Raw genomic sequence first — 67,731 nt, forward strand, 5'->3', positions numbered from 1 at the left:
TTTTATATTAATATATAAGAAAATCTAAAAATATAAAAAATAAATTATTAAAAAATTATTTTAAAATTTCATATAACGTGGTTTCCCCAAGAGGTGTCTAATGCATACACGTATATCTTCAGGTCCTAAGTTTTTAGTTGAGCTTTAATTGAGAAGATAAGGCGGCTCTGTTGCACGATCACGAGCTCACTGTTCTCTGACTTTTTGCTGTTTTGCCCGACGTGAATGGATGGGGGCTGGTAAGAGGGAGCCTTCAATGTCAATAAATGCTGAAAAGGATGATATCATTGGTCAGATCTAATATGACTGCAATTGTTTTCTTTCTTTGTCCTGAGTTGTGCTTCCTCAGCTAACATTTAACACTCTGTTTTCCCTACAAAAAGCATATATATTTCTTCAGCTATGTGAATCATTTTGTATGATGATGGTAATTTCGTTTGTTTTTATAACTCAGGTGTGTCCGGACCGGCTTACACGTATTATAACTAATTCTCGAATCAACTAAATATTCTACAAACATATAAGTATGTAACGTATCACGGGGGTGACAGACAAACACCAAAAAAAGATTAAACTCAAATACTAAAAAAAAAATAAGTTTCTTTCTCCGTTAAGCCAGGTGATCTTGAATCTTATACTATTGAAAGAAATAATGTCATTTCAGAGGCTGTTCATTGTTCAACTATTGCAAAAATGTTTTGACTCCAGTCCATTGGTAAAGTTTGGGCTGATCCGAGCTTTATATAAAGTTATGCCCCAAGCCCACGTAAGAACCACACTTATTCAAGGCTTGGATCATCACTTCTACCATTTCCAGATTTCACCGAAGTACATCAACAAAAATCTGCCGAGCAGTCAGCAAAAGCTCGTGGCCTGTGGGATTTTTGCCAGCATCATTCTAAGAAAGATGCCTCATTTTCATCGACCCTCCTCTATTTCATTGGTACAGTAAACATACTCCATGATTCCCAAGAAAGAAGCTCTGAAATAGCGACATGATCCATTCATTTTCACCCCTCGATCACAGATGCAACAAGGCATGGCATTCCATGCTTGTTTCTGTTCACAGAGTTCGTAAGGCGATTTATTGTTTTATTTTGTCACCTTTGCGCTTGCAGGAATTCAAATAACTTTCATCATTTGATTGGTTGGCGATGGACGTCTTCGACACACCATGTTTCTTAGGCCCTTGAATTGGAACAATGTGAGCTGGAGGACCCCATCCATAATCCAGCTGATTGAATCCTAATCTGCCCCATTATAATTATAAGAAAATCTAAAGCATGGGCAAAGCAATCTAGCAATCCATAATGTTTTCCCATTTTGTTTTTGATATTTTACGGGATCCGTTGCTCATTACTATATTGGTGGCGATAACTTGGTTTTTTCACATCTTTTATACATGGTAAAATAATTTTATTATCCTTGAAATCAATCTTTTTTAAAATCGGCTTATGAGTTCTTTTATATTTTTAATTTTTATAAATAATCAAATAATTAAATTACTTTTAAAAATAAAATCTCATTACTTGGTGGTAATGGAACTTTGGTATTTTTGCAATATTGTTTTAATATAATAAAATTGGTGGAGGGGTTTCATGGAGATTTCTATTTTTTATGCACAATAAAATTACTTAACTGTCATTGGTATCAAAAAAATTTAAAACTTCCTTAAAAAAGCTTTTTTATCTTGAGAATTTTTTTTTTATATACAACTAAATATTATTTTTATTCTCTTGATTTTTTATATATTTGTTACTTCATCAACCAAACTCAAATACTAACCTAAGAATTAAATATCTCTTATGAACAAAAACAACTCAAGTCCAAAACTCATTAGTAAAAGTTTGTTTCTATGTGAAGTTTGTTTTTCTAAACACATGCAACATTCAAGCATTGCATGTTAGAATAAGTAAACTATTAATGACTAACTTTGATTATGGAGAAAGTTATGTATATTATAACAAAAGCTAAATGGATCGAGAAAATTATTGTAGATTAAAAACTATTTTATTATAAATTGTAATAGTAATTTTATTTTAAATTTCTCATTTTTTTGCAAGTGGATAAATGTTTCTTTGGCTTTCTTCCACAAGGACAACCGGGTTTTTGTAATTTTCAAGTACAAGCAAATAATGATTTTAACCTCAAGAAAGATTAAAAAAAAAAGTTCTTTCTTTAAGGGGTATTTTTATATTTTTACAAGGGTATTTTGTGTAATTAAAAAGATCATGGGGGGTGTTTTAATATTTTTCAAGTTGTATTTTGTAATTTTTAATCAAAAAGTTGATAGAGCATGTTCCACACGCCCCAACAAGTGGGCGAGACACTTCCCGGTGGCTAAATTTATCCATCCGCCGTATCACTAGATGCGCAGTCAAAAGTAAGTAAGTAAGTAAATTCAACTCATCATCTAATTAATAAAGAGATCAATATTAGTAAAATATTTGAAAAGAAAATTCTTAATTCATAAAAATTGACTATTTTATAAAATACAACATAAAATATAGGTTACTTTTATTTTTAATTTATGCACCATGCAAAACTCTAAATAATATAAATAAGCTTCTTGACAACTAAACTATATAATATTATCGTTATACTTTATTTTGATTATCAAAACTCTAAAAAGCTTTTAAAAAGCAACAAAAAATATAAACATTAAAATTTGAAAATAATTATTCTACTTCAAAACTCATCAGAATAAATTAAACTCCTTATTAATTTTCTTATAGGTTATTTTTTGCTACTGTATTACATTGTTTTTACTATTTAAAACAAAAATTGATAATATCAAAGCCTTTCTTAGTTGTTGTTTATAGCATGACAGTAGTGCCTGCTTCAATTCTTTCTACGAATTAGAAACTAATTTATTTATTTATTATTATTATTAATTTATAATCATGTGGCATATAATTCAATTATGTCCCTAATTTTTAATTAAGATTAATTATAAATTATATTATGTATTTTAAAAATTAAATAAATCAACTATTATATGATAAAACAAAAGGTTAATCTGGTAAAGATTAAAATTTATTCATTTATAAATAATTCTAAACAATCTGATTCCAGGTTGGGTCTGCATAACCACCATGTTCAAAAACTTAAAACATTTTTTTATATTTTTTTAGTATTGTTTTATATTTAAAAAATAAATTGATTTGACAAATCTATCAAGTAATGATGTAGTAAAGAAAAGAAAGGTATAGTTTTGCTTTGGTACCGAGAGAAGATAGGTATCATGTTTGAAAGATAACTCTTTGAAATGCTCAAGGAATTTATATATATATATATATATATATATATATATATATAAAGAAGCCCATCCTTTAGCCTTAGTCACGCATGCTAGAAATATATGAGAAGCTTGAGTATGATCGAAGGAATCTCTCTCATGTAGTACTAACTCAACAATTATGTTGAACTTTCAACATTCTCCGATTTAATTAATGCCAAATTATATCTTAAAAGGGGGGAAATATCACTAGCATTTCTTCCTATTAAAAAAAAAATTCTAATGCATAATTATTTATTATACATGAATAAATAATAACAGACATTTTTCTTTTTAAATTTAAAGCTTATTTTTTTATTGTGATTCTTTATAGAAATTTACTGACTTAAGGTTTTTAAATCCTATAAAAAATAATTATTTTACAAGTGTCAAGTCTTTTATTAGTAATAATTTTATAAACTTGGAGGAGGAAAAATGAAAATAAATGTATGATATTTTTTTATCCAAATACTCGAGATTCTCTTCCTACTCCTAAGCATAGTATATTTTGGAACAAAATCATATTAAAGGTAATAAAAATGAGAGAAGAGATTTGTACCAAAACTTTGTAAAGAGTCATCCCTCCTCGCCACACTTCCATATTCTTTCTTCAAGTTAAGTATCTTTTAAAATAAGAGGTTTATTTTTTTTATAATTTTAGATTCGAGCTTGTGGTTGTTAATATAATAGTTATTAAAAACTTACATTGTCATTAATTTCAAGATCCGTAAAATTAATTAAGATATATACAATTTAACCCAAACATTAATGTTAATAAAAAAAAATACCATCATCTAAATTGTCGTGGTTTTAGCTAGATGGTAATCAAATTTAATGTATTTTAATAATTAAGCATCAAATTCAATGTGGCTAGATAAGGACGGTCTAATCCTCAATTAACAAAAACTGAAAATCACAGACACAGCATAAATCAGATTTATAATTCACCTCAGCTAGAAAGGTTTTTTTTTTTTTTTTTTTTTTGAAAGAGTGGATACCATGCGTGTGTATAATCAATTTGCAGATATATTCAACAAAAAAAAAACAGATATTAGGATATTTTTTATTGCGGCGTAGCTGTATTTTAAAACAAATTAATTTTTTTTATTTTTAAATTATTTTAATGTTGTAATATTAAAAATAAAGAGTTATTAATTTAATATATATTTTTTAAAAAAATATTTTTAAAAACGGGGAAATATCACATCACTCAAGTCCAACTTTATCTAAATGCCACGCCACTCTTTGCCCATCTGAGAAAATGCGCCGGTCAACGTAAAATCTGACGCAAAACCGACGCATGGCCGCCAGCCATGAGAAGAAACATGACAATTTTTCGAGACCCCATGTGGGGTCATGGCCACCTTAAAATAGACTGCACTCCAGTTAAAAGATCATAGGTTTAGCATCTTATAAAGACAAAGGGGATCTTTTATTTGTAGTTTTTTTTTTAAAAAAAATTAAATTAAATCTTCTCTGTGTTTTTTTAAATTATTTTTTATTTGTTACATCATTTTAATATAATAAAATTAAAATTTAAAAATATATTATCTTAATCAATTTTTAAATAAAAAATATTTTAAAAAACAAACAATACACGTCTCCATCAACACCCCAAGCTCAGAGACATTAGAAATATTAAAAATTATTTTTTTATTTGTTACATCATTTTAATATAATAAAATTAAAATTTAAAAATATATTATCTTAATAAATTTTTAAATAAAAAATATTTTAAAAAACAAACAAAATACACGTCTCCATCAACACCCCAAGCTCAGAGACATTAGAAATATTAAAAATCTCAGACTCCTCCCCCACCACAATCAGCCTCAAAATCAAAGCCATTAAAAATCTCAGACTCGCCCCCCACCACAATCTGCCTCCCTCGTTACCTAAAACAAACAAACTAAAGAAGTGTTTTTTCTTTTGTTGAGATGGAAAATGAGCTTTTTCTCGGTAACCAAAAAACCCACGAACCCCAGCCCTTCATCACTCTCACCCAGTCTCTTTCAACCCCACTACTCTTCCATGAAATCCAAGATGAACCCACAACTCCTTCTCGTCCTCCCGGACCTTCAAATACCCGTTTCAAGAAACCCGGTACTCTTCACAGGAGCAAGACCGCGCCTGCAATGGTTGTCATGCGAGAATTTCAACCAACGAAGCCCCAAATTCCTAAACCACAATCAGAGTCTAACTCCATAATCAGGCAAGCCATTTTCTTGCTATCTTTGTATCTACTCCTTGGAGTTGTTATCTACTCTTTTAACACTGATCACTTCTCGGGCACGGAGACTCATCCGGTCGTTGATGCTTTATATTTCTGTATAGTCACTATGTGTACCATTGGTTATGGTGATATAGCTCCATTAACACCAGTGACAAAGGTCTTTGCGTGCGTGTTTGTGTTAGTTGGGTTTGGGTTTATAGACATCTTACTCAGTGGGCTTGTGAATTACGTTCTTGATTTGCAAGAAAGCATGATCTTGACTGGTATTGAAATGAGTAAAAATCGAAATCGAGAAGGATTTTCAGCTGCTGATTATATTATTGATGTTAAAAAGGGAAGGATGAGGATAAGATTGAAGGTTGGATTAGCACTTGGTGTGGTGATTCTGTGCATTGGAATAGGGACCTTGGTGCTGTACTTTCTGGAGGATCTTGATTGGATTGATTCGGTTTATTTGGCGGTCATGTCAGTTACAACTGTTGGGTACGGTGATAGGGCGTTTAAGACCTTGCCAGGAAGGTTGTTTGCAGCAATTTGGCTTTTGGTTTCGACATTGGCGGTAGCAAGAGCATTTCTTTATTTGGCAGAGGCTAGGATTGATAAGAGGCACAGGAGGATTTCCAATTGGGTGTTGCATAGAGATATTACCGTGGAGGATTTGCTTGCTGCGGATATGAACAATAATGGTTTCATTAGGTGCGGCTCTATTTTTATCTCTTGCTAACTTGTTTTATTGGATATGTTTAGCTCTTCTAGTTGGGAAAATTTGTTGAATTAATGATATGATAATTTGGGTAAAAAAAATCCTCAAAACCTTAACTAGGCTATGTTAATGTGTGATAAGATCAAATGCTGCTCTAGAAGATGGATATCAAAAGTTAATTAAACTCTTCTTTCCATTTCTGTGCTGACCATCCTTGGTTCGTACTCTCCTATTGTATTGATGCTAATTTTATAGAAGCAGATTCTAGTGAAAATGCCGGTGCGTTGCATTCCAAGACCTTGAAACACGGATCAAAAGCTCTTAAGATCTTAAAGTCTTCTTGTTTCGGAGTGAAGTTAACCTGGTTCTAACCTTGTAATAGTGAGTGATTGGCTCTTGAGTTGAGGACAGTATGTGATGGGCTGTACTTATTTGATGAAATAACTGCTCTCTTGGATTTGGAGGCCATTAAAGAGAGACAATCTGGTTTAGCGCATTCTATAACTTTTTCTTGCTTCTTTGCGAAAAAAGTGTTTTGCAACTTCAGCTAAAGATGAAGTGTTGAAAGACAATCATCCGTCATAGATTGCATAATCTCAGGAGATATGAAAGGTCCAATAGGTTTCCTACCGAACTGTAAAACAACATATGAGAGAAAATTTTGACTCCATTAGTATTTAAAGTTTATGGATTTAAACACGTCAGGTCACTCATTCGCTAGTTTTTTCTCAAATGGTAAGTTATATCCAAATAGTTGTAAGTTAAAGTATCAAGGCTCTTCATAGCTGCTCCAAGCCATCATATTATCTGGAACGTCCGTACATTGAGATAACTTATAAACTTTTTTTTTCCTTTTCCTTTTGTTGCTCTTGACCTATATCCTCACAGGAGATGTATTTGATCTTTTTTTTTAGTGGGTGGGTTTACGTAGGATTGTCTTTCTGTGAATAAGAACATGTAATCTAGCATTCCAGATAGAACTCAATTCGTTCTTCTTATTTTCCCAGCAAATGAGATAATGCGATCTATCAACCTAGGTAGAGCCTTAATTCATTTATTTTTGTGACTTTTTTTACAGTAAATCAGAATATGTAATTTACAAGCTAAAAGAGATGGGAAAGATAGGCGAGAAAGATGTATTACAGATCTGCAATCAATTCAGCAAGCTTGACCCAAACAACTTGGGAAAGATAACCTTGCCTGATCTCCTGGGGCATCGCTTGTGACAATTACACAGGTCAGTCTGTATTTTTTGTTCCACAGGAGCCGTTGGATCTGCCTTGTTATTCCGGGAAACACAGGGAAGGTAGATTTCTGGTAATCGAAGTTCACTGGTATATGTGTACATAAATCTTCATTAGTTGTGGCAGAAAATGCATTGCTTGCATGAAGCTGTTAAACAAGGAACTGTGTCCAGTCATCGAGAGTGTAGATATCCTGGTACTTTGATTCTTGAAACTGTAATGATCTCAGAATTGAAAATAATTAGAGAAAAAAATCAATAAATCAAGGCAATAAGTGGCCGCATCATGTACAATTTCTGATTAAGGGGTCGTCCCTTTGGGCTTATGGATGAGGCATGAACCTACCTTGAAATAAACAAGAAGTGGAATGAGAAGATGTCACAAACTGCTGGGAAGAAATATCACTCCGTAGTTATTACTTGTTACCATTACCAATTACTAAATATACAGGTGTTTTACTGTAGCTTCATCGTCCAACTTTTTTTTTCCTACCTTAATATTTTTTTTCTATATGCATCCATCTATGAACTGATTTATAACCAATTTGTTCATGATGAGAATAATTAAAATAAAGAGAACTAAAGTATAAAACACGGAGAAATATCATTCTCAATTTAAAATTTGGGAAAATTTTAATCTCTTCATTCCTTTAAAACTCATGTAATTTTTATGAATTCAATTTTATTTTCAACCCCTCAGTCTGGAAGAGAAAAAAAAAGTCTACGGGTTTTGGTGAGAAGAAAGAAAGTTGTTGGGTGACACTAATATTAATCTTGGTGTTAAATGGATCATATTTGATAAGAATTTGGTGATGATTGTTTTGAACCTTGATTGAGGTTGAGATAGAAAATTTTTACCCTGTTTAATTTTGTGCTTTTAGACTTTATTTATTTGTTTTGTTTTTAAGTTAATCCATTGGTTTTTTATATTCTAAGGGTGTTTATGGTGTTTTTAAATGAAAATGAATTGAAAACTTGGTTTTTAGTGCAAAAACAAATGTGTTTTGATTTTCTAGCCATTACAATGATGGTTGAGTTATGAGTAATTGTTTTTTTTAAATGGAAAAAACAAAATAAAGGTTTAAGACATGCGTGAACCCTTACAAAAATATTAATTCCCTTTACAAAAATTTTTAAAAAAATTAAGGACTTGAATGCACGACGGCATGATCTTGAGCTTTTTTTTAAAAGGTTTAGATCCATATGTCTGGCTTTTTTTATCACTTTTATTAGCTTTTAATTTTTTAATCTTTATTTTATTCTTTAATTTTTTTAAAAAAATTGTTATGATAAATTTTGGTAAAAAAATAAATTTTAAAAAACAAAATTATAAAACCTAGTGTAATTCATGGCCTATATCATAAATTTAATAGGTAAAACCATATAAACTGGGTTCATACAATATATTTTGGATCGATATTTTTTTCAAGTTATATTAATAAAAGTTTTAAACATAATTTTTTTTAAAATTGATCTTTATTATATGTTTCATATATATTTTCGTAAGTTTTAAACATAATAAAAAAATTTATTATTTTTAATTTTATCCTTTAATAATTTTTTTTTTATTATTATTTTAAGATTCCAAGAAGGAAAAAAGAAAAGGCTCCAACAATTAGCGGCTTGGAATGTAGAAACTTTTATCTTGGACGGTACTGGTAGCGTCGGTGAACTGAATCTCCAGGAACACTTGAGCCCAAACAAGAACCGTTGCTAACTTTCGATCCACCGGGTAAAGAAAGACTTGAGAAGACAAAAGGTGCTGTTTGTTGTAAGTAGAGGTGATATTTTTTATTTGGTTTAGTTTTTATAAAAAAATAATTAAATTAAAAAAATTTTTGAAAAAAAACCAAAACCGGATCAAATCGACCGGTTTCGGTTTAGTTTGGTTTTTTAGGAAAAAAACCGGTTTGGCTAGGTTTTTTCAGTTTAGGTTCGGTTCGGTTTGATTTTTTCAGTTTTTTGCTTATAAAACCGAAAATGAACCGAACCTGCAGGTTTTTTCAAAGTTTTAATCAGTTTAATCGATTTTTTTTTTCAATTCGGTTTTTTCAGTTATTTTTTTTTCAATTTTCTCAGTTTTTTAGTTTTTTTACTCAGCCCTAGTTGTAAAGGGTTTGGAGACTTCTTTTTGAATTCACTATGTTTTATTGTTTCTCCTGTCCTAATTCTTTTTACTGATATAAATTATCAAGAATATATGAAATTAATTATAGCTTGTTTTAATAGAAATTTATTTTAGAGAATTACATTTGGCTATTTTATACAGTATTCTTATTAAAAAAAAAGGTAAAATGTTCGGTTGAGCTTTTTGTCGGAGTGCATCAATGCCCGAATATGTACCTGCCTGCATTGACATATTTACATGAACAACACATCGCCCTTGTAATTGAAGCATCGTTTACAAACGGTATCTTGCATGTCTTGTTTAAAATCCAGGCAATCGCACTGGATTCTGAAACTCCTTAAATACAAATTAAAATTTAAAGATCATTTATAAGCCAATAATCAATGTATAATTCTAAGTTCGATTCGTAAAAAATATGTTTGAAATTAAGTCTCGTTTCATAAAACTATACTCTGATTTCATGTTAAATAATCCAACAAAATAAAAAAAAAATGCAAGAATAATAATAAAAAAGAAGACCAGGGTTTCATTGATACTGCATAATGTAATCACTATAATCTAAAAAAATAAATTTAATCTAAATATAAAGAAATTATATATAGACTAAACTAAAAAAAAATAAAAATATTATTTTATTTTTAATAAATAAAATAAAATAACTATATATTTTTTAATATCTATTCCAGAGATGAAATGATTCTTTTTAGTTCATGAGAATTTATCTAGATGAGAGTATCTCCAACATGTTTTTATATTTTTCATGTTGCTTGTTTTGATGAGTTGATTTTAAAAAATTTTCAATAACAAATTGAGAATTTATTGATAAAATTTATTTAATTAAAGATTAAAAGAATTATGTGTATTATGCGCCTTTTCACACTCAATTTCTATAATCATCAAACTAAACTTGTTGGATTCCTATCCAAAGTATTTTTGTTTTTTTGATTCACGTGGGGTGTTCGGGCCAGCTTGCGCGCACCACGACTATTCTTCACAGCCCACTGGACATCCTGCAAGCCCAGGGACAGGTTAGACATCGCGGGGGTGACAGGCGTGTACATAGAGGGTCGAACCTGGAAAGGAGGGCGGAACAAGTCACACGGTTAACCACAACAGTTAGTCCCTCAAGTGCTATCCAAAGTATATTTTAATGTTTAAGGTGGTAGTGGATATTTTTAATTTATTTTTTTTAATTTATTTTTAACATTATTAAATTAAAATAATTCAAAAAAAGAAGAAAAAGAAGAAGAAGAAGAAGAAGCGTTGACAGTTCAGAATGAGCCCCCCCAAGTTATAGTAGCTAGCAAGAGTTTCCCTCGTCCTGTCTTTCCATTAATAGATTAATATGCTCGAGACAGACAGGCCCATCATCATGTGCTAGGTTACACGTATCTGTTGCAGTCATGGCAGGCTAAACATGTACCTGTTCCAGCATGGATTGCGAAAATGGATTAATTTTCTCAACGAAAATGATCACACTCAAGAAATCCAGGCATTCAAAAAGCTTGAATGATTCAATAGCAAGCAAACAAACAAACCTGTCTTCTTGCCAGCGTTCAGGAATTGTTTCGCTGATGCCTTCAGAAATACACCAACAAATAATCATCACCGTCTACTTGCATCTACTTGCATTATAGATGTACATGTGTTTGAAAGTGAGTTTTAATTTGTTTTTTTTTGTTAAATTATTATTATTATTATTATTATTTAGTGTTTTTAAGTTTTTATAATCTGGTAATATTAAAAATAATTTTTTTTTAATATTTTTTCAAAAACAAACACCTTAGAAAATTACCATAACCACGTTCTCTATCTATTACAAACGGCCATCACTATCTCCTTGGAAATCCAGCCCCACCGACCGTCGGCAGGGTAAAGGAAACTGATGCCAGTGGGAACATAAGCCAATGGATGACATTTTCAGTGACTGATTTATTTTCCTTTCTGGGAGAAATAAGTCGTGCTAATTATTTACGTGACAGGAAAAACGACGATAAAAGCCAACCCCGTGTGTACGCGGACAGGAAAGGGCCGGCCAATTCTAACGCGACTGCTAGTCTTGGACGCACTCGGCAGTTGTTTTGCTTGCAAATAAAACCACCACCAGCTCCGCCATTTTTCAAAGCATCCACCCACCTTTTATTCCTTTCGAAGGCTTTGTTAGGGTGCCCGTGACGGTGAAAGCGTTTTTTTTTTTAAAAAAAAAATATTTCTTTATTCCTTCAAATTTATTAAACGATCCAAAATTTCTTAAAATCTCCTTTACCCCTTTCTTTTTTATTCTCTTGTTTGCCCTATTTTCCACAAAAAGAACAGCGCGGCTGTTGAACTTCTCCTCCTTTTCAGGCCGTATCCAGTCCCTGTTTAGTCTTAAAACCCCCACTGGTAACCAGCTAGTGTGTGGTGGGCCCCCCCACACCCAACCAATCCATAAGTACTTGCTTCTAACATAAGCCAACCAAACGACAAAACTACTTTTTAAAAAAGATAAGAAAAATGCAAATTCCCTACCCTCTACTGTTATTCTTGAAAAAAGAAAAGAAAAGAAAAACATTCTTGGGGGCTGTGCATGCTGTCAACAGAAAAGAGAAAAAGCAACTGGTGACCGACTCCCAACCGCCCGTTTTGTACTGCTATGTGTTTTAAAGGTTTTTTTATATTTTAAAATATATTAAAATAATATTTTTTTTATTTTTTAAAATTTATTTTTAATATTAATACATCAAAATAATATAAAAATATAAAAAACTTAATTTCAAATAAAAAAATAAAATAAAATTTTAATTTTTAAAATACAAAAATAAACCAGCTCTGAATTAAATATAATTAAAAATCTAGCCAACAAATTATGAGAACATATTCTAATCCTAACCGAAAGTGTTTAGGAATATAGTTATGGTTGCTTTTAAAATAATTTTTGTTTATAAATATATCAAAATAATATTTTTATTTATTTTTTAAAAGTTTTTTTAATGTTAGTATATCAAAATGATTTTATAATATAAAAAATAATTTAAATTTTAGCAAAAATCTAAAACTGGGCAGAATCTACTCTAACATATTAAAAAAAAGATCTTAGGATAGGAAAAAAAAAAAGAAGAAGAAATTGTGTTAAAATAAGTTAAAGATGACAAATCAAACTAACTGGTGTATGGTATAATACATAAGTGATTTATACAATCATGGCGCTAAATGTTATCGGCGTTAGCAGTAAGATTTTCTAATACGATGACTCTGTTTCCATGGCTTTACTAATAATTAAACAACTATATGTTTTTTATTTTGACCGCATGAATGGCTAGCATGGTTTTGCGACAACATGAACTTCGTTATCTCCAGTCACTTCTTTCGCACTATAGGATCATATAGGAAATGACCACCATGACCTGCTGGCTCAGACCCCATCTAATACTAGTGTATAAATAACGACAGTTAGCTCTGTTTCTAAGGCAGAGATCACCCATCTGGGAATGGCCATGGAAACCCATTTGCGTGTTGTGTTTTTCTTGGTAAATGTGGTTGTGCTGGGTGTTTCTGGCGCAGGAGGAGAAACAGCTGTTGGAGACCCGGGAATGAGAAGGGATGGTTTGAGAGTGGCCTTTGAAGCTTGGAATTTCTGCAATGAAGTTGGCCAAGAAGCTCCTGGCATGGGTAGCCCCAGAGCAGCTGATTGCTTTGACCTCTCAAGTAAGAACAAGCACCGTAGAAGGAAACACGCAGTATTGAAGAGTGGGTTTTCTTTATTACTATTCCTTTTCAATTATTGAGTTCTTTATTGCCAAAATCAACATCTAAATCTTTGTCGTTGCTCAAGTGGGCGTGTTTACTCGTAGCTTCTATTCATTTGAAGGAAATGTTCATTACCATCATGGTTTTTCTTTTAATTTTCTTTAATCTAGCTTTTATACATAAACACACACAAAAATCAGTTCTTTTTCATGCTGTATTTAACTCTTTATCTGTTGCACTCAACTGTCTCCCACTGTTTCTGTTATATGCATGCTAATTCTTTGTTATAAATGAGGCAGGTTCTTTTCTGAAACACAAGGTAAGTGAAGCTGATAACAAACTCGGGGTAGGACAGCCTTTCCCAGGTTTGGCCCCAGGAGCCATAAACAATACCGACCTTTATGCAATGCAGAAGGAGCTATACCTGGGTTCATTATGTCAAGTTGAGGATACCCCGAATCCATGGCAGTTTTGGATGGTCATGCTTAAAAATGGAAACTATGACACAACTTCCGGTTTGTGTCCAAGGAATGGGAAAAAGGCCCCTCCTTTTAGTCCAGGAAGGTTTCCTTGTTTTGGAAAGGGTTGTATGAATCAACCCATGTTGTATCATCAGCAGACTAAGCTTTCGGATGGTGGTATAATGAGAGGAAGTTTCAATGGGACATATGATTTGGGTTCTGACATTGGAAGTGGACTTGATGGAATCTCTTTTTATGAAGTGGTTTGGGAAAAAACAGTTAGTAATGGAAGCTGGGTCTTTAGCCACAAGCTCAAGACTTCAAAGAAGTACCCATGGCTGATGCTGTACCTCAGAGCTGATGCAACTACAGGATTTTCTGGAGGGTATCACTATGACACAAGAGGAATGCTCAAAATTGTAAGTAGAAACTGTTTGAAATATTTTTTCCTCCTCAATTTCAAAGCAAATCCCAGTCATCTTCACAGATTAAAACTAAGCTGCACTAGCAAATACGTATGAGTTCGCCTTTCTATATTCAGTTATTCATTACTTAGTAAAGAAAAGAAAACGGGAGAAGGTACTCTGGTGTGTCTTGATGATGAAGGTGTATTCTTGTGACTTGGCAGATAGAGATTTGTTTAGTTTCTTGTTAATGAAAATTGGTATTTGTTTTATTTCTTGTTTATTAAAATTGATCACTGTGTCATAGGAAACAATCAATGATTGGACAGCTTAATTACCTACCCGGAATATTAAATCAGGGTATCAAAATAATTTTGGTTAGCTGTCTCTGTCCTTTACAGCCATTTTGGAACTCGGTTATTCATCTGATATTTTACTATTTTCAAGCTCATATCTAACAAAATGGTCAAAATCCAGTTGATTCTTAATCCATATTGTAAACTTCTACTGGGATTTGTCCACCTAGTACTGTTTCTATAGGCCTTGAAAGATTTGGTGGAGGTCACGGGCCTTGTAATCTTTTTATAATCATAGGACACGAGAAGCTTCGGCCATTTGGACATGGTTGCAAGTGCATACTTCCTTTACTTAACAAGTCTTGTGATGGATGGCACCACCGGTCTTGAGGTTGCAGGTTTGATTAGGCAGACAAAAGGAACTGATACGTGGTAAATTTGGAGACTTTTTCCTATCCTTGTTCGGTAAGCTCTTAAATATACGTGTCAGTATACAAAAGAGCACATGCTTACTCATGAAGATATTGATTGTGTGTTTTGTGTTTGCTCTGATACTAATTCATGTAAAATGAAACTACATGATAAAAATACTAAATCAGTTTGCCTGGAGTCAGATCAGTATGAAGTATGAACCACAGTAGAGTAATAATTACACCAGTCCTGTTTTTTGTGTAATTGTCCTCCTGAAATTGGTAACAAGTTAGCTGTCTTTCAGCTTCCAGAGTCACCTAATTTCAAGGTCAGAGTGACTTTGGATGTGAAACAAGGGGGAGGACCCAAGAGCCAGTTCTATTTGATAGATATCGGGAGCTGTTGGAAGAACAATGGTGCTCCATGCGATGGAGATGTGCTTACCGACATAACCAGATATAGTGAGATGATTATCAATCCTGAAACTCCAGCTTGGTGCAGTCCCACAAATCTAGGAAACTGCCCACCATATCACATTACTCCAAACAACACAAAAATTTACAGAAATGATACAGCTAACTTCCCGTATGGGGCGTATCACTACTACTGTGCTCCAGAGAATGCTCAATTTTTAGAGAAACCTGTCAGCACTTGTGATCCCTACAGCAATCCTCAGGCACAAGAGCTAGTTCAGTTGCTGCCTCATCCTATATGGGCTGACTATGGCTATCCCACAAAACAAGGGGATGGTTGGGTTGGGGATGCCAGAACTTGGGAGCTTGATGTGGGTGGGCTAGCAAGTAGACTTTACTTCTATCAGGTCAGTAGTCAAACAACCTCTTTTAGGTGTCAATGCTATAAAAGTGATGAACAACCAGATAGTCACCATTTTAGTTCTTTCACTGCAGGATCCAGGTACCCCCCCTGCTAGAAGAATATGGAGATCCATCGACATGGGTACTGAGATTTTTGTTAGCGACAAAGATGAAGTAGCGGAGTGGACTATTAGTGATTTTGATGTTACTTTCACATAATTTGGTGTTCAAAATTCTTTTTTCTTTCAGAAAAATCCCTTTCGAGATTAAGAGGGGAAAGGTGTAAAGGCATCATCTGCTACAATGATAATTTAGAAAGCTGGGATTGGATCGAGTAGCCAAAAAAACCCGTAAGGGCCTGGCATTCTTGTGCTGTGAGGCACATCAGCGCATCCAATTGTATCCCGAAACATCAATTAATGTGAAAGAAATATGAACTGTGTCAATTTTACTGCATCTCTCCAGTATTTTGTTTCCAGTATAGAAGACATCTTCTTCTCATTCAATGATGCGTGATCTACGGATCTACCCACCAGGAAAGAAAAGCAACTATGCTGATTTCCTAGACTGCTCGGACAATAATTTCCTAGAGTGCGAAACCGGTCTTACCATGTGGTCATTTTAATTGTGGGACACGTGTCATTCTAATTTGGACCTAGGTGGATTGGTCATACCATGTGGTTGACCTAACTCGGTACCAAACTGGTCAGAACAACACAACAGAGAAATTTCACGGGAGCTCAAGCCAGGTTCAAGTGCTATATTCTTACGTGGCTTGGACTGCATTAATTCTTTACAGCTAGCATAATAAAATAATAATAATAATTAATGGCTGCACCTGTTTTTTTTCATTCTCAGTTTGTTGCATTTTTAAAATATTTTAAAAAAATTTAAATTTTTTTATTTATTTTAAATTAATATTTTTAGTATTTTCTAATCATTTTAATATGTTAATGTCAAAAATAATTTTTTAAAAATAAAATAATTTATTTTAATATATTTTCAAGTAAAAAATATTATAAAAAACAATTATAATCACATTTTAAGCATTATCCTAAGGTTAAATGTATGCCTTCACTTAGTTAACTTTTAATTAATATGTCGGAATATAAAAAACAGAGATGATATTTTTGGTTTTGAAAATATATAAATTTATTTTATAATTATTATAAAAATATACTTATTTTATATCACAGTTCATATTTTTTCAATTATATATATATATATATATATATATATATATATATATATATATATTCAAGATATTAACCAATTACAACCTTGTTATATACACACCAAGCTGTCAAAAAGTGTTTTGCAGCCTGAACAAACACGTATGACAAATAGTTAAATACACGATTCCTGTGGTGTCGGTTAAAGTAAAACTAACAATGGAGGAACATTGGGATAAGTTTAGTGTAAAACAAAAAACATAAATAAATAAATAAATAAAGAGACTCAGTGTTTGATTGTATACACAGACACATTATTTTGCTACAATAAAATTTCAATCTTGCCCTTCCAACAAAAAACCGTTGGACTAGCTACCGGGAGCTGGAAAAGTTCTTTTCACAAGCTTCATTGATTATTGTCGGATTATTAGGGGCACATAGATCTTTTTAACTTTTTTAATACTATAAAAATGATTAAATTACCATTAAAAACAAGATTTAATTAATTGAAGTTTGGGAATGTTTTAATGTTTTTCACCTTTTCAAATCACAATAAAATTACTAAATTACTCTCAAAAATTAAAAAAAAATTAATTGACATTCAAGAGCTTTTTTATATTTTTATCTTGCTTTTTATTTGTTATAATCAAGTTAATTAGAGGTAATTTGATATTTTAATAAATATAAATATTATAAAAAGTAGTTACTGCATGTATTGCAAGCGTCGACACGTGGGTTGTGGTCACGCTCTTTGAGTGACGTGTTTGACATCTCTTAATGGTCAAAAGCTGGCTTCTGGACCAACGTTAGAATCGTCTCCGTGGCCTCTTCATCCATGGGAGGCGCATGTTGTCAATGAACCTCTAATTTGACGCTAATGACCTTTTCTATTCTTTCTTTATTTTCTCTTTCTTTCTCGATTTTCATATTTGACCCTTTAAATTTTCACTGCAGCCCTTCAATTTGTTTTTTTCTTTATATTTGGTCAGGTTCTTTTAATTACTATTAGTTTTATTTGAAATAATTTATAAAATTAGAATTTTTTTCAATTTCATCCACTAATTTTTCATGTCATATTTTGTCTTCATTCTTTTGATTATTATTTTTTTTATTTGAGATAATTTTTAAAAATATTTTTTTTAGATTTCATCCTTCTTTGGGTTTTTTTTATCAGATTTGATTCCTGTTTTTTTTAATTGTTATTTTTTTTTACTTTGGTAATTTTTTTAAATTGATATTTTTTTTTCAAGTTTCATCCTTTAATATTAAATTGATTGGTAATTGAGTTTCTTCATTAAATCTAGGATTTCACGAGTTACAAGTTTGAAAAATTAACCAAAGTTTAGAAATTTTTTCCGGTTTAGCTCTGTGTTCTTTTTCTCTTTTTCTTAAGCTTGTTTTTTTTTTTCTAGTTTTATCATTTGACATTTATTTAATTGGAGAATGAAATTTATTAAATTTTTTATTTACTTTCTATAAGATTTTTTATTAAGTTTGAAAATGACATTAGTTTATCTCGACTCTTTTTATTTATTATTCTTTGTTAAATTTAGCTTTTTTAATAAATTTTGTTTTTGAATAAAATAAAATTAATTAATTAAATATAAGTATGAGATACTCACTTTTGGATATTTTATTTAGTTTGCTTTCGGGGTCGTTGCTGTGACAATACGTGCAGCTTCTGTTGGTGTCGTCATGCAATTTTTTGCATTGGTGTTAAAATCATCTCGGTGAGCTCTTTCTAATGATGGAGTGGTGTCCACAACGAAACGATAATGAGTCTCCAACATGCTTTTCTTTCTTCTCCTCTCAAGTTTAATATTGATAGCTCATTTTTTATAATTAGTTATTGTAAATATATATCTATATATATATATATATATTTTATTCATTGTTAATATATATTTTTAATCATGTTATTAAATTAACTTAGCATATTAAACTTATTCAATTCAATGATTTGAGTTTTTATTTTTTAATCATCTTATTTAATATTGAATGTTTTCTATATTAAAAAAAAAATTAATCCGGCCGCGGCACAGTGCTGATTACCTTTGCAGTAGATTGTAAATTTCATGTATGGCTGCATAATTAGTATGGGCTGACACATTAAGGAATTATTTTTGCCGAATTGAGGATGGCATGGCCTAAATTATTGCATCTGGAGTGGGAGTGGAACAAGAAGTCCTGACTGATCTGCATTCAACCAGGCCTACAATTAGGATACACGGCCCAACTCTGAGATTGCACTCTCCAGCCCATTAAACCGACAATAGGCCCACATGTAAAGCCCAAAAACAATGAAAGCGAGGAGTGAATTTGTCTTTTTTTATATAGGTCAGCCACTCTTTTTTATGGTAATTTGCGTTTTCATCCAACTCTCGGTACTTTTGAGAATTTTGACAGAGAGAGAGAGAGGAGAGAGATCCCTAAAAGTCCAAAACCTAACCTCGAAATTTCCAATCAATCCAAAACCACAATTTTATTTCAATTCACCTCCTTCACCATCAAAACCCAAAACCCACCTTAATTCAAACCCTAAACCCCCCTCCCCCCCCAAATCTTAAATCTAGGGTTTCTTTTTTCTTCTTCAATGGAGTAAAAGCTAGGGTTTTTGGCCTTGTCTTGCAATTTCAGCACCTGGGTCAGTTTGTTTCCCTCTCTTTTCTTTTGATTGTTTTTCTATCAAAGTTATTCTATTTTCGTACTACATTGTTGTCATATGTTGAATTTAGGTTTGCTCCTGCGTTCAATTTTTTATATTTCATAATTTGCAAGAAAGAAAGCTTTTTATTTTTTTGTAATTAAAAATTGCTTAGCATGCTTACTGTTTGAACCTGCTGAATAGTCCCGTGACTGCGTACAAAGGATATCAATTGTCAAGATTTGTGTATTTCAAATTTTATAATTTGTTACAGCTAGCTATGTCTTGTTTAGAACTGGATTTCCATTGATTAATTTATTTATTTTTTAATTCTTTTCTGGACAGATTATTTGTTTTGGTCTTGTTGAATTCCGGCAAAGAATTGGAAAAGAGTGATGAGTAACCCTATTGTGATATGTCAATCTGGTGGGAAGTTTACCACTGCTAGTGATGGTTCCTTGTCATATGTTGGTGGAGATGCCCATGCTATTAGTGTAAGTCGTGAGACTAAATTTGATGATTTGAGGTCGGAGATGGCTGATATGTGGAAGTATGGAGCTGATTCAATGACCGTCAAGTACTTTCTGCCCAATAACATGCGGACTCTGATCACGATTTCGAGTGACAAAGACCTTCAACGATTCCTTGATTTTCATGGAAACTCAGTGACTGTGGATGTTTTTGTCATTAAGAATGAGAACTCAACAGCTTTAGCCTCAGTTATGCCTAGTACAACTGGAGCCCTGATTACAACTCCACGTAAAAGGTAATTTGCATATCTTCTTAAAATGTGGAAGAGGAAGGTTTATGTTGCTTTCCTCTGTTGAATGGATCACCTGGCTTCTGATGGTATTCTTAAAATGTTGGCGAGGGTCTGATCTTTGATTTGAACTGTAATGAGATGCTGCTGACCATGTGGATATAATTGTTTCCGAACTGATGTAATTGTCATACTTGTGTTTTATTTCATGTTAATGTATGATTGGTCTTGCAGGGCCAGCAAGAAGAGATTGGTCCAACAAGAGACCCCTCTCAATGTTACGCCTGTTGCTGCCGCTCCCGCTCCCGCTCCTGCTTTTCTTGCTTCTGCTCCTGCTTCTGAGAATGCTGGGCGATTCAACACCTTGGCTGCAGCTGCTGGTGAAATTGAGAGTGTTGGACAGCTGAAACGTGTTAAGTTATGGGAGAATTGCATCACTGGTCTTCACCAGCAGTTTAATAATGTCCGTGAAGTCCGTGATGCTTTACGCAAGTATTCCATTGCTCAGGGATTCACAGTCAAGTTTAAGAAAAATGATAGTATGCGTGTAAGTGCCAAGTGTAGTGTTGATGGCTGCCCTTGGAGGATTTTTGCATCAAGGTTGTCTACCACACACTTATTCCGAATTAAGAGGCTGAATGAAATACATACATGTGGAGCTGGTACTGGTACAGATAGTCATCCTCGAGCCTCAAAGAAAGTAGTGGAAGGTATTGTCAAAGAAAAGTTGCATGATAGTCCTAATGTCAAACCCAAGGAAATTGCTAATCAAATTCAGCAGGAATTTGGAATTGAATTGAGATATTCACAGGTTCGACGTTGGATGGAGGCTGCCACAGAGGAGATTCAGGGTTCATACAGAGAGGCCTACAATCAATTACCATGGTTGTGCGAGAAGATTGTAGAGACAAATCCGGGTACTGCTGTCTCTCTTAACACCAGGGAGGACCTGGGTTTTCATCGTCTATTTGTTGCCTTTCATGCTTCACTACATGGTTTTCAGAGTGGTTGTCGCCCCTTGCTTTTCCTTGATACTATGAGCCTGCAATCAAAATATCAGTCAGAATTGCTGACTGCAGCAGCAGTGGATGGAAATTATGGTATTTTCCCTGTTGCTTTTGCTATTGTGGATGTGGTGAATGGTGATAACTGGCATTGGTTTTTGGTACAGTTGAAATCTGCACTTCCGACACTTCAGCCAATAACATTTGTGGCAGATAGACAGATGGCACTAGGACAGTCAATTTCTGTGGTTTTTGAGAATTCTTACCATGCTTATTGCCTTCGCTATCTGGCAGAAGAGTTGAAGAGAGATCTTAAGGGTCCATGCATTCATGAAATTATTGGTGTCATCGTTGGACATCTTTACGATGCTGCATATGCTCCTACACTTGATGCATTTAGAAAGTGCATCGAAAGCATCAAGAGTATTTCACCTGAAGCTTATGAATGGATTTTGCAAAGTGAGCCCGTGCACTGGGCAAACTCATTTTTCGAAGGTGCAAGGTACAACCATATAACATCAGGCATTGCTGAGTCATTTTATAGTTGGTTAACTGAGCTCACGGCATTACCAGTAACAAAGATTATTGATACGATTCGCCATAAATTGATGGAGCTAATTTACACTCGAAAGGTGGATTCAGATCAGTGGATTACAAGATTAACTCCATCTGTGGAGGATAAATTGCAGAAAGAGATTCTCAAGGCACAGTCTCTTCAAGTTATGTTTTCACCCAGTAACACTTTTGAGGTGCAAGATTTTTTGGGTGCAGCTAATGTTGTTAACATAGATGCCTGGGACTGCAGTTGCAGGGAATGGCAACTTAATGGTTTCCCGTGTTCGCATGCTGTGGCGGTGCTTCAACACATTGGTAGGGATGTATATGATTACTGCTCCAAATTTTATACAACTGAAGCTTATCGCTTAACATATTCTGAATCAATAAAGCCTGTTCCAACAGTGGATAAGCCTGCACCTCAAGAATTGTCAGAGGTTCAGGTACTTCCTTCCCCTCTTCGTCGAATCTCTGGCTCTCCCAAAAAGAGAAGAATTCGGTCAAGAGGAGTGGTTAAAAGGCCACTGCATTGCAGCAGGTGCAAAGGAGAAGGCCACAATAAAGTATCATGCACTGTGGCCTATTAGATGCATATTTCTAGAGCTGTACCTTAAATTCATTAAGCACATGTCAGATAGATCGATATCAGGCTGCCTGTTTAGTTTTAGGGATAGGTTAGACGGGAAAGGAGGTTGAACTCTGATGCAAGTGTGACTTTTAAGGGTTTGTATCGGATTATGCAATGCTTTGATTTTAGTGTGGCATTTGTTCTGCTCTCTTGATTTCGATGGTAAATCCATGTTTTTTCTGCCTTCTGGTTTCCGTGGGAGCAAATCAGAATCTACATTTTACTCCATTGGCAGGACGACAAGTCTGCAACCTGCACATGACATGGTTATCTTCGCGGACCTAATTTCAGTTTTATAAAATCAAATATCTGTTCACCAGTGAAGGATCTTGGAGATTTCGGTTGTTAGAAGTAACTCTATTAATATTTCCAATCAAGTCCCCTATAAAATAATTGTTTATGAATATGATAGCGGAATTTGTATAAAGAAGATAGTAAAGAGTTACATTTTTGTTTTTTTTTTTTAAAATAATTGCATGTGATAATCAGTATAATTAAGAATGGTTTAATTACTTTTGTTAATGACTTGAGTTTCAGAAGTACAAAAAAGAGTGCAGTACGCATTACACTTTAAAAAATGCCCTGGAAATCCTAATCTGATTAGTACTGAAAGGAGGCAGTACAGGGTTAGCTAGTCCAAGTAGAACTGGTAGTACATGTCTGTACTATAATGCTTTGCCTTGTTGACTTATAAAAGCCCCATGGACAGCATGGTCCCAAATCACCCAAGGGGAAGCGTGTTCCAAAACTTTGTTGTAAGCTATTTTTTCAAGGAGAAGGCTGAGGCTTTGAGAGGTTAATTTTGGTGGCAGTAGCTGGCATGGTATGGAAGCACAATGAAAGGTGAAGGTACGTAAACAGGGATCGTGGGGAGAGGGAGCAGAGACATATGAAGACGGGGAACAGGCAGAGCATGGATGGAGCTACTAACAGAAGTACTTGTTTTGGCTCTACCCATGCACTGCCTCTTCCCTGGCTTGTGGCTCTTCTTTTTCTCCTCCCTTCTTTTGTTTCCATAAACTTCTTTTTTTTTTTTTCCGTCACTTAATTTAGAACTGTGATAAGCGATATATAGTAGCAGCAGCTGCACTTTATTCAACAAGAAGAAAAAAAATCGTCCTGGTACTGACCATTAGTGATTTATGACATCATTGTATTAAATGCTATTTATTTGTTTCTCTTTTTAGCCCTAATCTTTCTGCAGAGAAAATAATCCATATGATCGAAATAACAAATGTATGTAGGAAGCCTTTTTCGCTTCCACCGTAGTGAGTTCAGCACCATCGATCAGAGGCTTCATTGCTAGGGACAGATTTGTACAACTATTCCTTCTTTGTTTACGTCCAAACAACAAATCAATGGTGATATCAAATTTTGAGTCTCCAGGCAGATGAAACTGCTACATTTTGACGATTTTATATATCATAAGAATAGAGTATCATGTGGTTCCTTTTATGTATTTGAATCACTGAGATAATGTAAAGCTTGTTGTTATCTTTGGCCGATGGTAAATTCGCCCATGAGGATATGAATATGGTCACTTGCTGCAGTCAGAACAATTTTCCAGGGACAAACGTCCTTTGAGGACAGCTCCTCTAGGCATGAAGCTCGAGATAAAAAAAAAAAAAATGGGTTGAATTGTTTATTCCCATTTTCTGCCGGCCCTTGTAACATTATAGATCAAAACGTTGCCATATGAGCTGCCAGGAAAAACCAAGGCATTGATCAATAGCAATGGAGATCTTTGTTTGGACACTAAAAAGCTTAGAATCAACTTCTCAGTGCAGGCGAGAATTCCTTGTAACCTCCTGATAATATGATGATCGTGATGTTGGTATCGTCTGATATATCGACTCCCCTCCTTGAAGAACATCAACTTGACAAAGCATCAATATTTTACTTCTTATTTCCTCAAAAGGATTGTAATTTCAAGTTTTACCATGACTATCGGGGGCCTCAAGGGCATTGTTACAGAACAATTTTCATGCTCTCACAGTGTACTTTTGCTTCAACATAACATTGTGCTGCGACAAATGCAGGGATGTCAACCGTTCGCTTTTTTGGACCTAGTCCGTTCCCCTTGCACATGGCTGTTTAATGTGCAGAGCACATTGTACTTTTCTGAATATTTATTTCACAAGCTCCTCGCTTTCTTCATAAACTAGACTTGGTGATAAACAAAAGTTGGTGTGGTGTATGGAATCCTCACAACATTTCTTTAGTCAGACATCTTGATCACATTGTGCTGGTAAAGGAGCCTCAGGTGGTCAACATGAGACAAGTCCAAGATGGTTCTGGCCAGTTGTGAAATCCTAAGCACTTAAACCATTGGTAATAAACAGCAAAAGAACAAGTGGGATGGTTGACTGTCGGGCTAAGACTTGGAATTCAAAAAAGGAAAAGGAAAGATGGAAGGCAAAGATCGGAAGATTAACACTTCTGATCCACATTTCATTGGCACCTTCTGATTTACAAAGGACAGATATTTATTGTACCTTACAAACTACGAACAAAGCTTAAGAATTGATACTCCTACCACCATCAATTATGTTCCTGACTTGCAATCTTCCTGAGCAGTAGCTCAACAGGAATAGTTCTGCTCTGATGAATTGTTTGCCAACCCTACCAATCAATCTATGTCCAGTCGTATCAGCAACCTGGATACGAAGATATAGCAAAGTTCAGGAACAACAAAAGAAAAAAGACATTCGAGCAAACTGAAATCTAACTGCCAAAGGAGTAAAAATCTCTTTCTTGTTGGAACTCAAAAAGCTACTGGCAAGGAGAATTTTTAACCTGTCTGAAATAAAATAAATCATGATACCAGGCTGGCTCCAATCACTGGTACATTACATGCAGCCTATTCAAGCTAAAATGGTAAATCTATTGAGACAAAGACGTTAATTTACTTTGTGCTCTCCACGTTTAATTTTTTTTTATTACAAGTGATTTTACACCTAGTTTACTCAAGGCTTGCCGTATGTTGAGTGTATGTTGACTGAGGAATAGTGGATTGCTACTCGCGACCAAGATATGCTGTATTGATCGTTTTCGTTAGACTGGAAATAAAAATGCATCAGCCAGAAATCACTGCATAATTAGACAGCCGAAAGGTATAAACCTGATGCATTTTTCGGGAGGAATTGGCTGGCCCTATTGGGACACTGTTTTCTCAATGGCCTGAGAAAGATTTTGTCAAAGAAACCAAAACAAGGATGACAGGCAGACCGTAGAAAAAAGTGGAAAGACCTAAAGATTTTCTATGTTATCTGGCCCTTGATTGATCAGACTGGCAATATTGGATTCACATGGTAGACCAAACGATTAAAATGAGTGTCTGAAATTCTGAACGGAAATGAAAAGGAATTTTCAAGATAATAAATAGGTGCCTTTTAAAAGCGAGAAGGTTTTTTTTATCAAATGTCAGCCAGAGGATTACTCGTCCTGTGAATTGAATGCGTTTTAGTGACCTGAGAACCTGGAATGGATATGAAGATAAATATTTTTAGAAGAATTAAATGAAGCTGTTCTGATTATCTACAGCAGGCATGGAGCATCATGATGAGAGCCAGAATATGTTAATGAAAACACTTCAACACGGACAAAAAGAAGAAGGAAGAAGAACCAGAACAGGAAAAGAAAATTTTTAAAAGCAAAAGAAGTGAGCTAAAGCAAATCCAATTCATCAACTAAAGCTTAATACATACTTGTGATCTTCATCTGTCCAACATACAGATTGAGAGCAGTCAACTTGAACACAAGGCTGGGCTTCTCCAACAAGTGTGTGATCCAATTTACCAGACTCTATACCCTGCAAATCCTGTAAAAGGATCACATAATGTTTTTGCACATCCTCTTCACTCTTCCTCCCTCCAACCATGGCTGCAACCACCTTCCATCTATCTGGGTCTTCTTCATCAACCACAGCCAAAGCCATCTCAAACAGCTTGTTTTCTTCCCAGCTCCACCCATACAAAACTTTTGGTAAATCATCCATGTCACTCGAACACAAGTGGCCGAACAAAAACAAAACAATCACCCTTTCAGTTCTGATCACCTCTGACACCTGCTTAGATTTTTCCAGAAAACAAGGAAGACCCAGTTGGTCATTCACATTATAGTATTCATCGAAAGAAGCTTGACAGAATTATGTCTGGTAGCTTGTTTGATTCTGTTTCAGATTCCAACTCCCCCTCAGTTCTAGGGTTGTGTCAGTTATTGCTTGTTATGAACTTCAACAGCTTCTCCCTTTGTTTTCTTTTAGGAAGGGATCTGTATTTGTGTCAGAGACAAATGGCCCTGCGAAGTCAAGGTCCATGCGTCAGCAATATTTAAAACAAAGAGTGATAAACTCAACATGGATTACAAGAAAATAATATCAATCCTTCCGGTCCAAATCAGGAAACCAATAATCAGAAGGGACAAAGCGTGACACATCATCAACCATTCTCAGAAATAGAATCTGATTAATTACTTTTATTTTTAGCATTGGAATCCGATTGTTGTCAGATCCGGAACTGCAGGCATCACAAGAAACTCTCTCTCTCTCTCTCTCTCTCTCTGTTAATCAATTTGATATCAAATTCACTAAACCAATAGTGGAAATGGACAGGCAGATTTCATCTTAAGCCAATCAGAACATGTTCACATGATCCAAATCTCTACCTTGCAAGTAAAGAAAGAGACTTTTGTGGCTTGGATTGCATATTAGCTGGGGTTTTTTCTACATCTCCAAGCATTCACAATTGGTCATTTTCATGGACTTTTTTATGTGGGAAGAAAGAAATGGTAGCTGGTTGTTAAAGAATTGAATCAACGAGTAAAAAGGAAATGATATCTTTATTTATTCTTTGAATGGAACCGGCGGTGAGTAGAAAACCAATCCAGACCTCTTCTACTGCCTCTCTCTCTCTCTCTCTCATTAAGGTTCCTAGAATGAGGAAGCCTTTTTATGATAGGTATGTTCACTTGTCTCCTTCAGTCCTAACAGTTTTGGACCCAAGGGATTGCACCATATCCGTGGTCTTCGCTTCTAAGTTTCTATTGTATTACTCTGCGCTCATTTTTTTTAATATAAAAAGATATCTGTATGCTACTAACATGCATATTCTCTGGTAGAATTAAATATAAATTACATGGGAGTTGATTTGAAATAATTTGGTTAATTTGATTAATCTAAAAATAATTTGAAAAATTATTAAAAATATAATTTAATTAAAATAATTTAAGACGACATGTTTTTAAAAACATATTGAGATGAAAAAATACTAGATCGACCTGGCTTAACCTATCAAATACACGACCCGTATTATGAGACTGAGATAACCTTATAGTTAACAAATCAAAACAAGATGTGAAACTCAATTTCCAATTAAACCAATATTGAAGGTTGAAATTGAAAAAATAAATTCAATTAAAAAAAGAGATCAAAAAAACAAACAACTTTAGTTACCTGTCAAATCTACAAACCAGGCCATATGATTGGGATAAACTCTATAGAAAATAAATAAAAACAAACTCAATTCCCATTCAATCCATTGTTGAAGGACAAATTGTGTTTTTAAAAAATATCAATTAAAAAAACAAAATAAAAAACTCGAGTCAATACGGGTTAACCAGTCAAACTTGTGATCCCTGATGAGACCAGAATGATTTCATAGGAAGCAAAAAAAAATACGAAGCTTAATTCCAAATTAATCAAATGTTGAAAGATAGAATTGAAAAAAAAAATCAAAATAAAAAAGAATAAAAAAAACCTGATTTAACTCGTGAATCAGGATAAACAATCCCAGTGTTGAAAGATGAAATAAAAAAAATAACTCGAGTCAACCCGGGTTAACTCGTCAAACCCGTGACCCAAGTCAACCAAATGACCCCTTATAAAAATCAAAATGAAAAAAAAATATATGAAGCCTAGTTCTAAATCAACTAGATATTGATATTGAAGGATGAAATTAAAAAAATAAAAAAAATTGGCATGAGTTAACTTGTCAAAGTCGTTATCCAAATCATAAGATCGAGATAACCTTATAGAAAGTAAACAAAAAAATAATCTGAGTCAACCCAGGTTAACCTGTCAAACTTGCGACTAAGGTCATGAGACTATCATAACCTATAGAAAGTAAATCAAAATAAATTATGAAACTCAATTTTCAATAAACTCATTGTTGAAGGTTAAAATTGAAAAAACAATTCAATATGAAAACAAGACACAACAAAACGATCTCAGTTTACACGGGTTAACTCACAAAACATGTGACATAAGTCATAAAATCAAGATAACCTCATAAAAAGTAAATCAAAATAAATCATGAAGTCTAATTCATAATCAGTTCGATGCTGAAAGATGAAATTGAAAAAATATCCATTAAAAAAAAGATAAAAAAATTGTATTACCTGAGTCATGAGACTGAGATAACCTCATAGAAAGCAAACCAAAATAAATTATGAAGTCTAATTCTCAATCCACTCAATGTTGAAGGATGAAATTGAAAAAAAAATATCAAAAAAAAGACAAAAAAAACTTGAATCAACTAAATTAACCCGCCAAACTCATGACACGGGTTATGAGACTAAGCTAACCACGTATAAAGCAAACTACTATAAATCATGAATCTTAATCTCCAATAAACTAAATGTTAAAGTATAAAATTAGGGAAAAAAATATAGATTAAAAAAAACCCAAAACAAAAAATACACTATTGAAATGAATAGTGATTTGTAAGATGTTGAGCAGTAAAATCATTGTCTCTTTTAGTTTATAGTATTTAACAAAAACATATAAGGTATGGAAGAAATATTGTAGCTATAGAAACATAACACTATGGATTGTAACAATGATTTGACAATTTTACCTTTAATCAAATCAACCTAAAAGGCTAAGCTTAGGGGTAAAATGGACTTTCTCATATGATCCATTTGTCATTAATATTTTAATTGGAGGTACAAAAGTCTTCTCATGTTTTTTAGAATAGTAAAATACTTTCACCGCCCTTAAAGACAAAAATCAGATAATTGGTTGCTAAGGGTTTTTTTTTAAGGTTTAATTTTTTTTTTCATATAGTTCAATTACTAACTTACCCTTGGAATAAAAAAAATAGGCTTGTTTTGGGGGTATTTTTGGATTTTCATGTTGGTTTTTGCATTATAAACAAATTAGTAAGGAGATAAATTGGTATTTTGCATTAATTAAGAATTATTAAATTTTAAAATTTATTTGGCACGTGCCAGTGACGCGGAAGGGTTTTGTCATGCTTAGATGGTGCGTGCGGCTTTCTATGGTGGCGAAAAATTATCTTCCATCATATCATTAAATTCCTTGCAACATCCGCTTCCTCTAATAGTGACTCATGTTCAGTTTTTCTCGATGGATTATTGACAAGGATTTTTATTTTTTTTTTGCTTTTTTTTCTCTCTCCTTTGAAATTCGCATTTGGCAATTAAAATTATAGGATAGTCCTCTTAGTTGGGGATATTTAATATCAATCCTCATTCTTTTAATTTCTTAATTTTGTCCTTAGCATTTTTGTAAGTTTTTTGTTTTAATTTTTAATTTTATCCTTCTAGATTTTTCATTTTAAATTTTCTCATATTTGATTCTGGTTCTTTATTTTTCTTAATTTTTTTTCTTATCTCTTTTATAAACTTTCAATTGTTTCCAATTCCATCCTTTAATCAAAATATTTAGTTTGTTGTTTTTTTAAAAAAATAATTTGGTCCTTATTTTTTGGGTGGTTTCTTTTTTAGTTTTTTTGTAAAATTAATTTTTCTTTTCAATTTAGCCCTACAATTCAAAATTATCCACCCTCTCATTTATTTTTAATTTTTTCAAATTTGATCCTCATTCTTTTGAATGATATTTTTAATTTTTAAATTTTTTATGATTGAATGTTTTTTTTTTTAATTTTATCCTTTGAGATTTGATGTTTCTAGGTTTGGGATTCTTGGTTTTTCTTGGTTTGATGCTTCTAATTAAATGACTCAATTCACGAGTTTTATGAGCTAACATATATTCCTATATTTTTTTATGGACTTATTTTATTTTTTGATCTCATTATTGGACATTGATTTTTTTAGAAAAAATTAGTCCTTTTGGTTTTCTTTGTTTACCTTTTTATAAGATTGTCTTGATCTCTTCACATATTTAGTGAGTTAATCTAGGAAGACCCCCCCAATTATTTTCCTTTTTTTTATTTTTTTCTTCGAAATCTTGTTGTGTTATTGATTTTTTTTTATTTCATTCTTTAATATTTAATTTTTTTAGAATTTACCTTCATGATTTTTCTTTATGTGGTGCTTCTAATCAAATGGCTTTTGCACAAGTTTCATAAGCTAACAAGTGTTGGGATCTAGTTTTTTTTTTTTACTTATTTTTTTTCTCATCTCATATTTTGACGTTGGTTTTTTTTTAAAAAATTGAATTTCATGATTTTCTTGATTTTTCTTTCTGCCGAGTTATCCCGATCTTATAACATGACCTGTGGTTTTGGTAAGTTGACCCGAGCATGCTCAGGTTTTTTTTTCTTATAATCGCTATTTGCTATTTTTTATCCTTTTGTATGTTAGGTTTTGTTTTTTTTCAACTTCATTCTTCAATGTTTGGTTTGTTGAGAATTGAACTTCAAAGTTTTTTCAATTTAATTGTTTTTGGTCAAATTACTCGAGCACGAGTTTAATGGTTAACAAGAGTTGAGAATTTTTTTTGTTTATCTTGTTTATTTTTATCATTCAATATTGTTTTTTTTCTTTTCTTTAAAACATTATCATGTTAGTTTAACATTATTTTTTTAAAAAAAATTATCTAACCTATAATGAATCACGGGCATATATCTAGTGATATAATATCCTATCATCTTTCCTGTAGGAGGCACATAGTTGTGTTTCTTAATCAAAAGAATTATATGGATAAGACAATTGAAATATCACAACTATGACTAAGAATCCCTTTATTGATTTTCTTACTTATCTAGGTCTGGATTGGCTAACTTTGCGAGAAGTGTTGAAATCGACCAGAAAAGGTTCGAGAAAATGCGTCCCCCGTGCCCCCACTTGTTTGGCAATTTCATCCCCATGGGTTTAGCTCTCTCAAAGGTCTTAGCCTTTGGTTTTCTTCCTTCGAGGCAAAACCATAACTAATCATGATTTTTAATCCGCTAATGTCTTGGAGTCGATGGGTGGATAAGATTCATCGATTTTATCATCCACTTGCTTGTGGGGTTGCGCTCTTCTTACATTCCTTCTCCTGGATGAGAGGAGAGGATGGCCATTAGCGTTGTCTCTCTCCTTAAAACTAGTAGGCTGGTGGGGTAAAGATTATCGCCTGGAGATCATGAATTCTGCTCACATGATTAGCGGCATTGATTGGACTCGTTGATTTCAAGGGTTGCAAGGAAGAAAAAATTTAATTTCTGTCAACAGCTGCGCTCCGATAACGTTACAGACAATCTTTCATCCATTTCAATGCTGACAATGAAACCCCACATGAACTCTTCAGAAATCGAAAAACCTAGAAGGAGATAATGATGCAGAAATTAGTCATGGACTGGGTGGGACAAAGTCCACAAGAATGGCGGCAGGATTTACTGTCCGTAATTCAGACAGAAACTGTAATGACCTGTTTTTTTTATTAAAAAAATAAATCATGATACATGACGTAGTTGGGCAATGGGCGATGTCTACTCTGAAAGATATTACGAGTTTCTAGCTACATATAACGGCCTATGAAAAGATCCATTTCCTGCTGTAGAAGAAAAGCATCAATGAAGACATCCAGACTCTCGCCCTGCATCAACATCATTAATTGCATGATCAGTGACAGCCCCTTGAGGAAAGTTGGATGTTCAGATGCCTTCAGATCTGTCTCTGCTGCCAATCTGTTCAAGAACACGTAAGAGCTCCAAATCATTTTGGGAAAAAGGACAGACAAATAATGCTCGCTCGCTCTGAACGAAGTCTTGATCGACTCATTTGAATACTTGACCGTTCCATTTCATACAGCTTTGCACATAGCACCTTAAGGGCTTTTGATTTATTCTACCAAGAATCATAAAGAGAGAATTTGCATAAGCAAACCATTGAGGAGATGGAATTCATATGCTCGTGGCTCGACTACATAACATGGAAAAGAAGCAGAAATATAATTAAAGGCACTGCTACTATTAGCAATTTAGTGTGTGATTTGAAATACATACAACCCAGAATTCATCCCTCCAATGGGACCTGGATAACAAAATTCCAAAGGCAGAAATTGACATTAGAGTGTGTTTGAAAATGCTACGTGGCTATTAATGTTTTTAATCCATTCGAATGTTATTTGCAGTTCAATCACGAGATCTTCTACTCTGCTATTTAATCAATTACCATTAGTTTCAATAAGAATCTACTTTTAAACTAGGGAAATATGTCTGCAATCGTAAGAAAAGATTATCTCAAATAAATGAAAAGAGAGGCCAGTAGCGACCAAAGATCCCAAACACTCAGAAGCCAAAAGTGTAATTGACGAGAATCCTTTACCAGATGCTGGGATCGTTCATCTTGTACGGTAACAGTTTTCCTGGTCAGAAGATGAGTTATTCTAACAGCACTGTTGGTGGTATTTGCATGCTGGCCACCAGAACCACCAGACCTGTAAGCGCCAATTCTCAATTCTTCATTCCTTAATTGAACGTCTAGCAGCAGAAGCCCCAAATACAGCAAATCAAAACAGTCCCAAAATCCAATCATATTGGAACTGAAACATCAAAAGGGGTCATCCGAGAACAGAAATGAGATGTATTGATACTTCCAAATACTATAATGACCAAAGAGCATAATTGCCAGTTATAGAGGACAGCGTGATGATGCACCATGCTCTTCATTATAAATGCTTAGAGACTAACACAAAACCCTCAAGTGATGAATTTTCAGAACATATTTCTGGATATCATTTACAGAGTTTAGCATCTCATCAGCTTGAGGAAGGATAGCAAAAGACACAGAACTCATGTGAACACACCCCGACTTCTCTGTCACTGGAACACGCTGCCAAAAGCAAATCGTCAGTCATTTCTGTTAAAAGTCGTGCATGGTTTTTATTGGACATGATAGTGATGAGACCTGAACTCTGTGAATTCCACTCTCAAATTTGAGTTTCCCAAAAACATCAGCTCCTGAGATTGCCGCACTAGCTTCCTGCCAAAGAGAACTGGAAGTTAGGTATCTGTCACACAATCACAAGATGAACTCCCCATGCAATGTCTGGACTTAGAATGCAAAGCTGAGACCAAACTCCTCCATAGACAAAGAATTTGAGAACACTGGTTTAAGATGGAGCAGACGGAAGATTAATTAAAATCATTCAACAAAAGATGGAAGCATGCCTTGTATCCTTTCAAATCAGACTCCATTATATCAACCGCTTCAAATTTCCAACCATTCTTCTGCGAGAATCTCACACGCCTGTTGTAGTTTAAAAAGGTCTCTATTCTCAAAAGCAGACTTGGGGGCAGAATTGTAAATAGTGTAACAATAACATGTTTCAACAAATTACATCTTGAATATATCCATCGCAAATAAAGAAGCCTCTTCCCCTCCAGTTCCTAATCAGAACTTTTTTTGGTCAAATTCAAGAGAATATAAACATTACAGAGGGCGGAATCCATTAAAAAAGCTTCATGGTTCTGCGTTCTGAAAACAAAACCATAGGTGCAAAATGAAATTTCATTTCTGATGCCATGTATAGACGTATTATTACCTGCTCCCACCTCCAAAATGTAGTCCCTCTCATCAGCATCATCCTTGGGAAGTAATGACTTCAGCAACAAATTCTGCAGTCTTTTCTCTTCTTCCATGGCTCGAATCAATTCCTCGTTTGCCATATCAAGCATGTCTTTATCTTCTGGGCATCCAGCCATCATCGATCTCAGACCATCAATCTCCTAGAAAGTGAAAAAAGCAAACCCCATACACTGCCCCTTCCCTCAAAGTAACCAGTAAATCACGTTCGAAGCAAGTATTTGCTGTTGTTAAATTAATTGCTACTAATTAGCATACCCTTTGTTTTTTTCCTTCCCCTGAAGTTTAGTCGAGATATAAAGGCATATGCAATGACTGGCATCTTTTATTGAGTAGTTTGGTTAAAGAGTTTACTTAATTGAGAAACATTGCAAAAGCATGCCATTTAGGAACTTGGCACTCTAATGGCTGAAACTTCAACCGCCACCCTCGGCGACAATTAAAATGGTGTTCCTTGAAACACAAGACAATATTATTAGAGTATGGCATGTTTGCTTCCTCTAGTTACTGATGAAAGCCGAAAGCCGATCATGCATTTCCTCTTAAATGTGTTCCTAACAAAAACAGTACCTTCTGTTTGGTCCTGAGGTATGTTATAAGGTCCATGGAGCCCCTGAGTTTCCGGAGCTCTTTCTTCGCCCTCGAAAATTCAGTCGGTGAGGCTTCTGGCTGTCTTCAATCAAAATACAAAGAGAGCGGAGAGGAGACATCATTCGAGAATAACAAAATACGATTTTCTTCTGTACAAGAAAAAAACATAAATTAAATTATCTGGTTAATGAAATTCACAAGACAGGCACTCCTTCGTGATAGTCTTTGTTCCATTATTCTAATTAGGTTCGAAGATAACTTTGGTGCGATTTTTGCTGCCATTGAACCAAAAAAAAAAACAATCGTAAAAAATGAAATAAAAAAGAGAGAGAGAGAGAAGAGAAGAGAAAAGACGGACCAGTAGAGTAAGGGCGAGAAAAGGGGAGAGAAGGTTGGGCAACTTCAGATTGGAGAAGAAAGGATGGTCGGTTCCGCCGCCCAGATTGAATGAGCTGCTGCTGCTGCAGATTCGAACACCACTTAAACCTCCTCCTCCTCCGTTTATTCTTCTCATTTTGTACTAGTTGTGATTGATGGGTCTTTCTTTCTATGGCAAGAGGAGGTGAAATGGGGTGAGTGAGTGATGCAGTCTGTCTCGCCTCCTATGCCTTCTTCATAAGTCGCAAAGGAAAGGAAACGATGATCCACTGCACCCTCGCCGCTCGCTGCTGTGCAGAAACACCTCACTACCCTTGATTTTTACTTTTCACGGCTTTTATTTTTGACCGTTTCCTTCGGGAGAATTGCACCCTCCATTCCTTTCGTGAGCAAGACCACAACAAACCCGTTCAACATCTTGTTTTTCTAATTATTATTTTTTTATAAAAATATATTAAAATAATACTTTTTAATTTTTTAAAACTTATTTTTAATATCAATATTTTAAAACAATTTGAAAACATGAAATAATATTAATTTAAAATAAAATAAAAATAAAAATTTCTTTAAAAATATTTTTTTAAAAGTAAAAACAAACATGTTCTTAATAATTATGATTCGGATTAATTTTTTTAATATTAAAAAATTAATCATCAGCTTAAAATTTAATATAATTTGAAGATATTTTTAAAGAAAATGGTAATAAGGTAACATATTATACGATGGTTTTTTATATTACGATAATAATATATTAGTTCGATCTAGGTTAAATTGTTAAATATGCGATTTGAATAATAAAACTATGATAACCTAAGCAAATCTTAATTAGTTTGATGCTGAAAAATAAAATTGAAAATAAAATATTAAAGGAAAAATTACCCCTAGGATCCTATAATTTTGTCGAAATTGCACTTGCTTATCGAGTTTTGAAAACTTATAATTTACATCTTAAATTTATACGTGTACCAACACTTAATACCCTAGCTAAAAAAATCAACAAAAAACATATTATTATTTACATAATTACCGTTATATTTCATTTAATAACAAAAATACTCTTATATTGAACAAAATATATAGCGTGTGGGCTTTTCACTATAGTACTAGATATGGTTTACTGTGGATTACTACAGTGAAATTACTATTTTGTCTTCAAGTGGAAAAGCTGTGGCCTTGATTTTGAGGGTAATTTGATCTTTTTAGTAACTCGTTGGTCATTAAAAGATTGGTCGAGAGTATCCAAGTATTTTCCAAATTTTTTGCACAATAAAATTATGTTTCTACTGCCCTAAGTCAGTAAATTTTTGAATTGTTGACCAATATTTTTTTTCATCTTTTCACAAACTTTAAAACAATAAAAATATTTATTTTCCCTCAAAGTAAAAAAAAAAAAAAACTAGAGTTGTTGATCAAATGTTTTCTTGTTTTTTTCCTTTTTAGGCTATAGTAAAAATATTCTTTACCCTAGGAAATGACAAAACATAAGGTCTGCATTTTAGGAGTGTTTTTTTTCCTTTCACACGGGTTCATTTTTAATTTTCAATGTTATGGTGGGTGTTTTAATATTTTTTATGTTGACTTTTTAGTTTTTTTATTGAAAAGTTGTTGGCATATGCGATGCCATCTAATGGTCAAACCTGGCCTTCCGCCTTGTCCAAGAAAGTGTCATTGTGTCCTCTTCCTCCTGGTGTGGAGAGTGATAGCGGATGATGAATGATTTGTGGCCGGTGATTGTTTTTTTCTATCTTTTTTTCTCTCTCTTCCAGAAAAAAGTGCATGACCATTCTCTTTTTTTTTTCAATTTCATTCCTTGTGTTTTTTATTGCTTACTTTGGTCCTTAACCCTTTAAAAAAAATTATGTTTTCAATTTAGTCTTTAAATTATAATTTGTCATATTTTTTTTTCAATTCGCACCTTATTCTTTTTAATTTCTGATTTTTTTCCTTGGTTTTTTTGTTAAATTTTAATTGGTTTTTAATTTCATCGTTCAATCAAAGTTTATGTTATTTTATTTTTTCCAATTTAGCCCTCATTCTTTTGATTTCCTTTTCTTTTTGTTAAAGTTTTTTTTTCTTTTCAATTTAACCCTCCAAATTAAATTTTTTTATGCCCTCTAATTTATTTATTTTTTCAATTTTTACCCTTATTATCTTAATTATAATTTTTTTATGTGATTTTTTTTTCTCGGTTTTATCCTTTGGTGTTTGATTTGTTCGGAATTAGGCTTCACGGTTTTTTCATTTGTCATGTTTCCAATCTAATAACACGAGTCGCAGGTTTAATAGTTAAATAGCTACGTGACCTGCACTCCACTACGAGTCAAATATTTTTATTTTTCATAAAAAAATATATATGCAGGTTTTTTCAAAGCATTTTTGTAGTTCAAAAAATATAACAAATCAAAAAGTTTATGCACACATATAATCAAATGAACTAAGAATTATGTGCGCTAATAAATAAATAAATAATCAATAATGACATCTAAAAACAAAGCTTGAAAAATCAAGAGACAGATGTATTTCAAGATATTTAATGTTGAAAAATAGGATATTAAATTGATTAAATAAAAGAAAAGGAATAAAGGAATAACATGTAAGGACATATTAAAAACATCATCCAAGAATAAATATTTTTTTATTTTGAAAAACATAATTTATCTATATAAAAGATAAAAACAAAACTATAGATGAACTAGAAAAACCTCTCAGAAAATTAAATACATGACAAAAAATCAATATTATTTAAAAGATGCCCTCTGAACAAAATAAAAGAAAGAAGGTTTTGTCTATTTTTTTGTTTTTATTTTTTTAACTGTTCACGTTATTTTATTTCTTTTCAATTGCATTCTTTAAAGTTATATTTTCATGATAACTATGCAAACCCCAAGTGCTTTGGGTATGGTAACCATGTCGAACCCAAGCGCCTTGGGGTAGCTGTGCCAAACCTAAGCCAACAACAATCGACGTGTCGCTTGTTTTGCCCATATTTCGGCCACTGTGGTTGTTGAAAAATTGAAACTTATGCTCTTTTGACCCAAAAACATGTTTTGCAACTTATTTTTGATCCAAAACACATATAAAACACTCTAGAGGCCATAACAAACCTAGTCATGCCCTCAAAAACAGCCTCCAAAAACCGGACTCAATTAGAAACCAAAAATCAATCCGAGCTCAGATTTGTTTTTTCACAAACTTTTAAGGTACAAAAACACTATGAACTCCCTGCATCAAATGGAACAATTTGATACAAAAATCCCTTATTTTGGTGATCTAAATCGGTGTCAATGATAAGTTTCTCTCTCTATCGTCGAAATCTGGCAACCACTCTCTCCCCTCTCTCAATCAAGAACAAAAAAATAACAAAAATAAACATCTATACCAAAATGGAATTGGAACAATTTCGAGGAACCACAATTATATAATTTACGTGATTGTTTAAGTTGGAGGATCAAAGTGAATGTTTTCAAAACTTATGGTATGTCACTTATGTTTGCTGTATTTTTAATTTTGACCCTCCCTCTTCTAATCCCACCCTTTCATAAGAATTTGTAATCAATTGCTCCTTAAATAGGGCTTGATAGTCTAAAAACAAAGTTTGAGGACCAAACTGGAAAAAAAATAAAATTTTACATTGTGACAAATGTACAGTGAAAATCTCATACGTCTTGGTATACAAGTAATATGGTTAAGGATCCTTTTTTTCCCTCATTTTCTTTTACAGTTTTATCATTTCACATTATTTTTTTTAAAAAAATAGTTTTGTGGTTATCTTTAATTTATCTTTTATCGGTTTATCTTGGTCTTATAACCTAAACCACGAGTTTTGCAAACTTTTTTTGGATAAAGGTTTTTTTTAAAAAAAAAATTTGTTTTTTATTCAATTTTTGAAGAGTTTTTTGTGTTATTTTACACAGATAAGCTTTATTTTATAAAAAAATTGTTATTTTGAAATAATATTTCTAATATGTATGATCTTGCTAATATATATAAAATATCTTTTATTGATTTTAATAAACAAATTTAGTTGAAACAAGCAGGTAAAAAAATTAAAAATACAATTACCCTCTAACAATTTTTTAATGACTAATATGCCATTGAAAAAGATTAAATAGCTCCCAACACCAAGGCTTCCATTTTTTCAACTGAAGAGCAAAACAATAACTTCGCAGTAGCGATCCACAATAATCTATTTCTAGTACTATAGTGAAAAACTCACTCTCTATATTTTTTTTATTAATTACTAAAAATAGTAGAAAAAAATAATAATAAATTACCATTCTCTTTTAGTTTATTTATAACTAGATAGATGGCATATGTTATGTTATGAGCCAGGTTAATTTTTTACCAACGTAAAAAAAGATGTTAATGTGCAATCAACATTTTAAAAGGAGTAAGAAAAATCTAAGAATTTGGTAGTTGAAAGAGGTTGTTTGTGCAATCAGAGCAATGACCCGAAAAACAAGCAAAACAAAACACCATTAAATGAGAATCTCATGCTTACACTCACATAATTAATTTAATTTAATTTAATTTAAAAATAATATTCATTTTAAAAAAGCTAGATTCAATAGAGGCGGAAAAAAATTCGAGTTAACCTTTGTCACTTTCAAAACAACAAAAAAATCTCATATAAAGCAAAAACAAAACATGTTAGTGGATTTAACAAAAAAAATGAGCTTAAAAGGAGGAGAAAAAAGCCAAACAAGCCCGAGTTAAGCTTGTAAACCTGAGTTAATCTCTCAAACTCATAACCCGTCAAATTATAGACCTAAGCTCAACCAAGAAGCTCAACACCCACCCAATTAAATACTAGAGGATGGAATCAATAAATTTAATTTGATTAAAAAAAAAATTCCTTTTAAAAAAGCTAAATTTAATAAAGACAAAAAAATCCCACATAAATTGAATAAAAAGAATGTTGGACAATGGAATCAGAAAAAAAATAAGCTTAAAAAAAACCAAACAAGCTTGAATGAATCTTGTAAGCCCGTGTTAAACTCTCAAACCTGCAATCCGTTAAATTCTCGATCCATACTCATCCTAGACTAATGAAATGTTGGAGGATGAAATCAATTAATTTAATTTAATTTAAAAACAAAATTTCTTTTTTAAAAAAGATAAACTTAACAAAGACAAAAAAAATCGAGGCAGGCCATGTTATTTTTAAAACGATTGAAAAATATCGTAGAAAGCGAGAGAAAAAACAACAAAATATTGTAGGATAAAACAAAAAAAAAAGCGAAGATAAAAAAACCAAGTAAGTCCGGGTGAATTTTATAAACCTGGGTTAATCTCTCAAGTCCACACTTTGTTAAATTCTAGACCCCAGACTTAACCAATAAGCCAAACGGCCGACAAATTAAATGTTAGGGAGGATTAAATCAACTAATTTAATTTAATAAAAAAATAAAATTTCTTTTTAAAAATGCTAAATTTAACAAAGACAAAAAAAAACCTAGGCAATTAGTTTTATTTTGAAAACAACTAAAAAATGCCATAGAAAGTGAATAATAAAATAACAAAATGCTAGGGATGAAAAAAAAACTTAAAAAAAGAGAAAAAACCTATAGAAGCTCGAGTGAACTTTGTAAACCCGAGTTAATCTCTTAAAACCACGATCTGTTATATTCTAGATCTGGGCTCAACTAAAAAGCTAAAAACCTAACCAATTAAATGATGTAGGATGAAACAATAAAAAAATCAATTTTAAAAAAATTCAAGGTAAAAAATAGCAAAAAAAAAAAAGGATTAGATTTGATAGGAAAAAACTCAAGAAAGATGAAATTGTAAAAAAAAAAAAACAATTTCAAAAACCACTCAAATAAAACAAATTGTAATAAAAAAAATGAGAACCAAGTATGACAGATAAAAAAATCTATAGGGGATGAAATTAAAAAAATCTTTAATTTCATAAATTATTCTAAATAAAAAATTGTAATTTAGAGAATATGGACCAAATGTTAAGGATAATAAACTTTAGAGGCTGACTTGATTTTTGGAAGGGCAACAAAAAAATCAAGTAGGAAAGAAAGAAAAAGAAAAAGAAAAAGAAAAAAAGGTTAAACGCGCTAAATTGGTAACAATTATGCCACATACGCTGCTTGTACATGGAGGGGATGCCGAGACACTTCGTTGGCTGCCTTGGAAGCAAGTTTCTGCTCATTGCACCGAGCTGCACGCGCCGTCCAATTTCGACAAGTACCACTCACGGGTATCTACTTTTGTTTTTTTTTTAATAATTTATTTTTTAAATTACTCTACTGTCTCTAATGACACTCAATAATTATTAAATAACCAAATGTAAAAGTTAAAAGAACCCTAAATCAAATGCATTTCTTTTTAAAAAAAATCTAAGAGCAATGAAGTGAATTAACTTTTTTAAAACTAAGTCAAAGATAATAGAAAAAACCCCTTACCTAATTTTAATATTTTATTGCTTTCAATAGTAATTACACTACAATAAAAATATAAAAGATTATTTAACCTTGTCTATCCTGGTAATAACTAATGGATCCCATTAAAAAAACCTTTCTACCCCTTATACCAAGCCAAATGAGTTTGATCTATAAGAAAAAAAAAAGTAATTTTACTATATAAATCTATATTAAAATATGAGTATATACACTATAAATTCCTAAGTTTTTTTAGCTTTCAGTATAATTACACTAATATAAGAAACTAGGCTTAGCTAGACCTTTATTCAACTCCATCAACTCAATGTAATTCGTTTTTTTTACTGTTTGATTGGACTTTGGCTTTTATTCTCATAAGTAATAATCCAACAACAAAAAAAAAGTCACAGTCACACTCAATATATTTTATTTATTTCTAATTTTAATAATTTTAATTAAATTTAATAAAATAACTAAACTTAGAATGCTCGGGTTATTTATCATATGCAATATATATATAAAATTAATTAATTAATTAATTAATTAATTAATCTATGAAAAGAAATCTTGCAAAAGTAATTTAATTAAGCTAACAAAAAAAAACCTTATTATAACAGATGGCAGGTATTCAATTTTAAATAATTATAACATGAAAATAACCGTCAGTTAATTTACATTATCCACTCACGAAGATTAAAAAAAATAAATTCCAAACGATTACATATATTTAACTTCCAATAAAAACAAGAGTAGAATGGAGGGCAGTTCGTTATTATATATATATATATATATATATATATATATATATATATATAATTTTTTTTTTGATTTTGTGTTTTTTAAAAAATTAATTAAAAAAATAAAAAAATTATTTCAATATATTACAAGTGGAAAATATATTTTAATTTTTTTTATATTTCTAGATAATTTTAAAATACTGATATAAAAATAAATTTTAAAAAATAAAAAATATTATTTTAATATATTTTTATTTAAAAATATATTTTTAAAAACAACTACAAACCATATTCCAATACAGACAGTAATGAAACTTCATTATTTATAGTGGTTTATCCAAAGAAAACTCAACAACGTACTGTAGTTCAATACCTTTTTTTTTTTTTTGGCTCTTATTATTCGGTTCGAAGAGAGGAAAAGAAGCAGCAAAGACCAGCAAGAACAACCCCTCAAAAAGGACATTATTACAGAAAGAAATGCAGGGTGATGAGGCCAAGGTCTTGCTAGGCTTCCCTCCCAATTCCCGCCCCACTCTCTCTCAGGTCAACTCTCTCTCTCTCCCCCCTTCTTCAATTTCTTCTGCAATCTTGATCTTAAAACAGCGCCTGATCCGTTAGTCGTTTCTCTTTCGAATCTATATTTTATGAGCTCCAGTAAATAAATAAAATTAATTTCTAATTCTAGGGTTTGAATACATCACTTTCTATAGTAATCGATCATTGATTCTCAAGCTAAGCTAAGCTCTTCTCTTTGTTTCCTTGCTTCTTGTTGTCAAATGAATTATTTATTTATTTATTTGCGTCTCCATCTTATGTATTAGGTTAAAGCTGCATACAGAAAGAAAGTATGGGAATCTCATCCTGACCTCTTTCCTCTTCATGAAAAGCCCGGTGCCGAGTCCAAGTTTAAGTTGGTGATTAAGCATTCCCAAACCTTTTTTTTTTGTTATCTCCTTTTCTTTTTCAGTGTTTCAAGAGTTTTGTGATCTTCTTAACTTATGGTTGGTTACTTCGGTAAAACTGACACACCTTGTGTGGCTAAAATGCTTGCTTGCATCTGTATTATGATTAGGGCCTAGGCGGATGAACGGTCATTATAGCATCAATGCGCATTTTGCTGTAGTAATTCGATTTGTAATTTTTTCCCTCTTTTTTTAAATAATGTCAAACTAAATGTTGCGAGTCTTTAGGTTGTGTATTGTGCCAGGTAATATGTTTTTTCATAATTGTTTCATGGTTCTAACTGCTGTTTTTGCGTTTGCTGCAGATTTCAGAAGCTTACACTTATTTGCAGACCGGTAATTCTTCACTTCTTTTTGTATCACGAGATATATTGAAAAACTTAAATCGTGGTTTGCAAGCTCTGAAAAATGGATTAGAAAACTTATTGGAAGTGGACGAAGCTGCGATTCTGCATTAATATTCTCATGGTTTTGCATACATGTGTTTGAGATATTGATTGACTTTGAATAGAAACTTCTAGAAACATTGTGTGTCAATTTCATGCTGTTGCATCTCCTGTCTGTCTGCTGAGATGACTTTGTTGTAGTAAATCTGCTATTTGCTTTTTTTTTTTCTTTGTGGGTGTATTTTTTTGCTGTGCCCTCCTTTTCATGTTAATTGCTTGCTCTTTGGGTTCTCAACTCACTTGTTACTGTAGCTTTTGTAACTAACACAGGTTTATTTGGAAGACCCATTTTACGGTTTTGACTTTGAGGAAGAAACACAAGTCCACTAGGTTTAGAGGTACATGCAACAGGAGCCTTGTGCTTGAGAAAGGATTTCCAGGGTGATAACATGGTAAATTGATTCTATTACTGAATTTGTTTCCTATTTTCTTGCTGCATGGTATTGATGAAACTCAGAATTGCCCATGTTATTTTCTTTTTCTTTATTTTGTTGTGGATGTTGCTGGTGTTGTGTTGTTGTGGGTGTCCTATTTTCTTTGTCAGTGGGATGACTTTGTCCTTCACTTGGAATATATGGAAATTTGGCGGGGCATGTGAAATTTTCGTTGTTGGTATCAAGGATTTTGTTTTAGGTTTTTTGTAGACTGAAATTCATGTCAAATTGAAGTCCTTAATTTGTGCTCCACCGCCACATTCATCATCCATTTAGTTAACCCAGTATCATTGCTTGTCTTTTGGATCATAATTTGTTCAACCTTAATCATTTTATATATTTATATCTTAGTTGGATCTTTTTTTCTTCGTTCTTTTCAATTTTGCTCAAAGTCCTGTTATATTAAGGACATCTGCCAGTAAACTACAAGCACCAAAACCATGACCAATCTCAAGAGATGATTTTATCATAATGTACATCTCTTTTGTTGCAATAATATTGTTTCTGATTTAGGAAGGCTCCTTTGTCTGGTGCTTTTATTGCCCCCTTAGATAGTAGTCTTTTGGTTGCTCTAAAATTTAAATCCCTGCATGTTTTCATTTCTTATAGCTGTTTGCTTATTTTAATGCTTCTTTGAATGTAACAGCCAAGGATATAAGCTGCTGCTGCTGCTGTGCTAATACACGAATGTTTGAAGAAATGGCCCCACTTCGATCCTCCGGATATATTGATCCTGGATGGGAACATGGCATTGCTCAAGATGAAAGAAAAAAGAAGGTCAAATGCAACTACTGCGGGAAAATAGTTAGTGGTGGAATATTCAGATTGAAACAACATTTAGCTAGAATGTCTGGTGAAGTTACTCATTGTGTTAAGGTTCCTGAGGAAGTATGCTTCAATATGAGAAAAAACCTGGAAGGATGCCGTTCAGGTCGAAAGCGAAGGCAAGCTGACTTTGAACAGGCATCTTTAGCTTTCCACTCTAGTGAGTATAATGACATGGAGGAAGCTTCCTGTAGTTACAAACAAAAAGGCCAAAAGGTGGTGGGTGACAAGAACTTGGTTATAAGGTTTGCTTCTCTTCGATCCTTAGGATATGTGGACCCGGGCTGGGAACATTGTATTGCTCAAGATGAAAAGAAGAAAAGAGTGAAGTGCAATTATTGTGAGAAAATTATTAGTGGAGGCATCAATCGCTTTAAACAACATCTGGCTAGGATCCCTGGGGAAGTTGCCTATTGTGACAAGGCACCTGAGGAGGTGTACCTTAGAATCAAGGAGAACATGAAATGGCACCGTACTGGAAGAAGGAATCGGAAACCTGAATCTAAAGAGATATCCACTTTCTATACCAACTCAGATAACGAGGATGAAGAGGAGGAGCAAGAGGGAGGGTTGTTGCAATATTCAAGTAAGGATTTGCTGGCCATTGATGATAAAATTTCAGACAATGACATCAGAAATAATATCAAGGGGAGGTCCCCTGGTAGTAGCAGCAACGGTGCTGAACCACCAATGAAAAGATCAAGATTGGATTCAGTGTTTTTGAAGTCTCTTAAAAACCAAACATCATCGCACTACAGGCAAACAAAAGCAAGGATGGGTTTTGAGAAGAAAGCTCTAAAGGAAGTGATCTCTTCCATCTGCAAATTCTTTTATCATGCAGGAATCCCTTCAAATGCAGTGAATTCCCCATATTTCCTCAAAATGCTGGAGTTGGTTGGCCAATATGGGCCTGGTCTGCAGGGACCTTCAAGCCAACTACTATCTGGTCGGTTTCTTCAGGATGAGATCATTACAATAAAAGAATATCTTGAAGAGTTTAAGGCATCTTGGACAATTACTGGCTGTTCTATTGTTGCTGATAGTTGGAACGATCTCCAGGGTAGGACATCAATTAACCTTTCGGCCTGTTGTCCCCGAGGTGCATACTTTGTTTCTTCTATTGATGCCACTGATATGATAGAAGATGCCGCAAGCCTTTTCAAGTTGTTGGACAAGGTGGTGGAAGAGATTGGTGAGGAAAATGTTGTTCAGGTAGTTAAATATTTATTTCTGACATTTCTCATGTTACTCAAATGCACTCGTAAACGGGTGCCTAATAAGCTGTTTTCTTCTGGTTTCCGACACAGGTAATCACTAAAAACACTGCCAGTTTTAAGACTGCTGGGAAGATGCTTGAAGAGAAAAGGAGAAATTTATTTTGGACACCATGTGCTATCCATTGCATTGATCAAATGGTAGAGGACTTTTTGAATATAAAATGGGTAGGAGAGTGCGTAGATAAGGCTAAAAAAGTTACAAGGTTTATTTACAACAATACTTGGTTGTTGAGTTATATGAAAAAAGAATTCACAAAGGGACAAGAACTTCTCAGGCCAGCTGTTACTAAGTTTGCCACTACATTCTTCACTTTACAAAGTTTGTTGGACCAAAGGGTTGGTCTTAAGAGAATGTTCCAATCAAACAAATGGATATCTTCCCGATTTCCCAAAGCAGATGATGGTAGAGAAGTTGAAAAAATTGTCTTAAATGCCACATTCTGGAAGAAGGTGCAGCACGTGAAAAAATCCTTGGAACCGGTTGCGCTTGTTCTTCAGAAGATAGATGGTGATGAAACCCGATCAATAGCATATATATATAATGACATGTGCAGAGCTAAACATGCAATTAAAATTATTCATGGGGATGATGCACGGAAATATGGACCTTTCTGGACTGTGATAGAAAACCAATGGAGCTCTCTGTTTCACCACCCACTTTACGTGGCTGCTTACTTTCTAAATCCATCTTACCGCTATCGACCTGATTTCCTATTGGTATGAGCTATGTCAACTACACCTCTTTTGGTTTTAAGCTTAATGTCCTGCCATTCTGTCCTTATGTCATTTCTTTGTCATAGAATCCTGAGGTTATTCGTTGTCTAAATGAATGTATCTTTGTCATAGAATCCTGAGGTTGTTCGTGGTCTAAATGAATGTATTGTTCGATTGGAAGTTGACAATGGCAAAAGAATTTCTGCATCCATGCAGGTAATGTGCTTTTTGTTGTGTGTTATTTTGGTTGCTGTTGTATCATTTTTAAGGACAGGACTAACATTAGAGATATTCTTGTGTAGTTAGTTGTCTGAAGGTTAGGCTACCATTAATTTGTGCTGCACTAAATGATGCCACAAAATGCAGCCAAAAGAACTATTTTCACGCTCATGATTTGATGTTTTGTTATGTATTCTTAATTTTGTTGATCTTTAAATGTGCGACCCAAGCAGATCCCTGATTTTGTGTCTGCAAAAGCTGATTTTGGAACTGATTTGGCTATTAGTACTAGAATGGAGCTTGATCCAGGTAATTTGTCCAAGATGTCATGCATCTTTGATTAAGCATAAATCAAATTATGGAGTTTGATTGCTTATATTATTATGCAAAATCAAGAGGTGATCTAAATGTGTACACTTATCAATATCTTCTTAGCTGCATGGTGGCAACAACATGGGATAAGTTGCTTAGAGCTTCAACGAATTGCCATTCGTATACTAAGCCAGACATGCTCATCTCTCATATGTGAACACACTTGGAGTATATATGATCAAGTTCATAGTAAAAGGCATAGTACTGCATCCCGGAAGAGATGGAACGAGCTAACCTTTGTCCACTATAATTTGCGTCTAAGAGAACGCCAACTAGGAAGAAAGCCTGGTGATGTGGTCTCATTTGACAACTTAATTACTGAAAACATACTGGATGACTGGCTTGTAGAGTCAGAGAAACAAACCATGCAAGAAGATGAGGTACCTCCAATTATATCTACTTTTTCTCAAAATATTCTTTTATCCTGCACATTGCCTCAGTTCTTCAGGGAGTGATTGAGAACTTGGTGAAACCTCTGGTCCTGTTTTAGGAGATCCTTTATAATGAGATGGAACAATTTGATGGAGACGAAATGGATGAGAATGATCATCAAGAAAAGAGACCTGCAGATATGGTGACATTGGCAGGGGTACTTGAGCCTTTGGATGTTATTCCTGCTGCCGGAGGAGTTACCACTGATGATGATGGTCTTGATTTTCTTGATGATGATTTGACAGATTAGTTAATATGTATGTGGCTCATCAAACCTGGAGTAAGCAGTGAGATACACGTTTAATATTTTGATAGCAAAGTGAATCGGTAATATCATAGACCGATTATCATCTTGTATTTTGTTATGCAGTATGTGATTGTTAAGGTCTTCGTACAGTCCTAATTGATTCTGTCACATTTCCAGGTTGTCTTTCCTTATTCTGATTTCTATTTTTTTTTATTTCTTAATCATAATAGTTGATCCCCACCAAGTAGCCTATCTAACCTTTATTTTCTGTCTTTGTTTTTCAATCAAATTGGTTCATTTGATTTATTTTTTCTTGACTCTGTGTTTTGTAAGTATGTTCTTGATTTGGTATTTTGATGGTGTTGGCACTACAGGTCTACTTGTTAATGATGTCCTTCTGCCCATTCTAATTTGATATGCATATATGTTTGCTACTTTTGTGACAGATAATCTTACATCTCATATAGTCTTACATGTTTAGCAAACTATTCTGGACTGAAGTTTAGATGAGTTGGTATGTATTAATATCCATGTTCATGAAGTTATCAGTTTATCTATATGAATGGATGCCTCTTGTCTTTAAGAGTATGGATTCATATTGATTGTTGGAGGTCAAGTTCCCTTAAAAATTTAGATAAACAATTACCCAAACATTGGAGATGCAATTCCATTTGCTTTAAATATTAAATGAATGCAATCTTGAGTTTTTTGCATGAGATCATTCAGTTGCAGTGTCTAATTGGAATATGTCATTTGGATGAGTTTGCAAACCACGATTTATGTTTTAATCGCCCTGTTCAGAAGATTATGAAGCCGTTACTTAGCTGAACTGCTATTTACTACCAATGAGAATGAGTTATTAAAAGTTTCATGTATGGCAACCGCAGGTGCAAAAGGAGAAGATTCAGCTTCAGGTAACATTGCTTTTTTACTTGCAATTTTGTTTTCTCTTTTCTTTTTCTGGCTGTCATCACTTCGATCAAACATGAGCTGTCTTGTTTAGCCACATATGCTCGAGTTGTGAGGACTGGAGTGCCAAGAGCGCATGGTGGAAGAAGCAATCGTGCTCTGATTCAGATCCCTTTCCTTTTTATTATTCTGGGAACGGTTGGACTGGGGGGGTTAAATGCCACCAGGTGATTAGCAGTGTCAACCCAAAGGATTGTCAAATTTTAGCCAGAAGCTTTTGTTTAGAGTATGTGGTCACATCTATCTTTGATTGTTTTGCTTCTCAGGGCTTACAAAAAGCAGAAAGAGGCGCATCCTTCTCACAACCCTTTTCTTCCGTGATGTGATATCCGCAGCAGAATCCATTTGGATTTATGTAGAGGTTATTATTTAACCTCAGCATCAGGATGTGGTTGTGATTATGATGCATCGCATCAATGTGGTTTGGCTGTATGGCGTGCTGCTCATGGGTGTGTTCATCATCATCATCATCATCATGTTGACTGCAGATATAAATTAATTATCATCATCATTATTACTACATCTGAGGTTTCGCCGTCTCTATAATTTTATAGCCTTTGTGGGCAGTTACTAGGAAATGAGAAAACTGCAGTTGTGAGATAATTTCCATGGCTTGAACTTTTGAGTTCAAGTGTAGCTAATAGAATGTATTGATATGATATCTGAAGCCCGTCATTTGGATGCCTTGTTAGGAACCTCACTGGAGTGTTGATGGAGGATTGCGACTTGGTTTCCAATTTATCTATAAAGACCTGTCTGGACATCAGGGCATCGCAAATAAAGTTTCGGATAAAAAATCCGCAAAGAACATATGAACCACCTGTTTACCGACAGGCCCTAGGTTAAAATGTTGTTAATAAATCCAAAGTTTTGATTTTGGAGAACTATGATTTCAACGCCAGAACAAAACAAAAATGATTCCTTTTTAAGAAATATGATTTTAATGTTAAAAGTTAAATCTTGATTTTTTTTAGTTGAACGAAAAACACCACCTTCTCTAATTATTATTATTATTATTATTATTATTTTTCATACACTAATACTTTTTATTTGATTCAAAATTATTTGTATATTCCCCCCTGCAACACGGATAATTCTGTGGCTCGGTTTTTACTAAACTTTTCCTTTTGCTTTCTAATTTCATCCCTAAGCCTTTTCTTCTTATTTTTTATTGAGATTTTTGTTTTCTTTTTATAATAGGATCAATCCTTGACTCATGACAATGATTACAAGTTATAAGGGTTAATTTGGGTGAAGTTTTGGATTTTTATTAAGTACTTTTATAAATTTAAATTATTCATCCTTCAACATTTAATTTTTTTAATTTATATTCGTACTTTTTTAAAAATGAACCATATCTTTTTTTTATTGTTTTTTTTAGTTTTATCACTCAATTTTTTTTTTTGAGATTTTTGCTTTTTTTAGGGGGTTTGCCTTTTATGTGGTCAATCTCAGCTTCATAACCATGATCATGAGTTTCAAAGGATAACACAGGTTAATTTGGGTATTTTTTAAGTTTCTTTTAATTTTTTTTTAATTTCATCATTTAATATTTTTTTTTAGAATTGATCTTCGTGGTTTTTTTTTCATTTTTTTCTATGGAGTTATTCCAATCTTATGTCAATGGTTGTGGGGTAGCGGGTTAACTCGGGTTGATCTAGATTTTTTTTTCCAGTTTTACGATTCAATATTTAGACTGTTTGATAATTTTATTCAATTCGCTTTTATTAACGATTTTTTTAATTTTTTATTGGCACATAATTTTATTCAATTCACTTTTATTAATGATTTTTTTTAATTTTTTATTAGCACAAATAATTGTTTGATTAAATAGAAATTTTATTCTAAAAGTTATCACACACAACTAAGTACATGATTCATGTTGCAAGATTAAATATTTTTATCTTAGTTATTTTTTAATTAAATATCAATTTATTTAATCGAACATAATTTATGGTTGAAAATCTTTTTGTGTCCAAAAAAAATGTTGGAAATGCCTGTATATTATTTTTTGACACTCAGAAAATTATCTGGATTTTAAATAGCTAGTTTAAACCACTTAATGGAGAAATTTTTGGATTGGCAAGTATGGCTGGTGGGCAACGATGAGTATCGCATCAAATACTTGAAAAGTAAAAGCATCTGAGGTCGTGGTCTACTGGTGGAAGGGACTTGTTCCCTTCCTCTACACCTGAGTTCGATGCTCAGTGTGTATGCCTGTCATCCCCGTGATGTCTTACCTGTTCACTGGACTTACAGGGTGTTCAGTGGGTTTGGGGATTAGTCATGGTGCGTGTAAGCTAGCACGGACACCTCGAGTTATCAAAAAAAAAAAAAAAATTCTATGACAAGGCAAAGACTTGATTAATCCATGTGGTGGCTGGCCTGTTCTTGTAAATAATTAACCCTTATCACATCACCCTTATTAATCTTTAATTCCAGGAAACAATGGGAAGTTGCGTTATTCTTCATCATGCGTTGTATTCTTATGAAAAGTTCAGCGCTTTCTCCTTTAGTAGCTTTTGCAACTGTAATGTAATACACTAATTCTGAGTGTAAATATTGTATTGCTTCTCTTACTTTTGGTCAATGGAAGAAGGATACGAAGGACAAAATCCACAGCTTACAGAAAGAGCTAAGCAGGAGGAGCAGCTTACAGGATCTGAGCTAAGGCAAAGTACACACCACCTTGCTTTTCATCTGAGAAGCCGGTGCGAGCTCTCTCTCGCATCTTGATGAGAGGCTGGCAGGTGGCTGCTGCTTTCTACTGCTTGTGCTGCGTTTCCAGGGTTTTTATATCCCACATCGAAAAGAACTGAAAATACGCGTGTGCACGTAGTCTATAAAAAGAGAAGCGTGAAACCGTACTACTCATACCTTTCTCGGCCTTTTGGCTAAGATCAAGTGTAGTATCTGTTCTTATCAGTTTAATATCTGATACGTGGGCCAATGGCCCACACGATATTAAATTTATTTTTCCATGGGGAAGGCCTATTACAGTAGCTTGCTACTGAGGTCCTTGCGCGTCGCCAATGCGTTGCACTGCTGCTATGGCCTGGCGCACCATACCAATAGGAGTTAAAATATTCGAAGCGCGCAAAGCAAATAATATTAGCATAAAACAAGTTGATGTTCATTACTTAGGCACCGTTTGGGAACGCGGCTGCGGCCGCGTTCCCAAAAAATTTGAAAATTTTTTGTTTTTTTTTTTTGCTAAAATTTAATATGGTTTGTACGTTAAATAATTTTTAAAAAATAAAAAATGAAAAAACATCGTTGGCATGCATTTTGGCACGAAAAGTTATTTGAAAAGCACCCGCAACCACACTGCCAAAACGCTCTTAGTCTTGCTCGGGACTGAACTGTGGATTGTCAAGTGATAATGGAAATCGAAATTTTAAGAAAGTTGTTTTTAGTTTTCACTGCTAATTGGATCGAAAATTTTAGAGGTAAAAATATTGTGAGATGGTTATTTTAAATTAATATTATAATTATAACATATTAGAATTAATCAATAAAAATTTTAATTTATGATTGGGTTATAGACTTCAAGTTTTATTTTTTTTATTTTGTTGTATAATAAAAAAAATATAAATATCAATTTAAAATTAAATATATTTTAAAAAATAAAAAAATTATTAAAACTTCAATATTAAAAACAGACATTGAAGAAAAAAAATCAAAGGATCACTCTAGGCCAAGTGGGTATAAAATTAATTATTTATTAAATATCAAAATATATTATACAAATAGTAATTATGCAAAGTTTTGTTTTTTCAATTAATATAGACTTAAAAAGCTTTTTGTAATTTCATTCTTATAATTCCTTAAACTATTTAATTAATCATTAAAAATTAATTAAATAATGCTTTAATCATTCATTTGCTTATCCATTTCATATGGTGAATATATTTATCACTATATTTTAATATTTTTTTTAAAATTAATTATATTTTAACTATTTGAATATATCTTTAATTATTAATCCTCGAACAAATAATTAGGTGTTTTTTTAATGAAACTAAAAAATAAATATTGATAAATAATTCAAATATCTAATGAAAAAAAAGTTTTAAATTTTTTTTTTTAAACTTCATTGTCGTTGTACATTTATATTTTCTCTTATATTTTTTTTTTATTGTCCCTCAAATAAGAAATAAGAAATTAATTTTTTAAAACGAAAACAAAATTTAAGATACTTGCAAACCATATTAAAAGACTAATTTAATTAAAAAAAATAGAGAAAAAACAAAAAAAAAACTATGTACGCTAGCCTGACCTTGTGGTGAAGCGCGTCCAAACTTGTAAACAAAGGCCTAGCCGTGTGGGATTTCTAGCCTAGACCTACTTGCTTGGACCTTTTTTTTTTCCCTTATGGGGATAAATCCGCTCTCTTTACTTTTTTTTTTAAAAAAAAACCCTAGACGACACCTCATCTAGCTAGCTAGGTTTTGACCGCTACAAAGGCAACTTTGGGGTTTGATTTTTTTTATCCAAAAAATCATTTTCAAACAGGTTTTTGCCAACAAAAAAAACTAATAAAACAACCTAGAAATCTAAATAAATATATTTGTGGCATCAAATGTGTTATAAAATAAAAAATCAATCCGAATTGCAAAAACTTTCGAAGCCCATACCTACTCATGGATGTTTACATAAAAAACTAATTACCATTGAACTCTTCTCATCAAATAAAATTCATCAACACTAAAATCGATTTTTTATGGCTAAAATTAGTGTCAAGTGATAGATTTTTTTTTCAACTAAAATTCAATAACTATCTCTCTCTTCTCTTATTTTATAGATTGAAATGTTAAAAAAACATCAACCCAAGATTACTTTACCCCGTTTTGCTTTTCATGATAGATTGGCTAAACTAAGAAAGAAAAAAAAGCATTGAAATATATTTTTATTGAGTAAATAGAATTGGTTTTTTAGATTTATACTTGCCTAAAAAGTCTAATATACATACTTTGTGGGACCTTTTAAAAAACTAATCAAGAAAAACTTATGAAAATTAAATATTTTTATATAAAAAATGTAAAACATATATTTGACATTCTAAAAATAGAAAAGCATTTTACAAATAATTTACCAAAGAATAAAGTTTAAATCTAATAGATTTTTATATATTTCTTTCTAAATCTTTTCTAAATTTCTAAATTCACATAGGATGAAAATGAAATTTGAATATTTAATAAAATCTATTTATTCATAAAATAGATTAATAATTTAATTAACTTTTATATCAAAATAAAAATTCAAAGAAAGAAAGTATGAGGATTAAAAAGCACTTTTTTGTCATTTTATATTTTCCATGAATGATTTCCTTGTTTACACTTTGCCCCTTTGTAATCTTTTTATAGTTAACAAAACTTTTTAAATTTGCAATAATTTAGGCTTGGAAGGGATTAATTTTTTTAAAAAAAGTAGGATAAAATTATAAAATAATGTTGGCATTACAATGTTTTACCTAATCATTTTCTTATATTCTATAATATCCATTTTGTCTCTACGTTGTATATATATTCACTAGATACTTGACCCGCGGTTCACTGCGAGTTAAATATTTTTTTTCTAAAAAAATTGTATACATAGGGTCTTTCAAATCGTTTTCATAGTTAAAACAATTCTACGCAAAAATAAAAAAGTTTGCATATATATATATATATATATATATATATATATATATATATAATCAAATAAATCGAGAAGTATGTGTGTTAATAAATAAAAAAAATAAACAATAACTAAAAATAAAACTGAAAAAAATCTAAAAACATGTGCATATTAAAATATTTAATCTCGCTAGACGAGACATTTACCTGGTTGTGTTTGCTAAATTTATTTATTAAAATAATACACATTAAATTGATTGAATAAAACAAAAGAAAAAAAATATTATGCAAAGTTACACAAATTAGAAATATTATCTGAAAATAAATATTTGTTATTTTAAAAATAAAGTTCATCTATACAAATGATTAAAAAATATTATAGATAAATCAGAAAAACCTCTTCAAAAATTAAATGCATGCAAAATAAATTTTTTTAAAAGAGGTTTTGTAAATAAAATAAAAAAGAGAAGGGGTATTAAGATAAATATAAATAAAAAATAATTTAAAAAAAAACATTAATTTTAAAAAATAGAAAACAATGATTTACAAAAAAAGAAAAGAGAAGGCTAGGCACTACTAGGCTTGACAAGCCACTCCAGCTCGCTTGACCTATTTCATTAGGGCTCGCATGATTAGGTTTTTTTTTTATATATATAATTTTTTTAAAAAAAGAATTGAGAGACGACATATCGTCTATATTGCCCAGTTTCTAGCCGCTATGGGGGTGGGGAAAACAGAGTTGATAGTTTTTTCAAACCAAAAACTTAATTTTCAATCCATTTATACCCAAAACATCTAGACATCTTGATAAACTCATTCTTGGCCTTAAAAAACCCTGAAATCATCCCAAACCCTGAAATCATCCCTAAACTAAAAATCTTAATTAGATCTTATATGTTTTTCTTGGCAATTTCAAAGTATATAAAAAAAAACATAATGTGAGTTTCCCTCGTTAAAACAAAGAATTTGACTCAAATTTTAACTATTTTGGTAGTTGAAATCGGTTCAAAGAAAAATTCTCTTTCTAGCGTTAGATTTCAACAACTTTCTCTCACTTCTCTCATACCAGGAGTCAAAAAATAAAAAAAATAAAGATTAGAATCAAAATTAATTTTTCCTTTTAATTTTGAAAAGTAAAGGGACTCCATATATATAATTTATAAAGTATAGGAATAGCTATAATAAACATTTTGTCTAAATTTTTTATACTCCTTACATGTTTTTCACTTTGGTCCTCATCTTTCAATCTCACCCTCTCTCAATAAATTAATTTTTAATTTGATCTAATAAGGTTGAAATTAAAAAAAATAAAATATCATTGTCAACAGTCCATCAACAATACTATGTCAGTAAATCCCCCATACCTTTTAGGTTTTTAGTCAATAATAATCACCTCTCTGCATTTCGGCTTATCCTACTCCTTTCTACGGTTCTACCAACGGGACATACCCATCACAAAATGGGAAGCAATTTCTCTATCGTTCAGGAGGAAAAAAAGTGAGAAAGAAAAGGAGATGTCCACGTAATGGAGGCGCAGACCACTTGGCCCGAATAAATGAATAAATCTCATTCACAGAATATATATCATCTTTTATTCACATCTGGGAGAGATGGTATACAAAAAAATCATATGACAGCATGGACCGCTTCACACATTATGAAAAAATCAAATGCGCATCAAATAATGGGAGCTCAGGGAACGATGTCCAAATGTTTTGCTACATACGTCAGTAACAAAACCTTGATATATTATTATTCTTGCTCAGGGATGCCCACTTTCACCTGCACAAACATGCACTGAGCCGGGAGAAAGAATTATATGCTTGGTGCTTCTCCAGCAGGTCCCGGCCGGGCATTTAACAGGGGCTGGAGGGCTTTGACCACAATGCTCATGTTTGGCCGGAAATCAGCCTCATATTGCACACACAAGGCAGCAACGGCAGCCATCTGTAATGAAGACAAATGAGTTCAACGGTAGCGCTTTAGACATTTGCAATCCAGTATCTTATACATGCTGTTTGTTAAGGTTTCCACCTCATGAAGGCCACATAAATCATCTAGCAATGCAAAGCCTCATTCAAATTGGATGCAATGGATCACTCATGGCAGTTTTGGAGACACCCGAACAAATTGACGAGTCAATTTTTCAGTAATACAAGTTTCCTTTTACGGAGAAATTTTAGAAGTGTGGTGCAAATACCTTTGCAACTGCCTTGGGTGGGTACTCTCCTTGTAATCTTGCATCAACACACTGCTTAACCTTGTCCTCGCTAAGTTTTGGTGTAGCCTGACACATACAAACACTCAATAGTCAGCAAGGACAGAGAAAAAGGAACACTCAGGTTTCGAAAGCTTAGAAAGAGAGAACAAGTGCTAGGCATGAGACAACAAATAGTGATTGGTACCCATGTCACTAGACTCTGCTGTCCACGTGGTAAAGTGTGATCAACAGGTTTCCTCCCAGTCAGAAGCTCAAGCAGGACAACACCAAAACTGTACACGTCACTCTTTGCATTCAATTGTCCAGTCATTGCATATCTGCCAATCACAAAGATGATCAACGCACAGCAATCAAGGCACACACTCTCACAACAAGTTTTGAAAGCAGGGTGTCTTAGCAATTAAACTTAAGCATAAGTTGATAGCAGGGAGGAACACAAGAAAATCAAATTATAACTACAATTTACAAGCTTTCAACTAAGAATAATTATCAGAAACACACAAGTTTCCTTTTCTTCTCTGAACATTTTCTAGCAAGCAATAAAGCATTGGTGGATTTTAAGTTCTGAAAGGGAAACTAATTATCAAGTAAAAATCTCAGATAGTGGATCCAATAAGCAGCTCCGTCCTTTAGCTTCCTCATAACACATATTAGAAAACCAAAAAACAGATTTTGACACAGTGAAACGTAGATGTGAAAGAAGTGTATAAACAATCGACCAATAGCTTACTCAGGAGGGTGTCTTAGCAATTAAACTTAAGCATAAGTTGATAGCAGGGAGGAACGCAAGAAAATCAAATTATAACTACAATTTACAAGCTTTCGACTAAGAATAATTATCAAAAACACACAAGTTTCCTTTTCTTCTCTGAACATTTTCTAGCAAGCAATAAAGCATTGGTGGATTTTAAGTTCTGAAAGGGAAACTAAATTATCAAGTAAAAATCTCAGATAGTGGATCCAATAAGCAGCTCCATCCTTTAGCTTCCTCATAACCACATATTAGAAAACCAAAAACAGATTTTGACACAGTGAAATGTAGATGTGAAAGAAGTGTATAAACAATCGACCAATAGCTTACTCAGGAGCATGATAACCAAATGTTCCCAAAACTCTAGTGGAATGAAGACGTGCTGCCATATCAGGAGCTTGATTTGACAAATCGAAGTCGGCAATTTTTGCAACATCATCATCAAAAATAAGAACATTGCTGGACTTAATGTCACGATGAACGATGTGAGGATCAGCCTTTTCATGCAAGTATTCAAGCCCTTTTGCAGCACCAACAGCAATTTTTACACGCTGAGGCCATGTAAGGACAGGACCAGGCTGTGCTCCTTTAACACCTTTCCTCCCTAAATTAACAAGACATTGACAACTAAGGCATCAATCATGCAGATAATAAGAACCAACATTTCATTGTAAGATCCAAAGAACACGAGAGTATTTGCAATTTTATAGAAACATTGTAAACTCTCAATGTTACCTAATTTCATTAAAAATCTTTTAGTGCTGGTGTTTTGACATCTATTAAAATTTCATACAAGCAAATGCTGATGAATTTCCACTGTATCCTTTTTTGAATAGCAAGGTTTTTATTGATGGGTTTGAAGCCAGGAACATTTGCTATGTAATATGTGCCTATCACCACAAGGTTTGTTAGGCATGTAAAATCAAATGAATGCTGAGAAAACAAGTTCTCATGAATAAAATGTTCATCGAAATCAAATAAAGATGCCACATCATATAATTTTAATGGTGGAAGATCTTTTCTCTGACTACATAGGACAACACTCGGAAAAGGATAAGAACTGTGATCAATTATGGTGTTTGAAAGGAATAAAAGACTCTAGCTCCAAGCATATAAAACTAGTCAGTATCAGAAACAAGATAAAGTACCTAGAAAAATGGAATGAATTTATTAAGATTTCATAACAGGACAATTGACACAACAAGGCTTACCATGAAGAATATCATGAAGCGATCCATTAGAAGCAAATTCATAGATGAGTACACGGGAACCCCCATCTACACAATACCCAAGCAACTGTACAAAATTTTCATGCTTCAACCTTGATACCATGGAGACCTGTCGAAGCCATCCAAACATTTGATATGCCACTCAAAATTACAAATGAAATGGAATACACAACAATTTAGGATTTCAAAGAAACCTGGGATAAGAATTCATCATCAGGTTGTTTGCTGGCATCTAATTTTTTTATTGATGCATCCTGCCCACTTTTAAGAACACCATAATATACTCTTCCATATGATCCTTCTCCTATCAATGAACTTGTCCCAAAGTTATCTGTAACTTCCTTAAGTTCATCCCCCGATATTTCAGGGACTTCAATAGGCTGGATTTTAAAAGCCTGAGCGCCCTTGGGAGCTGTTTCTGACGCATGATAATTTCCTAAATTGCCTGTTTGGTCAAATGGAAATCAGCAAATAGAATGAATAACTAAACCTGAATTCAGAAAAAAAGAAAAATAGAAGGGAGTGAACTTTTCACTAAAACATTTTAGAAAAAAAGAGATAGAGTGCACCATAAGAATATAGGTACACATTTATTGGAAAACATAAATATATCACTCTTGCTACAACGCTTCTAGCCAAGAGATATTACCAGCTGAGCTTTTAACTGTGTACTGGCCTCCATAGTCAGCAGCTTTATGGATGTCATCTTCTTCACAACAGCCGAAGCAACTCATGATTCAAAATCTTTATAAATCCCACTCTGCAACGCAAAATATTTAACACGGCCATTAAAAAACATAAAAAACAAACACTAAAGAGATCAGAAGAGTTAACATGCACATGGTTATCAGCACAAAATAATATGCCCAAAACAAGAAAATCCCACACGTTTTTTCAACATGCCATCAGAAATGGATTTATTCAAAATAACACCCAGTTTAGATACCAAAGGCACGAATAAACACAAGCAAAGGATTGTCTTCCACACTCCACAGAAATTGGCCAAGTATTCCCCCATAAAGAAATCAATTTGGATTTAAAAGCAAGGCCATGAAATAAGTAGAATCCCACAATTCCCAGTTCCTCCAACTTTCTTATAAAAGAATCCCAGAAAAAATTATCGTCATAGAAACTGACATATAAAGCAGAGGTAACTGACTCTCACTCCAGAAATGCATTATACTGATATTTACTAAATAGTACCAACAAAAAGGAAATAATAATAATTAAGACAAGATTAGAAGAATATTCTAGACAACGACTCGGTATATCTCATTAAAATTACTAAAATTTAAAAACAAAAAAAAGACCTGTAAATTAAACGCATGCTGCAACCTTTAGCAATTAAGCACGACGAAAAGAAATGAAAAGAAAAGGAGAGAGGCAGAAGAGATGGATCCGTACAAAGAGCTGACAATCACTATGCTTGACCAGTCAGTGTGTGGGAGAGAGCAGGAGGATCTGAGACGTGGAAGGCGGCCAAGCGTGCGCAGGATAGGGAGAGATAGATTGACAGAAGAAGGAGAGAAGGAGGGGTTTCTTTTACGACTTGTTTAGACTGAGTTTTGAAGTTAACACAGCAAAATTGCAAATTTAAATACAATTTTTTTTTTTTTATGAGAGTGGCAGATACGCGCTAAGCTTGACAGAATTGACTTTGCCGTTTAAAGCTTCCGATTTCTCTCAGGTCGCGAAGTCTTAAGTACAAGGAATGATTTTACGTGTCTGAAACTGATTGGCAGTTGGGTCAAAGCTGACTGGTCGTCTTAGGTGGATTCATTCGTTCAACCTGTTTGGACCGTTTCTTCTCTCTCTTTTTTTTTCCCGGAAAATTTCTCATATTTGGTATTTATGTCCATTACTAACCCATAAATTCCATTTTTATTTGGTAGTATTATTAATGTAATATGCATGTGCCTGTGGATATACTTATTTAAAACAGATATATTATTATTTAATTGAATCATTTATATTTTAAAGGTAAAACAGCAAGGTCAACAAAATTAAATAGCAAGTTTGATTAATTTTCTCATCAACCATCGATACAAAAGAAAAACAATATGAAAATTTTTATTTTTTTATGTTCAATCGAATATAAATATTACATTCATGATATTCGGTGTTTAAAGAGAATCTTAGAGTTTACATACGAAACACCTCTGAAAAATATTATATATAAACTAACAAATAACATCACCATTTTTATCACAATTGAAGATTTAGGTTTAGTTATTGGCATGGGATTCATCTTCTATTCCTTTGAATTAGAAGACCCATTCAAATTGTGGACTTCTATTTGGATTTTATTGTTATAATTTTTATAAATTGATGTCATGAATTGATTTATTTATATTCATAAAAAATTTCATAGATGCAATTAAGGTCTTTCAAAATGTATGCTAGTTTAGATGTTTTACTATTCAATTTAGATGTTTGAATTATAATTAATTATTTTTATTTTTAATTTAAGCATGTTCATTGGAGTTTATAATTAACAATTTATTTTGTTTAAAACAATAATAAACCTAGACAAAAAAAAATCATTAATGATATTAATTTCATAACTAATCTAACATTGAAAAATAAAACTAAAAAAAAATAAATTTTTTTTATAATAGTAATGATGTTAAATAAACAACCAAAATGTTTATTTTTTTTAAAAAAAAAACCCTAGGCCCAAGCTAAATGTTGTTTTTTCTTTAAGGATATTAAAGTAATTTAACCTTGTAAATAAGTTGCAAAAAAGAGTAGCAACCTTGACCAATTAAAAAAGTGCTAATCCACAATAATTGAAGGTGGCCGGTTGCTTTTCTTTTTCTTTTTTTTGGACAAAGCAGTCTATTTATGAAATTTTAAAACCTATGTTAATTTTTCTAATTCATAACTCATCAAATCAAAAATATTAATTCAATTAAGAAGTTTAATTCTCAATAAATTTAATATTGAATGATTAAATTAAAAAACAAATTCCATAGTAAAAATCTTACCAAAGTAAAAATAAAAAATAGCAATGAAATTGAAAAAAAAATTTGAAAGAAGAAAAAAAATAAAGAATGATGAAATTGAAAAAAAAATTTAAAAACAATTTGAAAGAAAAATAATTAAAAGAATGGGGACTAAATCTGACATGATCAAAATTTAAAGGAGGGTGAGGTTGAAAATAAAATTCAATTTTAAGAATTAATTAAAATAAAAAATAAGAATATGAAAAAGAGGGACGAAAACGAAAGCAAATAAACTTGAAGGGCTAATATGAAAATTTGAGGGTCCAGAGCAGTTTTTTCAGGGGAAAGAGAAAAGAAAGGGGAAAAAAAAATTGTCAGTGACTCACTGGACCTCAAATAAGTACACGCGCTACATAAAAAGAAAGACGGGGTTGAATCAAACTAGATGACATGACAAAAGTATTTTTTTTTTCCACTGTAGTTAGTCACATGCGCTGCTCGAAGGCGTTGGACACATCAACAACTTTTTTTTCTGTTAAAAATACAACATTTCCTCTGGAACCAAAGCATTATCATGAAAACCCACTTTGCAATTACCAATTAGCCCCTGAGACCAAGCTATTGAAAACTTAAATTGAAGTTTAGATTCTGAAATATCAAATGAGACTCTAGACTATAGCTTATTGTTTTTTGATTTTAAGGGCAATCAAATAATAATGTTGTACTAAAAAAGTGAAAAACCAAGATGCCCAAAAAAAATCAGTAATGACAAGGGAGTTAAGTGAAAAGACTATTACATCCTTAAAAGATAATTTCTATGTAGTTTTTTAAGGATAATTTTGTCAATTCACTATTGTAATCCGCGGTAAATCAAGACTAATGGACAATATTTTTGTCACACCATTTAGTTTTTGTAATTATTTATGACGATGTATCATAGGTAGTTGTCTATTTATACAATCTATTTTAACAACTCAACTTATATGTATATAAAACATGCTTACAAAATATGTGGTTTTCCTCTAAATTTTGTATCTATACCAAAATTCTTTTCAAAATTCAAGATTATAGCTACTATAAATATTTTAGTCTTCAAATCTAGATTATTGCGTTGCGTAGTGGATCAAATTAAACTTTTTTAAATGTAAAAACAATGTTTAGACATTAGTAACATATTTTCTAATAAAAAGTATAAATTTTATAAGGGTTGACATAATATAATCTGATTAATTTGATTGGTCTAAAAACAATTAAAATGACTCGTGAAAATATAGTTTGACTAAAAAAATATTCAAAATAACATCTTTTATTTTAATACTAAGACAAAAACGTATTGGATTAACGCGGTTCAACCTGGGTTAAGTTGTCAAATCCATTACCAGGTCAACCTGGGTTAACCCGTTAAATTCACGACCTAAGTCAAGAAACCGTGATAAACTCATAAAAAGCAAATTGAAATAGATTATAAAGCCCAAATTTCAATCAATCAAATGTTGAAGTATGAAATTGAAGAAAGAAACTTAATTTAAAGAACAATAATCTAAAAAAATGCCCCAAGTCAATATACTAAACTAGCTACTTGAGTCATGAGATTAAGATGATCTTATAAAAAACAAATAAAAAAGATTATGAAACTTATTTTTTAATGAATTCAATATTAAAGCATGAAATTAAAAAACAAAATCAATTAAAAAAGATAAAAAAAAAAAAGCCAATGCAAGTTTTTATCAAACCTATGGTTCGTGTTATAAAAGGAAGATAATTTTATAGAAAATAAATCAAAATAAATTATGAAATTCAATATCCAATAAATCCAAATATTTAAGGAGAAAATTAAAAAAATAATTAAAAATAAAAAACTTTTAAAAAGCTCTATTATAGTAAAAAGTGCTTTTATAAAGTGGTGGACAAGAATCCATCTCTTCCTTTAGTTTTTGTTAAATCAAATAAACGTATTAAAAAGATAAAACAATTGGAATTTGTTTATCTGGAAAAGTTAGTATAATTAAGAATATGTGTTGTAATTTTGTTCATAATTACTAAATCCAATTTGAATCGATTCAATATAATAATTAAATAATAAATTAATAAAATTAATCCAAATCAACCTATAAAACTACAAGAAGAAGAAGAAGAAGAAGATTATAACAGTTTCAATCCAACTTGCAAAATAACATCCTAGAGTGAATCTTTTTGTTCACCAATTTAAATCACCGATTTTCTGATCATCACAAGATTTGTTTTAAATTATAAAATATTTAAAATAAATCATTGACAATCATAAAAGGTTACAAGAACATGCTGGATCATTATCAACCTACCATGTATGGGACCACAGAACATCTTGCACATGCCATTACTCGAGAGATATTCCACAGAAAAGAAGACAAATCACCAAAATAATCCCTCCAAAGTCCAAATGGGATTAACCCCTGCAGAGCATCGAAGAGATCCAAGCAGGAAATCCCATTTTCCGGCTGCAAATCTGATCCAGGCTTTGCAGCCTCACAAATGGGCTCCGCACCAGGGCTACCAGCCCATGAGGAGACAATTGGGCCACTCTTGCTTGCTCTCGTCAGCTCCAAGAGAATCTTTTGCTGGCAAAAAATAAAAATAAAAATAAAAATTCCGAGTGTTATTCCATGTATTATTCAAGGAAGTCAAGTCAATGTAGATAAAAAGAGAATTGTCTGAAATTGAACTTTGTAGAAACTTTATATTATTCTATATTTTATTCTTAAATAGATATTTTATTATGCACTCAATAATAGCAGGAGAAGGAAGAAAATTCACTTACCAGAAGAAAATGTAACATGGCCGAAAGACTTCCTTGGATTGAATCAAGTTCGATGATAGAAATTAAAAAAAAAAAACCATGATTCTTAAGCACGCTATTTATATATGAAAAAAACAAATATTTTTAAATCTAATAAAATTGTTTAAAAACATTTTACACGAAATAAAAATTATCATCCAATCATGAAGATTTTATTATCAAGTTTCCGGAGTTGCTAATATTGATGGTCATTGAAGACTTATCCGGTCGTTAACTTTTAAATTTATAGGAATTAGTCGAAGCACGCACAAACTAATCTGGATTCCAGCATAAGTTAAAAAAAATGATAAAAATATATGTTTGGAATTGCATATCATTTGGAAGGTAGAATAATTTACGAAGACGACAGGGAACTTTTTTCCTGGCTAATAATTCTCGGGCGACAGACCTGGAAGTCTGATCATCAATTGTTTTTTTGTTCTATTTTCTTACGAATAAAATGTTAGGGACCGAGAAAAGTAGCTGCTTTTATCGTGTCATCGTGGACAATACGTGTTTATTGGAATCGCATTGGACAGCTTGAAAAAAAGTCGTTAGTGTTTTTGTCATTTTCATTAAAATTACAAAGCTTGCAATTAGCTGTAGAATTATCTTTTCCAGAAGATTTATTTGCATTACAAAATTGATTGATTGATTGAATATAAACTAATCCACACATTTGTTTTTAGTTAAATAACTTTGTTGCCATTAAAGATAAAAAAAAATGTATAATTTGGTTCATGGGATTTTTGTTTTTGTTTTTTTACTATTATTTGTATAATAAAAATACAATAATACCCTTAAGAGAGAAAAAACATTAAGTTTGCACGAGGAGGCTTTTACGTATTTTTAATTTTTTAACAATGAACTTACTGGATTACCTTTAAAATCAAGAAATTATATACATTGTTTTAGAGGTATTTTTGGTTTATTATTATTATTTTTTGATTAACAAAGGAGTTGTTTGGTAATTTAAAATAATTAAATATTATTAAAAAAGGTTGTTCACGCATGCAAAGCACGTGAATATCCTCACGCCTTTCGGTCAGCGTGTACTGAATCGTCCGATTACCAAAATCATATATTAACAACAACATTTGGCATTAGTGGTGCCGTGTAAACGGAGAATGTGCGATTTAGCCCTGATAAACTTCTTTTTCATTTTCTCTTTTTTTTTTTAATTTTTTCTAGCTTAGAAATTCACAATAGCCTTTCTAAAAAGTGATTGTGTCCTCCGGTTTCTATTTCTATCAATTTTAGACTTTATTTTTTTGATTACTATTTCATTTGCTTTTAATGTATTTTAAAGTTTTTTTTTTATTTCATCCCTAGACATTTTATTTTATTTATTTACTTTCATCCAATTCAGTCTTCATTCTTTTGATTACTTGTTTTTTTGTGTGGTTTATCCTTTTATTGATTTTGTTTTAATTTTGTCCCTTATCATTTTATTTTATGTAATTGTTTATCCAATTTTGGTTCTTGTTCTTTTAATTCTTATTTTTTCATTCTTTTCTTGATTTTATTTTTATTTTTTCCCTCAACATTTTATTTTATTTATTTATTTAATCCAATTTTAGTCCTTATATTTTTTATTGCTATTTTCTTATCATTTTCTTTATTTTTTTTAATTTTATCCCTGATATTTTATTTCATTTAATTCTTTTATACAATTTTGGTCATTCTTTTGATTCGTATTTTCTTATCATTTTCTTGATTTATTTTTTAATTTTGTCCATAATTATTTTCTTTCATTTAATTTTTATATCAGATTTGGTTCTCATTATTTTAATTGTTATTTATTTTGTTTTATAATTTTTTTATGATTGGAGATTTTAGTTCATGGTTTTTTCGTGTCTTTCTTTCTATAGAATAATCCCGGTATCTTGACTCGAGTCACTAGCTTAAAATATTAACCTGGTTAAAGTTTTTTTTAGGTCTTTTATTAAAAAGTATATTTTTTAAAAAATTTGATCATTCAATATTACACTATTATTAGCCCTTGAACTTTGTTATTTGTTCCACTTGATTTTTTATGAGTTTATCCGGATCTCATATCATGGATGGTTGATTAGTTGAGTTAACCTGGATTTACTCAGGTTTTTTTCTCAATATTTTTTTTATAAAATTGATAATTTTCTATCCTGTTAAAGTTTGAAATTGTAACAGTAGTTATTTTTAAAAATATTTTTTTGTTTGGGAATGCATCTAAATAATTTTTTATTTTATTTTTTAAAATTTATTTTTGATATCAACACATCAAAAAATTCAAAAACATATTAAAAAATCAATTTAAAAAAAATCAAAAAAATTTCAAAAGTGTAAGAACAAACATACTCTTACTCTCGCTCCTGCTGCGAACAACAACAATACCTCTTAACTAGACGATGTTGACACATGCTACTGCTTTCACATGTCATGAGTGCTTGGTTTTTATTATTTTTTCTGAGAAAACAAACGAAAAACAAAGACGGGAAATAGGGAAACCAAATTATAGAGCAGTGGTAGAGAGAATATGCGTCGGTTGGATGTGTGGGTTCATGACATGTGAGTGGTTAAAGCGCCATGAATGAGAACAGTAGACAGGTTGTGCAGAATTGGTGAAAGATATCTACACCGCGCACTTGGATTCGTGGCTCATGTGCCCGCTACCACCCCATGGCCCAGGCATAGAAAAACCAAGATCATTCAGATTTTAAGGCAGAATAAAGTGGATGCAAAATTACAATGCTAGTGCCTACTACAACTACTAGCTATTTTTTAAATTAAAAAAATTAGATTAGTAGGTTTTTTCAACATGGTTTTTTATATAGAAAAATTACAAATATCTAATTAAATAAATTATAATTATCTGTGTAAATAAATAATAATAAAAAATATTGACAATAACTAAAAGAAAAACTGAAAAGATCGAGATCTATA

The 67,731-nt window shown here is 32.4% G+C and overlaps 6 protein-coding genes, 1 non-coding gene and 1 pseudogene across 14 annotated transcripts; 5 read left to right on the forward strand and 3 right to left on the reverse strand.

The window, feature by feature from the left end:
• Window positions 1-5,079: 5,079 nt before the first annotated feature.
• On the forward strand, window positions 5,080-7,920 carry LOC133691414 (two-pore potassium channel 5-like). Its single transcript, XM_062111907.1, has 2 exons — window positions 5,080-6,206; window positions 7,292-7,920. The coding sequence occupies exons 1-2, from the start codon at window positions 5,215-5,217 to the stop codon at window positions 7,437-7,439; spliced, it is 1,140 nt and encodes a 379-aa protein (XP_061967891.1). The 5' UTR covers window positions 5,080-5,214; the 3' UTR covers window positions 7,440-7,920.
• A 4,959-nt stretch (window positions 7,921-12,879) lies between these two features.
• Window positions 12,880-16,156, forward strand: LOC133692409 (uncharacterized). Of its 2 annotated transcripts, none has more exons than XM_062113322.1 (4): window positions 12,880-13,271; window positions 13,613-14,193; window positions 15,190-15,705; window positions 15,794-16,156. In XM_062113322.1, exons 1-4 carry the CDS (start codon window positions 13,055-13,057, stop codon window positions 15,917-15,919), a joined length of 1,440 nt encoding a protein of 479 aa, XP_061969306.1. In that variant the 5' UTR covers window positions 12,880-13,054; the 3' UTR covers window positions 15,920-16,156. The 2 variants fall into 2 exon arrangements, with proteins under 2 accessions (XP_061969306.1, XP_061969305.1); XM_062113321.1 differs by having other exon boundaries at window positions 12,882-13,313.
• A 3,095-nt stretch (window positions 16,157-19,251) lies between these two features.
• On the forward strand, window positions 19,252-24,624 carry LOC133691806 (uncharacterized). Its single transcript, XM_062112399.1, has 3 exons — window positions 19,252-19,516; window positions 19,862-20,282; window positions 20,511-24,624. Exons 2-3 carry the CDS (start codon window positions 19,912-19,914, stop codon window positions 22,420-22,422), a joined length of 2,283 nt encoding a protein of 760 aa, XP_061968383.1. The 5' UTR covers window positions 19,252-19,516; window positions 19,862-19,911; the 3' UTR covers window positions 22,423-24,624.
• Window positions 24,625-24,872: 248 nt separating this feature from the next.
• Window positions 24,873-27,343, reverse strand: LOC133691807 (protein RADIALIS-like 4). Of its 2 annotated transcripts, none has more exons than XM_062112401.1 (3): window positions 27,129-27,343; window positions 26,171-26,762; window positions 24,873-25,120 (listed from the first exon to the last, which is right to left on the reverse strand). In XM_062112401.1, exons 2-3 carry the CDS (start codon window positions 26,458-26,460, stop codon window positions 25,093-25,095), a joined length of 318 nt encoding a protein of 105 aa, XP_061968385.1. In that variant the 5' UTR covers window positions 26,461-26,762; window positions 27,129-27,343; the 3' UTR covers window positions 24,873-25,092. The 2 variants fall into 2 exon arrangements, with proteins under 2 accessions (XP_061968385.1, XP_061968384.1); XM_062112400.1 differs by lacking the exon at window positions 27,129-27,343 and adding an exon at window positions 26,938-27,083.
• A 4,697-nt stretch (window positions 27,344-32,040) lies between these two features.
• Window positions 32,041-34,841, reverse strand: LOC133691717 (peptide chain release factor 1, mitochondrial-like; annotated as a pseudogene).
• A 7,837-nt stretch (window positions 34,842-42,678) lies between these two features.
• LOC133691378 (uncharacterized) lies at window positions 42,679-49,889 on the forward strand. Of its 6 annotated transcripts, XM_062111851.1 has the most exons (8): window positions 44,826-46,212; window positions 46,308-46,994; window positions 47,124-47,207; window positions 47,444-47,519; window positions 47,646-47,962; window positions 48,073-48,271; window positions 49,149-49,175; window positions 49,265-49,378. In XM_062111851.1, exons 1-6 carry the CDS (start codon window positions 44,863-44,865, stop codon window positions 48,262-48,264), a joined length of 2,706 nt encoding a protein of 901 aa, XP_061967835.1. In that variant the 5' UTR covers window positions 44,826-44,862; the 3' UTR covers window positions 48,265-48,271; window positions 49,149-49,175; window positions 49,265-49,378. The 6 variants fall into 6 exon arrangements, 4 of the variants coding, with proteins under 4 accessions (XP_061967838.1, XP_061967835.1, XP_061967836.1 ...); XM_062111852.1 differs by lacking the exons at window positions 49,149-49,175; window positions 49,265-49,378 and adding an exon at window positions 48,385-48,450 and having other exon boundaries at window positions 48,073-48,294; XM_062111853.1 differs by lacking the exons at window positions 49,149-49,175; window positions 49,265-49,378 and adding an exon at window positions 48,385-48,450.
• A 2,214-nt stretch (window positions 49,890-52,103) lies between these two features.
• Window positions 52,104-52,299, forward strand: LOC133693032 (U2 spliceosomal RNA). Its single transcript, XR_009842047.1, has one exon. It is a non-coding gene; the product is annotated as a U2 spliceosomal RNA (small nuclear RNA).
• Window positions 52,300-56,390: 4,091 nt separating this feature from the next.
• LOC133692711 (pto-interacting protein 1-like) lies at window positions 56,391-60,708 on the reverse strand. Its single transcript, XM_062113831.1, has 8 exons — window positions 60,454-60,708; window positions 59,699-59,809; window positions 59,244-59,494; window positions 59,032-59,158; window positions 58,151-58,424; window positions 57,254-57,386; window positions 57,049-57,135; window positions 56,391-56,795 (listed from the first exon to the last, which is right to left on the reverse strand). Exons 2-8 carry the CDS (start codon window positions 59,781-59,783, stop codon window positions 56,664-56,666), a joined length of 1,089 nt encoding a protein of 362 aa, XP_061969815.1. The 5' UTR covers window positions 59,784-59,809; window positions 60,454-60,708; the 3' UTR covers window positions 56,391-56,663.
• Window positions 60,709-67,731: the final 7,023 nt, after the last annotated feature.

This window comes from Populus nigra, chromosome 4 (genome assembly GCF_951802175.1).
Source record: "Populus nigra chromosome 4, ddPopNigr1.1, whole genome shotgun sequence".
In the NCBI taxonomy this organism is placed as follows: domain Eukaryota; kingdom Viridiplantae; phylum Streptophyta; class Magnoliopsida; order Malpighiales; family Salicaceae; genus Populus; species Populus nigra.

Excerpts from the sequence above, each read along its gene's own strand:
- LOC133691378 (XM_062111851.1), top strand. The coding sequence starts at position 44,863 with ATGTTTGAAGAAATGGCCCCACTTCGATCCTCCGGATATATTGATCCT. Across the intron at positions 47,208-47,443 it reads GAATTTCTGCATCCATGCAG|ATCCCTGATTTTGTGTCTGC; the intron begins GTAATGTGCTTT and ends CGACCCAAGCAG. Across the intron at positions 47,520-47,645 it reads TAGAATGGAGCTTGATCCAG|CTGCATGGTGGCAACAACAT; the intron begins GTAATTTGTCCA and ends ATATCTTCTTAG.
- LOC133691414 (XM_062111907.1), top strand. The coding sequence starts at position 5,215 with ATGGAAAATGAGCTTTTTCTCGGTAACCAAAAAACCCACGAACCCCAG. Across the intron at positions 6,207-7,291 it reads AACAATAATGGTTTCATTAG|TAAATCAGAATATGTAATTT; the intron begins GTGCGGCTCTAT and ends CTTTTTTTACAG.
- LOC133691807 (XM_062112401.1), bottom strand. The coding sequence starts at position 26,460 with ATGGATGATTTACCAAAAGTTTTGTATGGGTGGAGCTGGGAAGAAAAC. Across the intron at positions 25,121-26,170 it reads TGGACAGATGAAGATCACAA|GTTGCTGATACGACTGGACA; the intron begins GTATGTATTAAG and ends CTTCGTATCCAG.
- LOC133692711 (XM_062113831.1), bottom strand. The coding sequence starts at position 59,783 with ATGAGTTGCTTCGGCTGTTGTGAAGAAGATGACATCCATAAAGCTGCT. Across the intron at positions 57,387-58,150 it reads TTTGGTTATCATGCTCCTGA|ATATGCAATGACTGGACAAT; the intron begins GTAAGCTATTGG and ends TGTGATTGGCAG. Across the intron at positions 56,796-57,048 it reads CACCCAAGGCAGTTGCAAAG|ATGGCTGCCGTTGCTGCCTT; the intron begins GTATTTGCACCA and ends TCTTCATTACAG.
- LOC133692409 (XM_062113321.1), top strand. The coding sequence starts at position 13,055 with ATGGCCATGGAAACCCATTTGCGTGTTGTGTTTTTCTTGGTAAATGTG. Across the intron at positions 13,314-13,612 it reads GAAACACGCAGTATTGAAGA|GTTCTTTTCTGAAACACAAG; the intron begins GTGGGTTTTCTT and ends TAAATGAGGCAG. Across the intron at positions 14,194-15,189 it reads CAAGAGGAATGCTCAAAATT|CTTCCAGAGTCACCTAATTT; the intron begins GTAAGTAGAAAC and ends GCTGTCTTTCAG.
- LOC133691806 (XM_062112399.1), top strand. The coding sequence starts at position 19,912 with ATGAGTAACCCTATTGTGATATGTCAATCTGGTGGGAAGTTTACCACT. Across the intron at positions 20,283-20,510 it reads ATTACAACTCCACGTAAAAG|GGCCAGCAAGAAGAGATTGG; the intron begins GTAATTTGCATA and ends TTGGTCTTGCAG.